The sequence below is a fragment of the Ursus americanus genome, chromosome 12 (genome assembly GCF_024610735.1).
Source record: "Ursus americanus isolate L20-20 chromosome 12, mUrsAme1.1.p, whole genome shotgun sequence".
In the NCBI taxonomy this organism is placed as follows: domain Eukaryota; kingdom Metazoa; phylum Chordata; class Mammalia; order Carnivora; family Ursidae; genus Ursus; species Ursus americanus.
This window is the reverse complement of record NC_142138.1, coordinates 36,058,151-36,130,239: the sequence shown is the minus strand read 5'-3', so window position 1 is coordinate 36,130,239 and position 72,089 is coordinate 36,058,151. Positions and strand designations below refer to the sequence as shown.

At 35.2% G+C, this 72,089-nt stretch overlaps 1 pseudogene; it reads left to right on the top strand.

Moving 5' to 3' along the window:
• Positions 1–18,505: 18,505 nt before the first annotated feature.
• On the top strand, positions 18,506–57,070 carry LOC123794904 (GTPase NRas pseudogene; annotated as a pseudogene).
• The last annotated feature ends 15,019 nt before the right edge of the window (positions 57,071–72,089 follow it).

Sequence of the window (72,089 nt, the reverse complement as noted above, 5' to 3'; positions counted from 1 at the left end):
GTCATGGGGAAAGATGGCCTAGTTACGGGAAGAGTGAAGTAGGATCAAGGCGAGAAGGTAAAGGGAAAAACCTGTGAAAACTGAGAAAATGAGAGAATTTCTCTGCTTTAGAATAGGGAACTCAAAAGAACAGCACACTAAGAGCGGAGAGAGCTAAGATGGGAAGTTTAAAGAGAGGAAGCTCGGAATAGTATGGGTGTTATGTTTACGGATGAGGACCAATGGTTGGAAGAGTTTGATTCTAGCTATGACAAAAGATGCCAGGGATGTGAAGCATCCTGGGTTCTCTATTATCTCTTACATGGCTCACAGATGGTGAACAAGAGAGCTGGTTGCAACTCTGCTTTCTGTATTGCCAGTGCTGGTCTATTTACAGGTTTGTCCTTACAAAGTATACATATATAAAATTTAGTTTCAGGATTTATCATAATAAGGCAAACATATATCCTTTGAAAAAGATAAATGTGAAACTAGTGAAAAAATTTTACTCTAGTTTTCTAAATAGACATATTTTTTTTAAAAATGTAGCTTCTTCTTCCCAAAATCTGAACACTTTTAAGAGAACTAATTATACATTAAAGAAACTAAAAAGGAAAGAGTTTCCTTCAAATATTATATATATATCAAAATAGCTGACAGGCTTCTTGAAGGCTCTTATTTTAAATAGTACAATTGGTTTTATTAATTGAATTGCTTTATAAAAGTTTTTGGGAAAATGTTTTGTAGGCTTCCAGGTAAGGGTGAGGGTATGGGCTGAAATTCAATTTATAATGACAAACAGTACTGAAGTAGAGAAAAGCGGGCATCTATACTAGAAACTAGAGAAGGTTGCCTTCCTCATAGCGGACCCTTCAAGGAACATCTAAGTGTATGCAGGTGGGGACAACTGAATGACGGATCATCCTACTACAAACCAACTGCTTCACACTAGTTGATCCTGTCTGTATTTCCGGCATATTCGTCTTTTGTATTTACTTGACCAGAGATAATTTCCTTTTATTTTTTTAAAGATTTTATTTATTTATTTGTAAGAGAGGGAGAGAGAGAGCACAAGTAGGGGGAGTGGCAGGCAGAGAAGAGGGAGAAGCAGGCTTTCCGCTGAGCAAGGAGCCAGATGTGGGGCTTGATCCCAGGACGGGAGCCGAAGGCAGACACTTAACTGACTGAGCCACCCAGGTGTCCCAATTTCCTATACTTTTCAAATGAATTTGGCAGTTCTAATTTTTTTTTTTTTTTTTTTTTTTTTTTTAGTGAGCCACTTCAATCCACTGTTAGTTCATGTGGTTGGGATGGTGCTGACATATCTCTATTAAAAAGGATTGGATTTAGCTGTGAATGATGAAAACCCAAGATAACAGTTAAAACAAGGCTGAAATTTATTTTTTCATGCAAAGTAAGACTGGGAAAAAAAAAAAAAGAAAAAACAGGGGCGCCTGGGTGGCACAGCAGTTAAGCGTCTGCCTTCGGCTCAGGGCGTGATCCTGGCGTTATGGGATCAAGCCCCACATCAGGCTCCTCCGCTATGAGTCTGCCTCTTCCTCTCCCACTCCCCCTGCTTGTGTTCCCTCTCTCGCTGGCTGTCTCTTTCTCTGTCAAATAAATAAATAAAATCTTTAAAAAAAAAGAAAAAACAACAGGACTGGCAATGTGTCATTTAATGTTACAGCTCTAAGCTCCATCATTTTTGTTGATCTACCATCCTGTCCCATTAAGTTACTTTTCTGAAGGGGCATGTACCAGTTCTTACTTGCTGTTGATCAGAACGTAGCCACAGGCATACGTCTAGCTACAACAGAGGCTGGAAACTTAAGCCATGAGGCTAACTAAAATCCAAGGGTTGTCTTTATAAGGTAAGAAACGGATAATGGATTTTCAGTGAAACTAGCAATCTCTGCCATAGCACTCTTGGTTCTAGAGTGGGCAGTCTGAGAACTGTATCCCCTTGGCTGCTATGATTGGTTCAGAGATATGTTCATGTTCAAAGCCTATATACTACAAAGTGTGCCCATGATTTTAAGAGAAATAGTAAATAAACTAAGCCAAACAGATATGACTGAATTCTGGGAAACTCTCTTCTAAACTTGATGGTGGGTCAATGTAAGCCTGGAGCTGCTGGACACCACCATAAGAGAAAAGGCAAAAAAGAAAACTGATCCAACAGACGGAGAGATGCGGACTGACAACATCTAAGCCTGGAATAGAGCCATGCCTGAATTTTGACTAACTGAGATATTTCAATTAAGTGAGTCAATAACCTTTTGTTGGGTTTTTAATACACAGAATGAAAAGTTTAGTGACAAAAAGAGAAGGCTGGAGATAAGGGAAATACAAAGAGAATATACCACTTCTATTCTATTTTACCACCATGAATCATCTCCATTTAAAAACTCAATCTGAAAAAACAGACAAAAAACTGCACCTGGTCCAGGATGGTGCACTTCATTCACACCCACACACACACAAAGAATGAAAGATCAAACAAGCTCACATCCAGACACATTCTTGTAAAGTCTTAGAATATTGAGAAAAACTAAAGCATTCTAAAATTTTTCAGAAAGAAGAAAGAGATGCCTACAATGCCTACAGCATTGAAGGAATGTAACTTTCATCTTTGAACTCTAGAGTCACAAAAAATTGCAACCAAGTATGATAAAATTAAGATATTTACAGATGTTGAAGAGCCTAGAAATCTTACCATGATTTTCAATACATGATTATACTCAGTAGCTAGAAACTGAGATCAGAAATAACAGGTGCTCAAATGGAATATGTTTTTCTATCTGTCAAATGTATTTGTAGCCAGTATCCATATTTGTTAAGTACAATATATTATAACACGGCTAGTAGAGCAGTTCTATGATGTCAACGAGGACATAGATTCCCCTCCTTTTGTTGTGCTGTTTTTGGTGTATAGCTTCAATTGTCAGGATTGCCACATGTTTCAGATGATTGCTGGAGCTCCTCCCATCACTTAGAAGTAGGTGCACGTGTGTCTGTAGAGTGCTTACCAGCTATGTCGTCCATCTGAGGGGTGTTCTCTGAAGTTGCACCCAATGCCCCCTTAAATTATTAGAATTAACCTAGCTACGAGGTAGAATCTTTCATTTGTGCACTTTGCAGCCTGAAAAATAAATTGGGACTCTGCTCCTAAGTACGAAAAGGAGGATGGATGTTGAGGTCACTAGGTCCCACACCATCTTATGAGCAGCCACACCTCCCAAATCTCATTCTGTAAAGTTACCTGAGTTTGTACTCTCAATAAATGAACGAGTAGATTAAGAAAGAAAAAAAGACATAAGAACAAGGAAACAGAGAGCAATAAAGGGAAAAACCTCAGGATGACAGTGGTCTATCAGGTCTAAAAGTGGCTGTTTTAGAATGCAGTAGAAGGATGGTGGGCTCTATGGGAGTGGTCTCTGAAGGTAAAAGTCTTAAAAAGAATTGTATGATTAAGGGGACAGAACAAACTTGAGACAAGATTAAGCATGTTATTCAAGATAAAAGGAAAACAATGCAAAATTCCAGGAAAAAATTAAATTGCATATAAACAATTGATTTCAAGCAACTGTTGGAATGTAAGAGAATTCATCTTTGTCTTGATGCTCCTAATATTCTCTTCTAAGTGGCTCAGGAGTTATGGTATTGTTTACAGAAGAAAAGGAATGTAATCCTAGTGCTTATTCATAATAATATGATAATGTCTTAATGGTTTTCAGCTTAGGCAGCCCGTGGATAAATTGTCTAAGACTTGGTTGTAAACGCAGAACTTAGAATGTAAATACTAACAAAATTCCGGTATAAATGTAAAATAATAGCACACAGACAATGGGAAGTGAAAGGGCAGAGGAATTATGAAAGGGAATAGAGGAGCACTAATATTTAAAATACTAGATAAAATCTAAGAGCCAATAAAAGAATCACACACACCCACACATGCGTGCACGCATGCAAATGCTACTGATAGCACTGAGAAAGCAAGGAGGGGAGGTTAAAAGTTTACTAAGGAAAACTATTTTTAATTTTAGAAAATCAATACTCATTTGGAATATTTAAATTGAAACAGAAATAGAAGTATATTACTTAGTGTTTTGAAGGTAACAGAAAGTAAAACAGCTTGTTCCTGGGGAGTGGGACTAAGAGCTTGGACAGGTATGGGATGGGGAGGTACAGAAATTATGATAGGCTAACCTTATAATTTGATTTATTCACACATATCTTTATAAATATGACAAAAATAAAAGCAGCAATACCAGAAGGCTTCAATTTTCCTGGAAGTCTTACAAAGCACAAATCTCAGCAGAGAAGCAAAGGCTTATCACTGAGGTAACATGAGCTTCTCTCTTATGTGGTGTGTGACATGTAGGGAACTGGCTACAGATACAGCGTGAACCTACACCAGCCAAACAGACACTGGATACCAAAAACTGACCATTGGTGAAGTAGCTTTACTAAACACAGGAAATGAGCAGAGAAAATGTTCCCCTGCTGGGACTGTATTCAACTTGGACTCTCTCTTTTCAGGTTGTTGCATAACTTAATTGTTAATTGAATTTAGATCTACCAGTTTTGTTAGCATGTTCAAAAATTCTAAGTATAGCCAGGCATATAAATTAAGGGGGACAAGGATATTCTCTGTTTAGAGATGTATACATCCTAGATAAACATCATGTGGAACCAATGAAGAGATTCACAATATAAGAAAATAGATAATAGCAGTTATTATGAAGAAACATGACAATTTTAGAATAATTATGACATTCAACAGAATTAAATTGTACAAATTACTTGCTGAAATGTTAGGAAGAAAATAGGAACGGTTATATGGTATGCTAGTCAGGATAGGCAGGGTTTTGCTGCAGTAACAAACAATCTAAAATCTCAGTGACTTAAAGTAGGATGATTTTATTTTTTCATTTATTCCACAGATTTAACATAGGTTGAAAATGGGCTCTGTTCCAAGTTGTCATGAACAGCTCAATGAATTACCCTATGAGAAGACAATTGTGTTCACTACTCAGGCTAAGAAATGGAACATTCCCTGTGTCCTTAAAGACATTCCCATGCACTCTCCTCCTCAAAGGTAAGCACCATCCTAACTTCTAAACCTGTATCAGTTTTGGGTATTTTCAAACTTGATATAAATGAAACCACATAATGGAGGTTTTCTTATATGACTTTTTTCTCTTATCATTCTGTTGATGTTCCAACACGTTGCTTTATTATAATTGCAGCAGATTCAGATTCATTGTTGTATATAATTCTATCACGTGAATATACTAAAATTTTTATTTATCCTAGTGTTGATATACTCAATAGAATTGTTTCAAGTTGTTTGCTATTACAAATAATGATTCTTTAACATTCTCATACATATTTTTTGCTGCACACACATATTTCTGTTGGATGTGAAATTGTGAAATTTAGTACTACATTGTTATCTTTATTGGAGGCCATCTCTAGATGCCATATTTAAAATTGCAATCTTCCCCTTTTCTCTTAGAGCTCACATTCTCTTTACTCTCCTTTATTATCTTCACAGCACTCAATCCTCATCAAATAAACTATAATCACTTATTTTGTCTACTCATTTTTATTGCCTATAGTTTGCTTCTTGAAGTATAAGCTCCATTAGGGCCAAGATTTGTGTTTATTTTGTTAATGGCTGTTCTCCCAACATATAGAAGAGGTACTCAATAACCTTTGTTGAATGAATTAATTATTTTGTATCATTATGAGTTGGACTCCATATTGCATTATATATTTATTTCACATTTGTAATTTTTTTCTGTACACTGCCTGTTTGTAGCTCTTGATTCCTCTTTAAGATTTTATATATACATTTTGAGAATTTGAAAAATTTACTTTGTGTCTGCTGTACATGCTGAAAAATTGTTTTCCAGTCTGCTGTTGGTCTTTTGACTTCAATTAGGGTAATTTTTTAAATATATGTTTTTTATAATATAGTTGATGTTATTTATCTTTTTTTCTATAAATCTTCTAGATTTTATATCCAATTTAAAAAGGCCTTTCTTATTTCAGTAATATGAATAAATTCACAGTACTTTCTTTCCAGGTCTTTTATGCTTAGTTTAAATCTTTGCTCCATCAAAGTTTATTTTGTTTTGAGGAATGAGGTGAGGATCCAGCTTTACTTTTATCTTACATGATTTATAGAATTATCCCTGGCTTCCCCACTAATTTGAAATGCATCATTAATTTAAAGTTAAGCCAATCATGTTTGAATCTATTTACTTTCCTCCTACTCTGTTTCACTGTTTGGCCCAACTTATCTCTAGTGACATTATAAACACTCATTCATCTCTAGTGCTCAAGTTTCAAAACATTATTTTATATTTTTAATATATTTTAAAGTTGTACATCTATCCATCCCTATTATTAAAACTTTCTAATTTTCTTCATTGTTAAAAGATGTCCTAGCTATCTTCACATACTCATTTTACAAGATGAACTTAATATATTTTGTTTACTTTCATGTGGCATGCAAAATCAAATCCCAAACTAAAAACTACAAAGAAAGAAGCATGCAAACAACAATAAAATCCTCTTATTTGTTAATTAGGTTTGTGTTGAATCTATAGATTAGTTTAGTAAGAAGTGACATAACCAGTGGATTATATCTTCCTATCCAAAAACATATCTTTTTGGTTATTTAAATCTTCTTTAATGAGTCTTTATAGATTTTTAAAAGATTTTAAAATTTTGTCTAATGCAATAATTATAAAATTTATATCTAAGTATCCTACTGGGTTTCCTTGTTTCTTGAAACAATATACTTTTTGTAATATTCTGTTTTCTGACTGGTTATATGTGAACATAGGCAATCTAGGGATTTTTATATATAACTTTCTATTCCATCACCTTATTAAATTCTATTTCTCTAATAGGTTTATATCTAATTCTCAAAGCATATAGGCATTATTTTCTAGAACTATGATAATGAATTGATAATAGCAGAATTTTATTAATACAAAAGAGAAAAAACATGTATACAGAATTGATTTATAAATCTGAGATTTAAGAATATTGAAAAATTCAATGAACTTAAAAATACTGATCAAGTAGGTACATATTAGGGAGGCTTTCAAAAGAAAAATATAGAAAGGGAAAATCAGCAATATACACTAAGAGATTTAAAATATCACTAAATTGCTAAATATAATTCTTTAATGATTTTTTGCTTTAATTTTTAGGTCCTATGATCCATTCTGAATTAATTTTTGTGTATGGTCTGAGATAAGGGTCAAGGTTTTTGTTTTTTACCATTGGGATATTCATTCATTCTAACACTATATATTAAAAATACCATTTGTCCCTGGAGGGCCTGGGTGGCTCAGTTGGTTAAGTGTCTGACTTTGGTTCAGGCCCTGATCTCATGGTCCATCTCTTAAATGTAGAACTAATTTAGAGCTAAGTATCAAACCTTCTTTGTTTCTCATTCTGACCCAGCTCGTCTCTCACACTCTATTTCACATTCTATCTACAAACCATTTCCAAATACATAACTCTAGTCTAGTGTACTTCCTTAACCATGGGAGACATAACAAGTTCTCTAAGTGGCAACATGACATCAAAGTGGAGGGTCACATCACACTGAGACAAGGGGTAGATGTGGGACTATCTCCAAGGCGATCTTTGGGTTCAGTCTTTAACAACCAAAAATGCTCATCTGGACTTGTGTTAGTAAGTGTTTCACTTTACTTCCTATTACACAACAATGACAACCAACATTTACTGAGTGTTTACTATCTACCAGGCACTCTTCTATGAGCGTTACACATATTAATACATCTTTGTAATCCTCATGACAATTTTATCCTACGTTATTCCAATTTTACAGATTAGGAAATTTAGTCATTGGGAGATTAAATAAATTACTTAAGGTCACAGCTTGTAAGTGACTGCAATTACCTTGTAGTCTGACTTCCGGGCCCATACTACCAGCTACTGTGACAGAACTACGATTATATACAACACATCTTACGACAAAGGTGGCATTTCAAAACAAGATAAGGAAGAAAGAAAGAAAGAAAGAAAAGAAAGAAAGAAAAAGAAAGAAAGAGAGAAAGAGAGAAAGAAAATAAAAAGATAATTAGAATATTATTTGAAAAAATTAAGGTTTTTTTTCTTGACAGTATATGTCAAATGAACTAAAGACTCAGATATAAAATGCAAATCTTTAAAAGGTAGAGAACATACAAATGTCCTTCAAAATACTTTCAGTGGTGGAGAGGCATTCCTACATATGGATTTACAAGCTGAAAACAAAGATAATTCTAGCAGATTTGACTATGACCACTTATTTAAGAAAGTCCTATGCTACCAAATGCCACAAACAAATGAAAAGGCATAAAGCAGGGAGAAAGTAATTGTGGATTAACAAGAAAAATAAATGCTCAAATAGAAAAATAGTACATAACATGACAAATATTTCACAAGAGGGTATATTTTCATATCCCATGAGCATATGAAATCACCATATAAATAAAAAAATAAAACAACATGTTTTTTCTTTCAAATGGTAAATCTATTTTTTAATGAAAATTCCCAGGGTGGGTGTGGATGTCAGAAATTTTATAATCCTACACTGCTGAACTGGTGGGTGTATAATTGGTAAAACCTTACTGGGTAACAATTTTGTAATAGGTATTTTGCCTTTAAAATTGTTCATTTGTCTTGCAAACATTGCTACCTTTATCCTAGCATTTCTACACTAAGAAAGTTACTCTAATGGAATATTTGCATTTCTGTGTTTATTTTGTAAGGATATTTACTCAAGTTAACTATAGCAGTGAAATATTGGTAATAATCTAAATATCCCATATGGAAGGATTACCACAGTGGGCTGGAAAATTAATTTTGTTAATTTATCCTCAAATATATAACATTTCATTGCAGGGTTTAAGGTTGCTTTCAGAAGTAGAATCTCCACATTGTCAAGTCAAGGCTTGAATTGAGAACATAGATGAAAGAACATTCTGGGCTATGTCTGGAAATCCTATGGCTTTTGACATAATGTGATTTTACTATATCACATAACTTGAACTCTGTCACACACTAATTTAGTTTACCATATGCTGAGTAAAGTAAAGCTTCTTTATGTATTCCTTAACTGCTACAAAGAGGCAGCTTCCCTTGAGGAAACACCCACATCATCATCATCATCATCATCATCATCATCATCATCATCATCACAGGGGTGGTTTTCACTTTGCCAATTTGGTTAAGTCAGGATGTACAGTTCTCCAAACTCCCTTCTCTTATAGTTCTGGGTTACAGTTGGTCAAAAAGAGATATTTGCATGAGATTTGGAAAGGGGAAATGAAGCACTAGTCATTATCCTTTAAAGGTTGCTTTAGTCAGATGTCATGATGGACAAATGCAGAAATGGGTTCCTGTTTTTTCTTACTCTGCTCTATTCTATGTCCGGGTCTCTTTCCTGATTGATGACCATGTTGACCAAGAGCAGCTCTGGGCCTACCACTAAATGCTAATCTGTAGACCTACAGTGTTAAGACCTAGACAGATATGAGATAACTTCTCATAGACTTCACAAAGAAGTCTTCACAGTCTAAGATTGCCATATAAAATACATATAAAATACAGATAAACAATAAAATAAGATAAAACAGATAAAATAAGTTCAGATAAACAACAAATACTTTTTTTGTCTAAATATGTCCCCATACTTCAAGAGTTGATTATAGCAGTGACATATTGATAATAATCTAATATCCCATAATAGAGGATACTCCTGAATGGGTTGGAAAATTAATCTTGACACTTTATCCTCTACTGTAAGTACATATTTATCCTTAAAAAATATCTGTTGTTCACCTGAAATTCTAATTTAACTGGGAATCCTATTCTAACTTTTGTGGATTGACGTGGTTGGTTCTTAGACTAATTGATGAATCCCTTTCCTATCCTCCATCTCCTCTTCCAAACTTTAATTCCTCCAGCTCCTTGTACAACTGTGTAAGGTCTAATTCCTAAAAGAAATTGCCTTCCCAAAATATTCATAGGGACTCTGCTCCTTCGATTCCTAATTTTTTAATACTAGTAATGGTGATAATAAAAACAACAGCAAATGCTAAGGTTTATTAAAGCTTACTATATGCCAAATTCCATTAAACAATTTACAATAAATCTATATTATTTATTCTCATTTAAATTTAATGCATCTCAGAATTTGATTAATACATTGCACTTAAATACCAATTTCCATTGATCTCAGATAGCCTATGCTCCTCTCTTTCCCTTCTCTATTTTTCCTTAAAGGAAATGTGAAGTGAGTTAGTTACTTCAGACATCTGTGTCTGAGAAGAAAGGAAACTGAGGCACCGGGGATTTTAGAGAAATCCTCAAGGTCATATATTGAGTTAATGGAGCACTTGGGAGTAGAATTTGTCATCGCTGAGACTGTAAACTGTTGTCTTGACTGTTGTGCTGAGCAACACTATGTATCTTTAAAAGAAAAGGAAAAATAAATCTTGAAATTTCAGAGAATCAGTTTCCATTAAATTTCTATATCTTGCATGGAAACTTTTAACATTAATCAAAATGTCCAAATGTAACTCACTCCACAAGTTTTAACATTTATTTTTAATCCAAGAACCTTACACATCCCTTTGTTGTTCTTATAAAATCAGATTTTATATTCTTTATCAAATATGTTTAAGTTCAGTTTCTAAACATAAGCCTGGTTTTCACATAAGTGCCTCACATGACTTGAACAATGGGTTTTATATGTACCCAAAGAAGATATTTAAAGTAATCACTTGGAATTTCTTGCTTTATCAGAAGTTATTTCTTTGAGAGGGATTTTGATGAGAAAAGTTTGGGACAAAAATTAAAGAAAAAAAGAAAATTGGAAATATTCAGACAAGTGAAATGACTTTAATTGATATAAAGAAATTGATGTAAAGAAAATGAAAGAATAACACTTACCCTTAACAAGTCAAACCTGAAACAATCTCACGGAAAAAAGGCGATTTCAAAATAATTCTAAAGCTTGCTATAAAAATCTCTAAGCATAATAAAGGTACTTTTCATTTGTTCTATAATTGATCAAATATGGGATTTCCAACCACAGGTGTTCACTTTTCCCTCTTTTTTCTGATTTGGGGGATATTTGGCATAGGCACGTCCTTTTCTCCTACAGGTCAATTTCCCACATAACTCTCCATATGGTCCATGTATAGCAGAGTATTTGTTTTGTAGAAGAACTACTTATCTGCTAATACCCTACCTGATGTCCAGAATGGAAGACAGAGGAAGAAAGAAGATAACCTCGCCTAGACCAGGAGGGCTGATATCAAAGAGCTTGCTTTAGCTTCATGAATTATTGTTTAATTTCATAGCATTCATAAGCACATTCCTAAACTTAAATTAGGTATAATAATTTATAAAACTTCCAATTTCCATAGCTAGTCTACCTTATAAACTGTCCACAATATTCCAATGAAATAATCAAATACAACTGTACTGTGTAGTGACTTAGAGCAGTGTTTCTTGAACTATCTGTAATGAAAGGCTAGTTGTTATTCCTGATCCACTGCAAACCAATATTTTGTAAAACACAAAAAGCACAAATTACTATAAAAATAACCATGTACATGGATGTTGAGACAATATCAAATAGTTACAAAAGTTCTCAAACATTTATGCTCAGTTTCTGCACTTATTTTGTTAAGGACGTGCCCCAGCTGATGGACCATTTTTGAGTAAAATTGCTTTAAAGTATAATATAGTCTTTGGGACTCAGTTGCTTGGATTCAAATTCCATCTCTGCTATATTCCACTCACCTTGTAACCTTCCACTTACATTTTACTTTAAAGTAAAATGAAAAATAACACTGATACCTTCTTCAAAGGTTTGCCATGAAGATTTAATGAGATACTATATGTGAAACACTGGGAAGAATGTCTAGCACACACTACGGAGTCAATAAAGGTAAGTCATTATAACGACTACATGCACTTCTACAATATACAAAGTGCTTTCCCATCCATTTCATTTATTCCCATGAAACTTTTGTGGTGGTCGGCTAAAGAAGTTATGATTATCCTCTACTGCACATTTGAGAAAACCAAGGATCAAGTGTTTAAATGGTTCCTCAAGTGTTCAAATGGTTGTACAGCTGGTAAATGATAAAATCAGGAGTTATATTTAATGCTAGCTCTCCTTATTCTATCCTCCCCACCTCGCTCCTTCTTCAAGGCATGTCAAAAGCTACACCAAATAGTTTTCTTCATACAGAACAAAGTCTTCCCACTGGATTCGCAAGCCTCTTTTTTTTTTTTTTTTATGACACACCTTGACAAACCAACAGGATCATCCTAGCAATATCCTTGATTGCCTCTCATTGATTAGCCTCTCTCTTCCACAGGAAAGGCTTTTGTTGACCATGCACTTACATTTCTTTTTGGAGCTACTGAAGAGCAAGATGTATACAATTTATGCTTTTAGCACACAGTGCTATATATCTAGTATTAATGTGATGGGAGATATATTTTAGATGTTGGAAACACTGCTTGGAAAATAATTTCCAATCCAAAGATGAAAGATATGACCATTGCTTTTTGTGTGTCAGTGGATGGTCTGGCTTACCTTTTCTACTTGAACATATTCAGATGTTAGGAAGGTTTCTTTATTCAAGGTTTGGATGTTTTACTTCTTACAGGTCCAAAGAAATGTTTACTTCTTCCTGTGGTTAAATCATTCATATGAATTTTCAGAGTGTAAGGCACATAAGAAATTCATATGGGACATTAAACATTCTAGTAATTATGATATCTATTTGATTCAGAGACAAAGGAAGGAACCAAACTCAAGATACGTTAAGAGAATAAAATTTCCCTGTGTTAGTAAATTAAAAAGGCAGTTACAAAAATCAAATACTGCAGATGCATTTTCTCCAATAATGCCTTCAGGGAAACTTTCTTTCAGAAAAGAAAACTCTTCAATTATATAGCAGCACAAAATGAGCTTAGTGTAAACAAACCATTGTCCGCTACTCTAAATAAGGTAATGAACATCCCATTAGCTAATTTAAAATCCAAATGATAAAATGACTTTTTAAATTGTGTAGAACAAGAAACTTGGGTGAAGGTAAACTCAAAGCATTCAGAATTATGTCTAAGTGCTACACCTGTGTATATCAAACCTCTCTAGAAATTAGTCCCGAAGAATGAAACACTCTCTCTCTTCTGTCAAAAGTGTCAAGTAAATGAAGTAACTCAACCACACTTGTTTGGGAGCAGCCCTGTGCGCTCAAAATTCTGGGTTGAGGTCAGGAGTGCTATAGCAACCATGATGAAATATGAGATTCCATCGTGCCCTAGACTCTTGTTTACTGCACATAAAGGACTGCACTAGATAAATATAGAGAGTTCCAGGCATTGTACCATTAGTGGCCAAAAAGCAAATAACCTTTAGCTGGAAAGTAAAGCTGTCCCAGACCTAATAGACAGGGATTGAGAGCTGACTGCAGTGAGCATGGTAGAAACTTTATTTTATTACAGGTGAAGAAAGATTACCATCGTGGATACAACATCGCCTGCAATCTGCTTAAATATTCTCTTTGTTGTAATTCTCAATAGGTGAACCAAAATCTTGAAGCCAGAACAAAAGCATGGACATATATGAAAAATAAGGATCCTACTTAGAAATAAAAATCTATGATTAATTTGAGTTCCCTCAGAAGTAGACCCTGAGGCTAGGGTTTGAGAAGTAGGCTATTTGGCAAGTGATCTCAGAAAACATTGTTAGGAGAGTGGAGAAAGCAGGCAGGAAAGGGAAAGCACAAAGTAAAGGGTAAATTTTCAAACCAGTATCACTGGGGCAAACCAGAACTCTGGAGTCCCTATAGGACAAATTCTCCCAGAGTTAGCTCAGTCCAGGAGCCAAGGAGCTGTGCTACTTGTATACTGAATCTATCATCAGTTGGGGAGAGGAAGAGATGATAGTTTAACACTACCAAGCTGATGTGTTGGTACCTTAAGGCAATTGGGTGTCCAACAGAGCCTTTAAATAGTGAGGCCTCAGGGGTTATAGATGGGGCATTGGCTACAGCTTGTGAAGCCAGATTTCTTTTGTTTTTATAGCAATTGGTGCTATATCCTTAGGAATTTAAATACATATGTACACACACATTTGACTTAGGAATTATCTTCATTTGCTTTTAAATGTAGATGTGTGACCCACATTAAGGCAGAGAACTGAGACAAGATGATGCACAAGATCATAAAGTGGAAAGAATAAATGCTATGGAGTTAGACAGACCCAGATTCAGAGCCTAGCCTTACTAGCCAAGTGAATTTGGGCAAGTAATTTAATGTGCTTATCTTCTAAAGCAATTCCATTTTCTTTATTGGCAAAATGAGTCAATAATATGCATTTTGCAGAGTTGTGATAATATATTTCAAGCTCCTAGACTAATGCTTGTGATAGAGCAGTATGTCAATGAAGATTAGTTATGATCACTAACATCTCCATGAGGAATACCACCACCACCGTAATCAGTAACAGTATCACCAACATCGTCACTATCATCATCATCATCATCATCATTTTTTCTCGCTCAAAATGCTTGATGGTTTCTCTGCAAAAAAGAAATACACCTCTTTTGATGTAATGGGAAAAATCAGAACGATCTTCAGTCTTTAAAAATATGTGAGAAGAACTCAAGACTCCTCTGACATTTCATTTCAGAGGAGTTGCACTTAGCAATGGGTGTACAGCTGCTTATGCTAGAACACTTAGACAGGTAGTAATTAACAGGCACTAACAGCTTCAAGGGAAAAGAGTATGTAAATACTTATTTAGAAAATATTTAAAGTATTCATTACAGAGATTCTCCAAATTGCCACATATTTTATGGTAATCTATTTTCTAAAATGAATCAACAGGACTAAGCCATTCTGTTAAAATGTCATTTAGTAACACCTCCGTACAACTGGCTGCACCATCATATGGATCCAAATACAGATTAACACAGTAACTTCTTTTCCTCTCTTCTGAAAATTATAGCATTAAAGAGAACACTAGTGACTTGCATAAAGTAACTATACGAACTGGGTATCACTGAGTGAGTATTAGACTTCGTTAGAAGAATTTGGATAGTTTAGGTTCTCAAAGGCACCGTGACCTAAGTATATTAACTGACTGAGGATGTCACTACTTGACCCCTCAGTGATTCAGATGAGAATAACCCAGGAATTGTTCAACCTTAAAAAATCCAATGATCCTGATGATGATAACTAAAGATCTTCCCTTAATTGACCGTATCTAGCTCCATAATTTTAAACACCATCTTTGTGTTGATAATTCTAAATTTTTATCATTAGTTCAGGGATGTTAATCTACATGTCTCTCATCAATCTGCCTCCATCTCAATATCTTTATCATGATGACTAACAGGTATCTCAATATTATATAAATTAAAATAGTGGAGTTTACTTCACCTCCTCTATTAACCTAGGTGCTACTCCTCAAAGCAAATCTTTGGGAGTCATGTTTGATTTTCCTCTTTCCCTCCCCACCTCCCCATTTCTAATACATCAGCAAGTTCTAAAGCTTTGCCTCCAAATTATTTCCTGAGCCTGTCTACATATTGTTACTCCACTGCTCCTATCTATTCCAAACCACCATCTTCTGTTGTTTGAACTTCTTTAATTATCTACTTACTGGACTTCCTGCTCCAAACTATATAATATTTTATCAGCCAATGCAGAAAGGTATCTTTTCAAAAACTTGAATCAGATCCTATCACTTTTCTGCTTAAACCCTTCCAGTGGTTTCAGCTCATATGCCAAATAAAATTTAAAATGCTTACCAAAACATATACAGACCTACATGGCCCTTTGCCTCTTAGAAATCTTTTCTTCCTCCTACTACTCTCCTGCTTACTTTCCAGGCACAGTAGGTTCCTTTATCAGGGACATACCAAGTTTATTCCTTACTGTTGTCTTGCCTTTCTGGCCATGTAAAATATTCTTCTTCCAAATCTTTTTTTTTAAGATTTTATTTATTTATTTGAGAGAGAGAGAGAGACATTAGAGAGAGCATGAGCAGCAGGGAGGGGTAGAGGGAGAAGCAGACTCCCCACTGAGCAGGGAGCCTGATGCTGGCCTAGATCCCAGGACTCTGTGACATGACCTGAGCCAAAGGCAGATGCTTAACCTACTGAGCCACCCAGGTGCCCCTCCCGAATCTCTTTATGGCTAGCTCTTTATAATTCAGCCCTGAGCTCAAATGTAATCCTTTCGAGGAGCTTGTTTCAGCAACCCTATTTAATATCTCCCCTACATCCTCTTTAGTCACTCTATATATTATTCATTTTTTTCTTCATATCATTCACAATTCCTTGAAATGATCTTGTTTATTTATTAACTCCCTATTGTTTATGTCATGCACTAGAATATAAGATCCATGGGTGCAGCCAGTGACTGGAACTTCATGATGGTAAATGGAATTCTCTGGGTGGAATAATGTGCTCCTCTCAAGTTCTTCCTATGTAGTTGGGTAGTCTGCTTAAAGAGACTCTGACATGATGCCCAGAAGTGGTTATCTAGCCACTCTTGAGTTTTCCAAGGCTTGTTCTCTGGTATCAAATAAGCTATCTTCCTGAAGAGGAGTGGTGATAATTGAAGTTATAATACTTCACAACCACAGAACTGTTTTATTCCCATGGAGGGATGATTGATCTGACTATGACTGGAATGTGTCAGTCATGCTAATCAAATGCCCAATTAGGTGAGGCCTGGGACTTGGAGACACTGTTGACAGGCTTAGACTGGCCAGGGTTGTCTTATACAATGGAATGACTTTGAATGTTGGCTACCCAAGAGGATATTACACTCTGACCAGCCTCATATTTGGTACAGATTATTACCAAGTAGAAAAGTAGAACAATCATGTTCTACATATAGTAATGAGCAGGATGGTTATTTAAGATACCCTAATAAGAATCCTGGGACCTCTTCTCTTGGTCAGGTCAGAGTTCCCACAGTTTGATACAGTGGAAGGCTTGCAGGTGTTATTGTTTGAATTTTTTCTTCTTCTATTTACTGCTATATCCATCCTCCAGAGTCTACCGCAGCCATATCTGTGACTAGCATTGCAACTATTTTGGGTTGAAATTGTACAAGTTGCTGATATGTTAGTATGTGATCTATAAAGTCCCCTTTTGTGATCAGAGAGAATATATAAGCTGAGAATCAAAAGTTAGTTTGTCCAAAAATTCTTGCAAGCTGACCTCCTAAAAAATTCTAAAACTGGCCACAGTTGAATGCTTAAGGCAAACATTTTTGGTAGAGAACTGAGAGGGTAAATCAGATCACTCATTTACCAGGCTGTATAAGCTACAGCTACAAGGCTTAGACCCCAGCTCTCTGGTCACATTAGGTATATTAGCTATCTATTGTTGCATAACAAATTACTGAAGAACTTAGCAATTTAAAACAACAAATATTTATTATCTCACAGTTACTGTGAGTCAGATGTCCAGGAGTTATTAAGCTGGGTGGTTACAGTTCAGTGTCTTATGAGGATGTAATCAAGGAGAGGTACCAGGCAAGTAATTTTAATACTTGACGAAAGGAGGATTTATTTCTAAATTCACTTATGTGGCCTTTGTCAAGATTCAGAAAATCTGTTTCCAAAGTCACTCATTTCGGCTTCTCCACAGGGCTGTCCCATGACATGGCAGCTGGCTTCTTCTAGAGTGAGCAATCCAAGAAAGAGTGAGAGAGAGAACCAAAGATTGAAGTCACAGCCTTCTTATAAACTAATCTAGGAGGTGACATTCTATTGCATTTTGTTCTTTACAAGTAAACCAATAAGTCCAGCCTACACTCAAAGGGAAGAGAATTAAACAAAGGTTTGAACGCCGGAAAGTCGGAACCGAGATGGCCTTCAACAGATGAATGGATTAAGAAGTTGTGGTCCATATATACAATGGAATATTACTCAGCTATCAGAAAGAACGATTTCTCAACATTTGCTGCAACATGGACGGCACTGGAGGAGATAATGCTAAGTGAAATAAGTCAAGCAGAGAAAGACAATTATCATATGATTTCTCTCATCTATGGAACATAAGAACCAGGAAGATCAGTAGGGGAAGAAAGGGATAAAGAAAAGGGGGTAATCAGAAGGGGGAATGAAGCATGAGAGACTATGGACTCCGACAAACAAACTCAGGGCTTCAGAGGGGAGGGGGGTGGGGGAATGGGATAGACTGGTGATGGGTAGTAAGGAGGGCACGTATTGCATGGTGCACTGGGTGTTATACGCAACTAATGAATCATCGAACTTTACATCAGAAACCAGGGATGTACTGTATGGTTACTAACATAATATAATAAAAAAACATTAAAAAAAAAAGAAATAAGGCAGCTTGATCTCCAAATTCTTTATAATTCTTGATAATAAAAATGCTATAATTTTAGTGAACAAATAAAAAAAAAGTCTAAATCATTAATGGCCATCTCAGAAGCTGTCTACAACACTTTAGAGGGGTAGGTGATCCCTATCCATAAACAGTGTGCATATAGAATAGGGTTGGTTTCCTTATCATCTTACTGCTGGATCCTTGCCGCTGGTAATGTCAGTGAGTGTTGATGTTTCCTTAATCACGCAACTTAGGAGTCCCTCTCCCAGTTTGATTTCTGACTCCATTAGATGCCTGTGTGCCATCCAAGAATGCAATGAGCAGTGAGGAATCTGAGCTTCTACTACTGCTTCTGTCTCCATGATTTTCTCCTTCACCTACCAGCAGCCCTATTAAGAGTGGCTTGCTGCTATTTAAGCAGATATGGCATGGATTCTTGTCCCATCATTTGCTTCTGTTGATGCATCACTTAGTTTTGTTGTCGTTGCGTTAGTATTATATATACTGCCGGTATTTCAAACCCAAATCTTCCCTAAATTGTGCGCACTTCCTTTTAGTAGATGAAGTCCTATTACGTTTTAATAGAATTTTAATAGGATTTTTAATAGAATTTAGTAGAATTTTAATAGGATTTATTGGATATGTTCTTTTTAAAAAAAAAATCTCTCCTGGAGATTTCTGTTGTGTTACACAGCAATTGAATTAGATTTTCCATTACCATCATGCTGGGGATTACTTTACCTATCATCCCACGATGGATTCTCTTTCTTGGATTACTTTTACCCTTTTTCTTGTATTTGGATGATGTTGTTTAAATTATTGGGTTCTGTTCTTTACCAGCTTCTTGAGAAATAGTATACAGAAGCAAAATTGTAAGACATTGGTATGCAATTCCAGATTGGAAATAGTTTTTTTCTCAGAATTTTACAGCCTTACTCCACTCTCTTTTAAGTGAAAAATATTACTCTTAAAAAGTCCATATTTTGTGTAAGTCATGTTTTTATATTGTTTTATCTCTCTTTGAAAGCTATTTGTCCTCAGTGCTTTGAAATTTCATAATGATCCAGGTTAATTCATCTGTGTCTTTTGGTTTTTTGGTAGGCTTTTTAAATCTGGAAGCTCTTATCCTTTACTTCCGTGAAATTTTCTTGACTTATTTTATTGGTGATTTCATTACCTCTACTTTCTTTTTTCCCACTTTATGGAATATACATTTTAATGCTATTGTCACCTCTCATATTCTCTTTGATTGGGCAATTAACACCTGAACACCATTTTCAGCAAAATGGAAAAAAAAATATTTGCTCTTGCTTTAGTGTGTTTATATATTGTAAGTGATGAGCAGAAATTAAACATCTGTATTTAATCAGTCATCTTTATCTGGGCATACTGAATTGTTTTTTTTACATTGATATACTGGCATCTCTATATGAATTTAACTAACATTTCATTAAAAACATTTAATATAATTATTGAGTTTATATCCACTGTCTTGCTATATTTTTTTCTCTGTGCCCTTTGATTTTTGTCCCCCCTTTTCTGCCTCCTATTAAGTTAATTGGGTATTTTTTTAGTTTTCCTTTTATTGTCCCACTTGATTTTTAGCTTCTTCTCTTTGCACCATTTTGTTACTGGATTACTCTAGATATTACAATGCACAGACTTAACATTCTCTTATGAATTAACATTATACTACCTCCTGTAAAAGTAAGAACTGTGGAGTATTACAGTTATATTAATATGTCCTCCTGTCTATTATGTTATTGTTATAGTAAATTTTACTTTAGATCTAAGATTAGTCCTACAAAAAGTGTCACTATTTTTTGTTTGAACTATGAAATTAACTTCCAAAGAATTTAATTTAAAAAAATGTCTTTTAAAAATCTTTTATTTTTACCCACATACTAATCATTAAATTACTTCTTAAAGATTTATATTTCTTTCTGCTATTATGTCCATTTAACTTGAGGGATCTCTAGTATTTCTTATAGTTTAAGTCCATAGGCAACACATTCTCTAGGTTTTTATTTTCTGCAAGTGAATTTATTTAACTTTCATCTCTTAAGGGTGATTTCCTTTTTCTATTTTCTTAGGTTAACTTTTTTTTTTTTTTCTTATAGCACTTAAAATACGATGCTTCCTCCTCTCTGGCCTCCACTGTTTGTGATGTGAAGTCATTCTTAATGTTGTTCCCTTGTAAGTAACGGGTCCCCACCTCCCCTCTCCAAAAATTAATTTTTTTTCTTTTTCTTTGGCATACATAAGTTTGACTCTGATATGCCTAGTTTTATTTGTCTGATTGTTTTGTTTTGTTTTTGTATTTGTCCTGCCTAGGGTTCTCTGAAATTCCTGGATCTGTGGATAAAAGAAATTATGCTTTCTGCCCTATTTTATCTCTATTCCTTTTCTAGAATTCTAATTACATTATATTAGATGGCTCAATTTTGTCTCATAAGTCATTAAGATTTTGCTCATTTGTTTTAATCTTTCTTCCCCCTGGTGATTCAACTCTACCCATTCTTTCTTCTGTTACACAGTATGCTGTTAATCTTATCTAACAAATTTCTGATTTCACATACTGTTTCTTTTTTTTTCCTTCAAATTTAGAGTTTCCATTTTGTTCTTTTGTTGAATTTCCATGTCTTTCTAAACTACACCATATTTTTGCTCATTATCTTTTCAATTTTCTAAATTTTTATAAAGGGTTATAAGTTTTGTTCTAACATGTAAATTAACAACTGGAGGCCTAGTTTGAAACTTTGTTAGAATGAGTCTACTTTGGTTTTCATTTTGTCCTTGGGTATGGACTTTTTGTGTAAATTGAAAGCACAAGATGTGTACTAAGTCCCTCCAAGTTGGCAGGACCTCAACTCTAAACAGAGTTTGGTAACTGGCAACTACTGAAATCTCCCCTCAGTTCTTTAAGTCTTCCAGGTGTTGCATTCTGCTAGTGTACCTGAAGTCTTGATTTATGCATGCTTAATATCATCCCAAGATCCGGGGGGAATTTGTACGCACATCTGTGGCTGCTCTTTTTTAAGCTTCATCTTTCTTAGGTGTTCCCCTCTCCATTTCCTACTATGGTAGGAGCTGTGAATTCAAATATATGATTTCCCAGCCAATAAAATTGCTGCTCTCTCCTTGAGTTCTATACCTTCGTGAGCCACAAACCTCGCAGTGTCCTGAGAGAAAATGTCAATATTGAGTGTGGATCTCACCCAGTGTGCTTCCTTTCTTTCAAGGGTGATACCTTCTCCAGGTTCTCTTACTTATATATAAAGACATTTATCATAAGAAATTGGCCAAATGATTATGGAGGCTGAGAAGTCCCAAGATTTGTGGTTGGCAAACTGGAGACCCAGAACGGCTGATGGAATAGTTCTAGGCTGAGCCCTGAGGCTCGAGAACCAGGAAAGGTGATAATGTAAGTGCCAGTCTGAATGCCAGTAAGCTCAGGGCCCAAGAACAGCAGTGGTTTCAGTGTAAGTCTGAAAGCCGGAAAAGACTGATGTCCCAGTTCAGTGCAGTCAGGCAGGAGGAATTCCCTCTGATTCAGCCTTTTTGTTCTATTAAGGTCTTCAATTAATTGGATGAGGCTAACTCACATTGGGCAGGGCAATCTACCTACTCAATCTATGGCTTCAAATGTTAATCTGATATAGAAACGCCTTCACAGATACACCCACAAAAATGTTTGACCAAATGTCTGGGCACCCTGTAACTGAGTCAAGTTAACACAGAAAGACAACCCTAAGTAGATTTGAGTTCAGTGAAAGAAGAAAATTTTCCAAGCACTTATTTCTTACTTAGGTTGCTTTCTCTCAGATATAACTTGTGCCACTCTTTGAAGGGCTCAGCATATTGTTATGTAGAAAATTATGGGTGGATTTTAGCATGGCAGGTATACACAACTGATAGACGGCATTCCTTAAAATGGGTCAAATTTAGGCTAAGGCTTAAAGAGAGTGGGCAAGCATTATGCTATTTATTTATATTTTGTAGTTAGGTATCATGAAAATGCAAATATTATTGACTTAAAAATTAGAAATAAAAGGGTATATCGGACTTCATTTATACCCTCCTCAAGGCTGTGGTAGTACATCTCTGTGACTCTCTTGGTTCTACCCTGCTTAGTGTGTCACCTTTGTTCTCAGGATAACTTATTTTATAGGATTATGACGGCTAAAGAAATTCCAGTCTCCATGGCCACCATCAGAAAGAGCAGAGTATTAGTGTCTCAGAATTATTCCATAAATTCTTTATAAATGTTCTAATTAAGTCATCCCTTACCTAATTTCTTAAATAATATAATACATGTAATGAGTTTGTTTTAGTGTCTGGTACATTATCAACAGATGTTATCAGTTGGCACCATTGTTTCTTTCCCTTCTGAGTAAAAAGGCATTTAGTGTGACTTCAGGTCACACTTCTTACCCAATGCTCCCAAAGCAGGGGAAAAATGTGGTGATCTTGATCATTCCTATCCTGTACCTGACATTTTAGTGTGAATAAAATTTGCCTATTTTCTCTGCCAGGAGTAATTTGTTGGGAATGGGACCAATTTATGATAACGATGGTGGTGATGACGATGATGACAGTCTCAGGTGGTGAGTGAATGATTTCTTACAAAGTGCTTTCTTACATGTGATCTTATGCAACCCTTACACCAATTATAATAAAATGATCTCTCTTGGAACCTGCCTATTTATGGAAATGCAAGGATTGCAATAGTACCTCTCAAATCAGAGGCAGGCAATTGCTTATTCTGCATGTCTATAAGAACTGCCCTTCTTGGGACTCCAGTGAACATTAGAATCCCAAAAGCTACTGCAACTGTCTGTGATTGTCTAAGAATCAGCTCACTCTCTGATTGGGTACTCAGGATTAAATTTTGTCCAACAATATGTGAATTTTCCTGCTCTCTATTTAACAATTCATTCCTGAATTATCTTCCAAATTTGAGGTGAATTACAATTCAATAATTTAGTCTGAAGTAGAAGCTAATATGAGCTCATATTTTTGGACATGCAAATAAAAAATAATGATGTTTATCTTAGTTAAATAAAGCACATTTATAGACACTATCTTACTTGATCAACACAATTCTGTCAGATAGGAAAGGCGGGCGGAATAACTATTTGTTAACTGCATAGTATGTGCTAGACTTAGACATTAAAAAAATACATATAAACAACTCTAACTCTCAGATAGTCTTAATGCCAAATGGTGACTTATTAATTATTGATCTCAACTTTAGAAAATAGGAATGTAAGGCTCAAAGAGGTTAAGTGACTTGCCCAATAGCATGCAGCTAAGAACAAGTGAAGCTAGAACTCTCTGGGTCTTCTGATTCAAGTCCTACGGATTTTGCATTATCACAATTGCTGCCTCTGACACTAATGCTGCACAGTAGAGATATATTTCCTCAGCTTTTTCTGTTGCTTGGCATTTTAAAATAGGCTCAGAGAATAATTTACTGTCTCCTTGTGTGTGTGTGTGTGTGTGTGTGTGTGTGTGTGTGTGTGTGGAAAGCCTTTCTCCATTTACATACCTTCTATTTGCAGATTCATAGTCTAGACGGCCAAGGCTGCAAGTATCCACTGGTGGGCCATTATGATGATGTTTGTTCTTTCTCACTAATATCATAAATGGGTGTAAGGTTTGATAGCTCTAAGTGACAGAAAAATATTTTTATAGGTATAGCAGGCACCCATGTCTTTGTAATTAAGCTTGCCTGAAATAAGACCAAATGCATCAACATATTTATGTCTTGGATTGTGCAGTTTCCTTTTGCTGTTATTTTATTAACATAAAGGGTGCCTTTAATTATGCAGAGCTACAATCTGCATTATTGATATTCTATAAACAGTAACTATACCCGACTCTAACGAAGCAAAAACAAAATGTGATCTCTTATTTTTTAAGATTCGTAGAAAGTCTGTGTTATGAAATAAAAGTAGTTGGAGGCATTAGTTTCCTTGAGTTGTTACTATGTATGGATATGGATGTAGTCATTTTCATTGTTGGGATTTCCCAACTCCATACATTTTGTTCAAATTTGCCTGAATTACAGTAACATTTAAAAAATGATGTCATCTGACTCCACTTGACACACTTTTATTTTTTAATTTATCTTATTCCATATAGCCTACAGAGACATTTCTGAGAATATCTCAAAGGAGTTGACGTCTACTTGGCATTTTATTTGGGAGTCTGAAATCTGTCAGTCAAGTTAAATTCTTAATGGATTTAAAGGAAGTAGCTACTTTCCAGGATCAAGTACATTAAATGCCTTTCTACTCAGATTCATATTGCTTTTATTGTTTGACCAGTTGATTTAGGTTTTGAGAGAGAGAGTGAGAAATATGGATGGAAGGAGGGAGGCAAGGAGGGAGGGAGGGAGGGAGGGAGGGAGGGAGGGAGGGAGGCAAAGAAAGAATAACTGCCCACTTGCAGTTGCATGATCTTAACCTTAATAGTCTATTTATATATCAGTCATATGGGATTTATTGCCATTAGAAAATATAATGGAAGATCATGAAAAAGGGAATCATAAAAATAATGATTATTGTCTTCCAAGCTTAAGGAAATTACAAGAATTGAAAAATCAAGAGGCTTTTCCTTGCTTCACTCTGCTATGTCTATGACACTTCCAGCCAAAAACCCTTTCCATACTAGGATCAACTGAAAAATTAAAAAAAATAGTTTGAACAAAATGACCTCCAATATTTTATAGCTCTGGTAGTGAAAGATATATATGCCATTGGAACCATCTTTATATTTTGTTCTTGGTTCAAAATTTTGCTACAAGTGTATTCATGAGCTTTTTTTAAATGGCATTGCCTCAAAAAACTGTGGTACTTAGGTGGTCTGGTCTTTTATTCATTCCCTCTCTCAATAAACACATAATAGGTCTTTTCTCTCTGGATAAAGAAGAGAATCAACAGTCATGGTCCCTGCATTTCTAAAGTTCATGGTCTTGGGTAGAAAGATATTATAGAGAAAGTCACAAAAACAATTTCAGATTTTGTGATTAGCAGACAAGAACTTTAAAATAACTATTAAAGGGATGCCTGAGTGGCTCATTAAGTTAAGCATCTGTCTCTGGCTCAGGTCATGATCCCAGGGTCCCAGGATCAGAGTCCCACATCAGGCTCCTTGCTCAGCAGGGAGTCTGCTGCTCCCCCTGCTTGTGTTCTCTCTCGCTCTGTCAAATAAATAAATAAATAAATAAATAAATAAATAAATAAATAAAATAACTATTAAAATATATTAAGCTATAGGTAAAGATATATATGATGGTTGAAGATGGGGACCGCATTGGTCAGAAACAATCAGAGAGACAGCTCAATTAAGATACAAGGCAAGGTTAAATGATAAGGCTCATTTCCTACAGACCAACTCCTGCAAGACAGGGAGAGATAGCTGTTTTGCATCATAAATAGAAACAAACACAGAGAGTCAAACAAAATGAGGAAACAGAAGAACATGTTCTGAATGAAGGAGCAAAATAAAACCCCAGGGAGAAAAACTTCATGAAACAGAGATAAGTGATTTACCTGGTAAAGAGTTCAAAGTAATGGTCATAAAGATGCTCGCTGAACTCAGGCAAGAAATGGATGAATCACCAAGAACTTCCACAGACACAGAAAGTATAAAAAAGTACCAAACAGAACTCACAGAGCTTAAGAATACAGTAACAGAACTGAACAATGCACTAAAGAGAACCAACAGCAATACTCCACTTACATCAATAGATAGATCATCAAGACAAAGAGGTCACTAAGGAGATATCAGCCTTTTTTTTTTTTTAAGATTTATTTATTTATTTGAGAGAGAGAGAAGGAAAAAGAGACAGAGAGAGAGCACGCGCGTGCATACACACAGAGGGAGAGGAAGAGGAAGAAGCAGACTCCCCCCTGAGCAGGGAGCCCAATGTGGGACTCCATCTCAGGACCCCAGGATCATGACCTGAGCTGAAGGCAGACGCTTAACCAACTGAGCCACCCCGGTGCCCCAGGAGACATTAAACAACATATTAGAACACAGGGACTTAACAGATATACAGAGAACATTCCATTTCAAAACACATTATCTCAAGTGCATACGGAACATTCTCCAGGATAGATCACAGGTTAGGACACACACAAAACAAACAAACAAACTAACAACACTTCAATAAATTTAAGACTGAAATCATCAAGCATCTTTTCTGACCACAGTGGTGTGAAACTAGAAATCAATTATAAAAGAAAACTGGAAAAAAAAACCCACAAATACGTGAAGATTAAACAATATGCTACTAAACAACTAATGGGTCAACAAAGAAATCAAAAAGGAAATAAAAAAATACCTTGAGACAAATAAAAGTGGAAACACAACATTCTAAAATCCACGTGATACAGCAAAGGCAGTTCTAAGAGGGAAGCTCATAATGACACAGGCTTACCTCAAGAACCAAGAAAAATCCCAAATAAACAATCTAACTTTACACCTAAAGGAACTAGAAATAAAGAAAAGAAAAAAAAAATGAAGTCTAAAGTTAGTAGAAGGAAGGAAATACTAAAGATCAGAACAGAAATAAATGAAATAAAGACAATAGAGAAGATTAATGAAACCAAGAGCAAATTCTTTGAAAAGATAAATAAAGTTGGCCAGTGCATTCTCTTGTGCATTCTCTGTATGCACAAGAGAAAGAGAGAGAGAGAGCCTAAATAAATAAGATCAGAAATGAAAGAGAAGTTACAACTGATACCACAAAGATACGAAGAATTATGAGACTTAATTGAATAATATTACACCAACAAATGGGACAACCTGGAAGAAATAGATAATTCCTAGAAACACAAACTTTCAAGACTGAATCATGAAGAAATAGAAAATCTGAATAGACCTATTATCAGAGATTGAATGAGACTGAATCAGTAAAAACAAAAACAAAAACAGAAAAAAAGCCAAACAAACCAAAACTTTCAACAAACAGAAATCCAGTACCAAGTAGTTTCACTGGTGAATTCTACCGAACATCCAGAGTTAATACCTATTCTCAAATTATTCCAAAAAAATTGATGAGTAGGAAATGCTTCCAAACTCATTTTATAAGGCCATCATTACCTTGATAGCAAAACCAAAGACACCACAAAAAAAGCAAATTACAGGCCAATATTCATGATGAACACAGACATAAAAATCAATAATATATTAGCAAACCAAATTAACAAAAAATTAAAAGGATCATACACCATGATCAAGTGAATTTTTTTCCAGGAACATAATGTTTCAACATTTGCAAGTCAATAATTATTCATCATATTAACAAAATGAAGGATACAAATTACATGATTGTTTCAATAGACGCAAAAAAAAAAGCATCTGGCAAAATTTAACACTCATTTATGATAAAAACTCTCAACAAAGTTGGTATAGAGGGAATGTACCTCAACATAATAAAGGTCATATATGACAAACCCACAGTTAATATTTTACTCAGCAATGAAAAGCTGAAAATTTTTCCTCTAAGATCAGGAACAAAACAAGGATGCTCTCACAACTTATATTCAGCATAGTATCAGAAGTCCTAGCCACAGCAAGCAGGAAAGCAAAAGAAACAAAAGGTATCCAAATTGGAAAGGAAAAAGTAAAACTATTACTATTTGCAGATGACGTAATACCATACATAAAAACTCCACCAAAAAAACCCTGTGAGAACTAATAAAGGAATTCAGTAAAGTTGCAAGATTCAAAATTAATATGCAGAAATCCTGCATTTGTATACAATAATAATGAACTGTCAGAAAGAGACATTAAGGAAAAATCCTATTCAGAATTGCATCAAAAAGAACAAAATACCACACTGGCCCCAGACATAACTTCTATCCCTGTCCCTGTTTTCTGTTTATCACTAACAGACTACCTTTTATGTGGGTTGTTTTGTTTTGTTTTGTTTTTTAGTGGGGTTTGGGCTTGGTCTGTTTTGTTCCCTCCAGGAATCAGGTCACTTATCCTGGTTTTATCTGCTAATTTCCTACAGGTTGGGAGCCCTGTGAGCCACAGGGCAGTAAATAGATTGATGAAGCCTGATGCACTTGGTTCCGTCTGTCCTGTAGCAGGAGTTTCTCAACTATGGAGCTGGAATACAAGGCTTCTTGAAAAAGAATGACCTTGTGCTTTCCTGAGAAAGAGTAATGAACAGTTCTGGTTGAATCAGTCTCACAAGGCTTTTGTGTAACTTGAGGACTGTCTAGAGGCCTGTTCCCATTTTGAAGAATCAAGGATTATTGCTAAACTTTGCAAAATTTATAACATGTATCCTTCTCATCTGGAGAAAGAAAATAAAAATCTTTAAAACAAAACAAAACACCTACAAATAAATTTAACCAAGGAGGTGAAAGACCTGTACTCTGAGAACTATAAAGTACTGATAAAAGAAACTAAAGAAAACACAAATAAATGTAAAGATACAGCATGCTCATGGATGGAAATAATTAATATTGTTAAAATGTCCATACTACCCAAAGCAATCTACAGATTGAATGAAATCCTTATCAAATACCTATGGTATTTTTCAAAGAACTAGAACAAAACTTCCTAAAATGTGTATGGAACCACAAAAGACCCTGAATAGCCAAAGCAGTCTTGAGAAAGGAGAATAAAAATGGAGGTCTGATTTTAAACTCTACCACAAATCTATAGGAATCAAAACAGTATGGTTCTGGCACAAAAACCAATATGTGAATCAATGGACAGAACAGAGAGCCCAGAAATAGCTCATGCATATATGGTTATTTAATCTATGAGGAAGCAGGCAAGAATATACAACGGGAAAAAGAAGCCTCTTCAATAAACGGTGGAGGGAAAACTGGACAGCGACATGCAAAAGAATGAAACTGGACCACTATCTTCCACCATACGTAAAAATTAACTATAAATGAATTAAAGACTTAAACTTAAGACCTGAAGCCATAAAACTCCTAGCAGAAAGCATAGGTGTAAGCTCCTTGACATCAGTTTTAGCAATATTTTTTTGAACTTGACCCCACATGCAAGGGTAAGAATTTTAACAATGAAGTACAAGGAGCATGAGCTATGCATTTAAATATATGTCAACTTTAATCTCAGTTATATGATTTGTAAGCAGGGTAACCCTGGACACGTTTTGTAACTTAAGCCTCAATTCCCTCAACTGCAAATGGGAATAATAGTACCAATCACAAAGCTTGACATGAAAAGCAAACTAGTTTCTTTATTCAAAAATAATGGATGCGGGCATTCAAGAACTGTTAGACTTTTCCCTCACCCCTACACCCCCCTACACACTGTTACAAATGGTCTCTGATTTACATTGGTTCAATTTATGATTTTTCAACTATACAATGGTGCAAAAGTGATATGCGTTCAGTAGAAACTGCACTTCAAATTTTTAATTTTGACCTTTTCCCAGGCTAGCGATATGAGGTGTGATACCCTCTTGTGATGATGGGCAGTGGTAGGGAGCCCCAGCTCCCGGTCAACCATGTGGTCAAAGGGTAAAACACCAACACTTACAACCATTCTGTACCTATACAATCATTCTGGTTTTCACTTTCAGTACAGTATTCAATAAATTACATGAGAGATTCTACACTTTATTTTAAAATAGGCTTTGTGTTAGATGATGTTGCCCAACTGTAAGCTATGAAAGTATACATTTTTTTAAGATTTTATTTATTTACTTGAGAGAGAAAGACAGGGAAAGCACAGTGGGAGAGTGAGGGAGAAGCAGACTTCTGCAGAGAGCCCAATGTGGGGCTCGATCCAAGGACCCTGAGATCATGTCCTGAGCCGAAGGCAGATGCTTAACCAACTGAGCCGCCCAAGTGCCCCTAGTGAAAGTATTCTGAGCACATTAAAGATAGGGTAGGCTAAGCTATGGTGTTCAGTAGGTTAGGTGTATTAAATGCATTTTCTACTTACAGTATTTCCGACTTATGATTTATCAGGTTTACCACAGTTTATCAGAACATAATCTGTTAACCAAGGAAGATGTGTATATAATTTAGACTATTCATCTATTCATGCTGGCATTTGAGACCACATAATCTAGTTCTATGTAAACTCATACAACTCATGTTATATCATTCCTGTATTAAGCCACTGTTCTAACTTCATTCAGTTTCAGATATCCCATCAATTTTTTGCTGACTCTTTGCATATGCTGTTGGTTCTACTAGGAAATATTCTTCCTTATCCTTACCACAAATAAACCCTTTAAATCCTTTAAAATCTGACTCAGTCTTAAGGATGTTTTTTCTTGTCTCAGATAAGCAAGTTTCATCCTTTCTCTATTCTTTCACATCTGAGACACTTCTAGAACATGCATTGTGCTGTAATCTAGTTTGATCTAAACACATAAATCGTGAGCTACATTGTAAGTTAGGAGAACAGTGACTGAGTTTTCATGTCTCTGAGTCTCAAATTTCCCTATGATCTTGACATATAGCATGTGCACAACAAATATTCTCTGAACACATCAATAAATGGACAAATAGTATTGGTGAGGCAAAGTGCAGTTGAAGGGATCAGCGGTGATTTCAGTCTGAAAGACCTAATTTCAAGGCTGAGACTTGCAAATTTCTAGCTGCATGAGGTCTTTTTCAAGTCACCTCATCTCTGTGTTTCAGTTTCCTCAACTGAAGGAAATAACATCTTCCTGCCTGAATTGTTAGAATTAAATGACACTAAATACATGGCAGTAGTCTGTAAACTTCAAAATAGTCTGTGCATTTACATTACATTACTTCTTTTACTAAGGATCAGTGAAAGAAATTTTTATTTGAATATTTTGTTAAAATGATTTTCCAAAGCAGGCAATGTCCATTTTGCAATATACCTTGAATGTATAACAAGTTTTACCTGTAGACTGCTCTTGGGAGAGTGGGTAAGTGGGCTGAGAACAGCCTTGAAAGGAGGATAATTTTTGAGATTTCTGTAAAACATCTTTAATGAAGTGAATAAAGATTTGGGGAGAAAAAAAGACAAAACAGAAGAAGGAATATTCATAAGATGAGGAAAACTGTTTTGTTTTCCTGGCAAAGACTTAGAGTGAACACTTGTTTACAAATATATTTTGTTTTTAATTATGTCCCCCCCCCACACTTTCTTATAGATTGTTTATATCTTATATTCTTAGGCAGGAAAAACCTCTAGTTATATATTCGTCCTTCCATTTCCCTAAGTCTCCAGGCCTCAATTCTCTCACCTCTAAAATGAGAGAAATAATATCATTCTCATAGCACTTTGTGTACATTAAATGAAATAATACATAAAATCGGCTAGCACATGATAAAGGCTGCAGCAAACATTTTGTTTTGTTATTTCAGAAAAAATATTTTTCAACACTCAATCTACTCATTAAGTGGGGTATTTCTCTGTATCAGGACTAAATGCAATCTCTCATTCTTAGTCATCTTTGTTGTTCTCACTGGGAGCAAGAAATAAAACTTACGAGAAAACAATTCCAAAGTCTCTCATATGCAGGAAAGCAAGTCTTTGAAGTTACCTCACGGGACTCCAGAGATCTGAAATGAAAGTGGAGATAAACAAAGGAAGCTCAAAAAGAATGAGAAACAGAAAGCTATGGACAATAGTGACAGACCATGGAAATCGGGGAAAAAGAGACAGAATTTATGATTGAAGCACACTGAATAATTCTGGTTTTGTTTTTGTCCCGAGGCTATAGATAGTTTGTCCTAAAGGAATAATGCATGATTTTCGTTGTTCAAATGGTTAAGAACGTTTGGGTGACCGAGGAATGGATTATTAGTTGAAGTAGTGACTTCATACCTTCCCAAGTGGGTTTAGGTGTGAAATGCTTTAATTAGAAGTAATCTGGTTACAGAAATGATTCAGTCTGATTTTTTTTTTTTGCAATAAAACAGCCCATTGGAAAAAAAAAAAGTCACTTTTTTTAATAATAATTTTTTATCATGTTATGTTAGTCACCATACAGTTTATCCTTAGTTTTTGAAAAAGTCACTTTTTAAAAATGTTTACTTTTTTAAGGCAGAAGCAATTACAAATGACCCAAAAACATACAATAAAAGATTTCACCTTACTAGCTATCAAAAAATACTAATTAAGATGATGTTTAACTGTTTTTTCACATGTCAGAATGACAAAAATTATAATAAATGACTATACATAATATTAGTGAAGAACAGGGAAGATGAGCACTTTTAAACACGGTTGTTGAGAGTATACATGGAGATCAAGGAAAGAAGCATCAAAATCTGGATGGAGTGAGGCAGAATTTGGCAATTGCTATCTAGGTATATTCTATTCTTTTTTAAGGAATCTATCTTAAGAAAATAAATTACATCATAACCACACAATAACATAAAAACAATATTGGATAAGAATATCTAATGAGTGGAGAAATGTTTATAATTCCATGTTTTAAAAATAGTTCTTCATTGTATGTAAAACTTTTATGTACATGTACTCATGTCAACATCGCTCTGGATATAGACAGAAATGAACCAGCTGATAAGAACCTATCTTTGAGTAGTGGGAATACCGTGATTTTCTTTCATTTTGCTTGCTCCCTTTCTCTGCCAAAGCTTCCTACTATGAAAATGAGTAACTTTTGCAGTCTTGAAAACACTGTGTTTTTCATAATGAAAGTATTTTTCTCTTTCAACCTAGTCTTTGCATCCTACTTCCAAATCAGCTTTTATTGTTTTTACTTTAACGTGTTTCATGTAGCTTATTTCTGTAGATTTCAAATCCCTATTCTACATCTGAAAACAGAGCTGCTGGTGACTTGGATGGCCTGAGAACATCCCAAGTAAATTTTTTTCATAAACTAAGAACCAAAGCCCATTTTTTAGCCATTCAAATAAGGAAGTGATTGTTCACTGGTTAAAAAAAAAAAAAAAAAAAACACTATCAATTTTTGCAGAAGTTGTTGGGTCGTGGAGCCTTTAATGGGGACCGTGGAAAGAAACACAAAAAAAGTAGGACAAGAGTCTGCAGTGTGTCAATGAAATGCCAAGGGATGCAAAGCGACAACATAATGAAATGTGACGTGTCTCTGCAATGACATGTCAAACTTGTACAATTCAAAGGCCGGGGTTTGTCTAAAACCTTGGCAAAAGCATGGTTCCAGTTAGTTGCATGTAAGGGACCTTCAACATTAAAAATAATGTTTATTAACAAAATGGTTTCACTATGGGAAAATCTTCCTGTGACATATCTTACCAGTGGAAAAGAATGGTTTGAATTGCAATTCTATAAATGAAGCCGATCCCCCTAAGGACTGCATTTCCAATAAGGAAGCTTCAAAGTACAAGAAGACACCATTATTTCTGTCTTTTCAGTGCCTATATTCAAATGTTCTTTCAGTCTGATAACTACCTCTGTTTACTGTCCTAGTTGTTATACTTGGAGGGCAAGAAATCCTGGAAGCTTTGCTTTTCTGATTATTTACCTTACATCGTGTTATTCTAAAATCAAACACTATTATGCCAATTTTAGTATTAGTCTTCAGGTTTTTGTTTGTTTGTTTTTGCTTTAACATTTGAAAAAAAATCCATGAGAGGTGATGCAATGCTTTCTTTTTCACTTATGCACATTACTGTTACAGCTTATTTTATAATTGCTTTCTAAGAAAATGCCAGGACTCTATCAAATGATAAATACACACTTTTTCCATTCTCCTTACTATCTATATCCATGGGAGTTTATTTCATTGTTTCCCAAAATATATGACTTTGTTGACACTGCTAAAGTTAGTGACTTTTTCATTCACTTTAGGTTTTCTACAGATATTTTATAATAGGGGCTCTGGATATTAGAGCAAATACTGCACATTTTCAAAAATCCATATGAGAATTGTCCGTGTTTAAGTTCCTGGAAACATCTTTTCCACTTTTTTTTCGTTTAATGTGGTCTTAAAAATATATGTAACAGACCACAAGGAACATGTTTCTTAAGAGTACCTACATTAAATACTCAGAAGTGAGTAGGTAATGCTATGCAGATGTTGTCATGGTAAATACTCATGATAACATACTTGAAAATGGCCAGAACTCAAGTTTCAATCTAGGCTAGTCAGACTTAAATTACTGGCTGTTATTTTTCAAAATGTTTTCCTTTATTTTAGTCTTAATGAATAAATGTTTTCAGATCTGATACAATAATGTTTGAATTCTGTTGAAACCACAATTTTGTGCTACTCCAAACCCACCACAAATGGTATGAAGACAGAACTAGGAGGTTGTGCTTCCCTACAGATCTCCCTTTAGTACGCTGACATGGTTTGGGTTATTTTTCTCACAGTTTCAAGTTGGTCTGCTAGAGAAATCTCATAAAAGTAGTCTGGAACTCTTTCCTAAAAGAGAAGGTCTTTTCTCTTTGAATGATTTTGGATCCAGTTATTTATAGGGAAAACAGAATGGAATACTAACTAAATGCAGAGTTGCATTTAATTCACGACAGACTTCCTTTTATACAGAAAAAAAACCATATATTTTTTTTAAATCACTGGACAGAAAAGCCACCAAGGTTCTATCACCCTGAATCTTTTATAGCTGAAATGGAATTACTAGACTCATGTTTGTGCTTCATTAATACCATCAATTGAAAGGCGATGAAAAATCTCATGATGTCTATTGCTTAAAAACTGACATTTTATGGTAGCTTAAAACTCATATTTGCAGCTATCAGCTAAAGGGCTCCTTGGGGATCTGAAATGAGCTAATACTCGTCCCAGAAGGCTAAAACTGGAAGTTCTTGTGGTCAGGCTCTAAGGTATCTGCTAGATGGAAGATCTCAAAGCTCCTGGATGCTTCTCCTAGATAGAGTAAACAGCCTTGCTCAAACTTCTTACAGACTTTGTTTCCTTGATTAAGCCTCATAATGGGCAAGGACCTCAGTTGTTTTGACTCTTATATAGGATTCATATGTCTTTATACATTTCAAGGCATATAGATTACTGATTTACTGCTTTGAATTGCTTGCTATTTTACACTGCCTATGAAGTGTAATATGGTATGATATATATTTCTTCTTAGTACCCGATATAGTGCTCAGCACATAGCAAGTACTCAGCAAACGTTTGCTATTGTCGATCGTGTTCTGTACCTTACTCTTACCTTCATTTCAGAGAGCAGTGTTAAAGTTGACACGCATTAACCTGCCTTATCTAAAATGAATGCTTTCTTTTGCCTTTAGTGATAGCATGCTGTTAACAGCATGCTCTGTTACCTAGTATAATATGTGAAGTTTAATCACCAAAAGTAAGTACTTCAGAATACACCTAGAGGAATGACCTGATTAATGGGGCTTATTCCCAAAGCAGAAGCTATGCCATCAACAAATTCTTAAAATGCAGAACATGAGTTTACATGAGCAACAAGCTTCAGAATACAAGTCCTCATTCTGTTATTCATTTTGTTCAATCACCTGTGAAAAGAACCTTAATCTGTGATTGTTTATGACAAAACATATTATAGTATGTTTATGTCCTTCAACTTCAGCATGTGTAGCAGTCAGTCATTTTGTCCTGGGCAATCAGTGCTTGTGAAAAAGCAACTGAAATATTTCCTTTCACATGAATGCAAAGGTCCTTCCAAAGAATCCCCTCTGGGAATGTGCACAATAATATCAGAACATGGGCTAGCTTGAAGTCACAAATGCTGACAGTTCCTGCCTTTGGGGACAATGAGACAGTGGAGACTTCCTGACAAATGCTGTACTTGACTTACTTCCCCCTTATCTGTTCACAGAACAAGTGTCACACAAGGGATTACAAAGCCAATGTCGATTTCCCTATTTAAATACTCTAGGTATTAGGCTGAGTTCCAAGATGGCAAGAACCAATCATCTACCACTGCTTCATGGCCTGTCAGGCCCAGAGCAGCTCAACCCTATAGTTGAAAGTGGTATATAACATCAAGCCATTGGTTTTCAGCAGAAAATAAAACTGATGTGTTTATAAAACAACCAGTAGGCAAGACTGCTGAATAGATGCAGGAAGAAGAAATTTCTACAGATATAACTTAGAAATAATTTTAGAATGCACTGTAGAAAGTTGCTTTGCTTGGTTTGGTTTTCTATAGGAAAACTAAAACAATCATAGTAAAGTAGAATGTATGACTCCACAGGCTCCTCTGAGCAGCCTGGTAGCCCAGACATCCAAAGGAGTCAATTCCATTCTCCCGGCCCATTGCTACTAAAAGTGGGCACTAGAAACTGCAGAAACATACATAAGGATGGGAAATTTGGTTGTTGACAGAAAGCCAGCAAATAGTACCATGGTTTCTTTCTGATGGCCTGAAATTTCACAGGTTTTTAAGTATTGCAGGGATAAAAACTTTTCTTTTTAATGAAACTCATCCATTCTGTAAAACGTACGTTGTACAAATTTCCCTGAGAAAAATTAGATGGAAGTATGGTAACTTACACTTCTTTCCCAAGTGTATTTGGAAATGCATCAGATTTAGAAACCAAGGAAATACTTACCATATGTTGGGCAGGAGGAGGGAGGGATGAAATGAAATTGGATGTTTTTCATATGTGAATCTAGTTTTGCTTGAGTTAGTGTAAAAAAACATGGAAAAGCCAGTACATTTGTCTATTTCATTTAAAATATCTTTTTATTTTACATAAACCTGCTCTTAAACTTGTACTGAGCAGTTGTATAAATTTTCACATTTTATGATATCAAACCAACACATATAAAAATTCCTCTATGGAAATGAACACCTGAAAAACAGTGCATATGGGCCTGGCCTTGCAATATGTGTTACTAATTAGAACCAAACAAATAATGGCTTCAGAATTTTTTTTTTTTAACACAGGTGTAATGCAAAATCAAAAGCACTCTAGGCAGAAGATTACTCTAATCACAAGATTGCTACATTTCTTTGATTTCTGTCCATGTGGGACCCCCTGCAGTGGTGAAGGTCTTGATAAAATGAATGCCCACATAGCTAATTCACAGAACCTTGGTGTGGAACTCCCTAATTCAAGAACCCCAAGGAAATACTGGCTTCCCTGGTGAAAAAGCCATAAAATGACTGTTTATTTAAATGAGTTAATCTCCAGCTATTTAAAAGTATCTATGGGATTCTCATTGTGAAGCCTGTGCCTTCTTCAAGGTATTGGCTCTTTCACAAAACAAAAATCCACTCGTTTTGAGTAGGTGCTTAATAGTTCCAGAGCATTACACTTTTAATTACCTTTATTTAAATAACAAGCAATTTTATTAAATAGTTAAAGGCACAGCTTCTCAAATGCTTTCCCATTTCTAAACCTTTTTTGATTCCAATGAATTGGCTTGAGACATGTAACTTGGATGAAAATATTTCAGTCTGTAAACTCCTTACTAATGGTTAAACACACTGCCCATTTGATGCCTAGCCTGACACTCAGATAAGACATTATCTGTCTTCATTACCACTAAACTCACCTATTTTATCAGATGAGTTGAGCTTCAGTAATTCAGACAATGATGAGATGAAGAGCAAAACAGCCCCCAGCAATTAAGAAGCATATTTAAAAGCACTTTAGACCAAATGTACCTCTTGTACGACTTTTTTTTTCTTCATTCTCTTTAGAGCATTTTCAAGACTCGGTCTATAATTGAAAGAAAATTTAATCCTGCATTAACCATATAATCATTTTGCAAACTAGGTTCTGGAACTCCTCTTTATTAAAGTGGGTAAGTCCAGAATTTGTGGATTAATGATTTCAGACCCTATTTAAAATCTTGTAGACTTAGCATACTTCACAAAGTCTCTATTTTCCTTATGATTAAATCACTGGAATACTAATTCTCTGCATTTAGCATCTTTCTTTTAAAAGCACAAAGTGTTGTAAGAACTCTAGCAAAAGAGAGTGAAAACTGTATTGCAACACAAAGTGAATATATTCCTATTTCCTATTCAGCAATCAGATAATATGGAAACAAATCCATAGCTATTAGGCAGGGTTCGTGACCATGAGATAAATCAAGGAAGCTCTCCTAAAGCTGCAAGGATAAGGGTGCAAGGAATTAAGTGGTTTGTTTAAGATAGTGTTTATTTGAGAAATAATGCCTACACAGTATTTTATTATTAATTAAAAGAATTGTTCTATATCTTATTGTATAAAAATGATTAAAAAAATAATAATAGTGGTAACACATTTGCATAGTTATTTACACTTTTAAAAGTTGTTTTACATGCTTTATATGTCATTAAAAATTTCTAGTAAGTTTCCAAAGTGTTATGTCAGTAGATGTTTTGCATATTTAGTGATAAATATCCAAGGAAAATTACTGTCTTAAAGAAAATTTTTAAAAAAACCATATTGGCTCATGAAACATACCGAAAAAAGAAACTGGCTTCAAGCATCTGAATTCAGGGATTCAAGATGAAGTGTTGCCAACCCCCCTCCCTGCCAACTCTCTTCCCCTCCACTATCTTCATTTTCAAAAAGGATCACTCCAAGCAGAGGCAAGATGACCACTGACAAACTGAAGTCAAATTTTTCTCCTTGCTCAGAGTCTCAGAAAAAGGGAGTTTTCTTGCTGGTTAGATTCAGCAAAAGTCTTAGCTTGACATTAGTTGGTTTAGCCTGCCTCAAATGTCTATTCCTGTACCAATTGCTGGTACCAATCCCTGATTGGCCAACCCATGTGTCTACCTTGACAGAATTCTGTCAACTTCTCTCAAACCACCTGAACTGAAACAAACAAAACAAACAAACAAACACCTGAACTAATGAGTTTACTGTGGGACACGTGATGACAGGTGTGGAGCAGAAGTTGGAAGGAGGCAGGCATCCTTCTTCAAAAAGGGAGTCCAGGGCAGACATGCATATATCCATTGCTTTTTACACTTTTCTTTTACAGATGAGGAAGCTGAGAGCAAAGGAGATTAGGTACCTTTATTTACGTTTTCAAACTCCTTAAAATAATTTAAAACTGTGAGTTACCTTACTGAAAGAACACCCACTTGTCTCATGTTACCAATGAGAAAACTAAGGCCTCCAAGGAGAAGTAGAGTTTGAAAGTTATAGAACCAAAACACAAGCTCAGATTTCTTGATGTCCACTTGTGTGCTCTTTTCATCACTCCAGACTGTTACTTATATTCCTCTTTTTTAGAATTAATAATCCACAACTGTATATGTACTGGTTCCATATTTGCCAAAATATTATTAGCAATCCTCTCTACTTTCACTGTGCTATATAGTTCTGTGCTTTATAAGGGATTATAGAACTAGCCCAAAAGTGTGAGATTGTTTGTCCTTGAGCTGATATTTTGAGTGTGAATTTTTTTTTTCATGATCAGTAGTTGAAGAGTAAGATCTTTAAGTGCTGAATAACATCTGTTCTTTTGAGACCTTTCATATTTAAAACAGAAGTGAATTATATTGGAAGAGAAACTGAAGCATTTTTTGCAGCAGAAATCATCTAATAGCAAGTATCTATTAACACTGTGAGATTTTTCAGGTCTTTCTCCTCTGGGCGGAGCACCAGCTCTGATATCCTGCATCTACCAGGAATCTGTCTATATCAAGAGGGTGCTTAACATCAGGGCTATATCCTCTCATGAGATTTAGAGCATAGTGCTTGTATGGACCTTTTCCTATAGTTCAGATCCAAAGATGCTTCTGATCCTAAAACCATTACTTTCTATCTCTCTTCAATCATAGATCATGGCCATACTCACGAAAAAAGATCCTGCTGCCTCAGAAACATTTTCTGCTTGCAAAGGGGCTGGGCAGAACCTAAATTCCATTCCCAATTGAGAGCTGTACTGATTCAGAAGGAAGCTTCCAGTCATATTTGGGGATATTATTTTGTTGATCTAAGCATCCTAAGAATATCTCCTTGATAAATAAGCCAAATTCATGATAAATTGGAAAAGAAAAGAACAACTTTTAACTTCTAATTTTTTTGCAGCTAGGAGTCTTTGTAGGAAAGGATCTGACTTTGTTGGGAAAATTCTTTGGTGTGTCTTTGGGAGCAGAGAGGTAAGAGGAGATAAGAGAAGAAATGTAGTGGTGTGTGCAGCCATTCATACAGGGGAAGATTCATATTCCTTTTCTGATATTCCCCAAATCATCTAGAAAACCAGCATTACAGAATGCTCTCGGATGTTATATGTGTGTATGTGGGCATGTATGCACACAGTGAGGTGGATGGGCTGTGATGGAAAATAGCATATGCAGAATCAAGAGGAAAAATATAAAGAAAAAAATGCTGAGGAGGTAAACTCCTTGAAAACCACAGAAAGTCTGAGGAGGGCAGAGGCTCCTCACAGGTGGGAGAGCTAGGATTCTTACCAGGTGTAGCCAGAGAAGATTTTATCTTTCCTACCTCATAATTCTTTGTCTAAAGGGACTATGTCTTTGGCCCACACAACTGCAATCTGAACATCTGCAACTCTCTATCCTAAAGGTCCAAGTTCTATTAGAAAGAAACTTTTGTAAAGCTCTTGAAACTGTTGGGCTATTTCTCACAGTGAGTAACAAAACCTGAAACAATGATGTTTGAAGAATAGGTCACTTACTAGCTCATATAAGAGGAAACCAGGTTCATGGGGTAGTGATGACTGATTCAGCAGCTCAGCAATCTTCCCACTGGCTTCATTCTGACTCATTTTTTCAAAGATTTAGGATGGATGCCGAAAGTAGTAGGCGCTACATGTTTCCTCATTGACAACCATGGGGGAGAGAAAAACCTTTCCAATTCACTCTGAAAAGAAAGAAAGAACTTTCCCAAGGGCCTTTCATGGACCTTACTGCATGGCTTATTGGCTACAAATGGTCACACATCCATTACTAGACCAATCTCTGCAAGTGAGTTGGTATTACACTAGGGCCTACCCACTCTGGATCTGGGGTCAATTCCCCCAAATACAATCAAGCTACTTGAGGGGATATTAATACAACCACACCGTCTCCAATACTGGATAATATATTAGATAACAGAGAAAACAGTGGTACCCATCGCTTTCTGCCCAAGAAATTTCCAAATAACTACAGGACAGGATTCAACTGCTATGACAAATATGGAAACCTAACCACAAACCTGATTGTTTTCTCAATTTCAAATATACTAAAGAATTCTACTCACAGTGAATAGGACTGAGAAAGTGATTCTGAAATATTGGGTTTTTTTAAAGATTGTATTTATTTATTTGAGAAAGAGAGAGACAGAGAGAGAGAGAACATGAGAGGGGGTAGGGTCAGAGGGAGAAACAGACTTCCCTCTGATCAGGGAGCCTGATGCAGGACTCGATCCTGGGACTCCAGGATCACGACCTGAGTCGAAGGCAGATGCTTAACTGACTGAGCCACCCAGGCACCCTGAAATATTATTAGAGGGAGACAAACCATGAGAGACTATGGACTCCAGGAAACAATCTGAGGGTTTCAGAGGGGAAGGGGTTGGGGGGTGAGGGTAACAGGATGATGGGTATTAAGGAGAGCACATGTGGTGATGAGCACTGGGTGTTATACACAGCTATTGAATCACTGAACACTACATCAAAAACTAATGATGAACTGAACATAATAAAAAAGAAAAAGAAAAAAAGAAATACTCTGTGAATTAGCAACTTTCTGAGTTCTATAAAGATATTTTTTAGTTATGTCAAATTGTTTAATTTCTTTGCACCTTAATAAAACAAATGGCTTTTCTGAATTGTTCACCTATAAAAATGACAGAGCTTAAACTTGAAACCTTGATATAAACAAGGAGATCAGGAATGTTCTTGTATATATCATATTTTCTTCAGAAAAATGGTCCACAATGTAAAAGGAAGTCAAGATGAACATTTTCCCTCTCACACATTTAGACTGCAATGCTTTTGCAAGAGACCTCATCAGGAAGGATTACGTAAATTTCTCTATTTCCACAGACCAAGGAGGGAATCTACTCAATGAAAGTGCTGGGTAATGGTTTGATCTCCAACAGAGAACACCTTCTCTGATGACCGTTGGCTGCACCCATGTGTTATGAGTTTGTTTATTTTTTAATTGCTCCACAGTTGTTCCAGAGTGTGAGAAGTCGAGTTCCATTGAGCTGGCACTTCTAGTTTTAATTTATGCATGAGTATGTACATTGTTTTTCTCCTGCAGTTCTCAAAGAATTTTATGGGCCATTACTGAGTGACTAAAATGGGTGCAGATTTTGCAAGCCTCTGCCAGAAGATGTTTATTACTGTCATCATTCTTAGGAAAATCATGTTCCAGCAGGTTCAGGCAGTGTGCAAAACGTGGCACATGTGTGAATTGGCCATTTCACACCGCTCTTACAATATTGTCAGTAATAATAAAACCAAGGGAAAGACCTTGGGGAGGGGGATAAGCTACACATTAATTTGGTCATGAAGCTTTGATATGTGATCTTTGTTAGACCCAGAGATGCAAAGTATAGCTTGTTTTGTAACCTTCTCACCAAGGGCTAAGGCAGTAGCTTTATTTTAAAGGTTCCCACTTCTGAGGTTCCTATCTCACGAAGTCTATGTCTAGAGTGTAATATCCTTGGAAGCTTCTGGATGGTTCTGCCTCTCTACTTGTTTTGTTAACTTTGAAACACAACTTTCATGTGGCATCTAACACTGTAGTGATAAGGGAAGCAAAATTCATTCAAGGTATTTCACATTATAGCGTATCGCCAGTTGTGAAAGCTTGCCACAAATTCTTTCGTGTTCACCTCTTCACCTGGAATCCTTACCTTTCGAGAGACATGTTTTACTTTCTTTTGGGATGGCTGTTTTGGGGGGTTGTGGACAGAACTCGGACATGAATTTGGGAAAAAAATTCAGCCAAATATTTCCAGAATCAATATTTCTGGCTACTATACTATATTGCCCCTATTTCTTCTTACGTTTAATGTTTCAGTGTCATTTCCTTTTTGATGTCTCAGAATGGTTCACATTATGAGGCCATTTTTATATATCTTCAGAAACACTTTCCATTTTTATATTCAATTATTATATATATTGTATTTATTGTAATAATTAAAAATGGGGAATACATATTTAATATTATCCCACAGAGTTTGAGCCTTATTTCAAAAGGTATAAATTTAAAATTCCAGATTTGTGCCATTCATATAAGCATGCAGCATATACTCTTAACCTCAGTACCAATACATATAAATTAATAAGCATGACTTGGATTGAAGTTCCTAAGGAGGCCATATAAATAGTACCTCTCCCCTCTCAAGTTCTACAAATCAAGAGGGGGGGGAAAGAGTGGTAGATAGGGCTTGAATATAACCTTCATTATTAATAAAAGCTAAGTTAAAGAAAAATCCTTAAAATGAGAGTCAAATGGACTTCCTAAGTTTTAAGTTGAGTTAAAGACTATCCATGCAGTCAAGCAGCTTAGACCAAGAGACCCCCTGCCTGCAACAATAGAGCTGCTCCTTGAGACATAAGAGGCAGCTTCTTCCTAAAACAAATCAAAACAACAACAACAAAACACACACACACACACACACACACACACACACACACAATAGTACAGAACTGATCAAACTCTTTCCAAATTCAGCAAGAAAATCAGTAGGGAAGCAGAGAGAGACCTGCAGGATTTCAGGATATGTCTTCCTCATTAAAACCAGGAGTGTTGCACTGATTCCACCCCCCCCTCCAAGAGTTTCACACAATCTTGGATGCATGCATCTGAAAACTACAGCCAGTCTTAGTCTTATCTTTGTTTCCCATAGAAGCTGTTGTCTTCATTTTTGTGTGTGTGCATTTTTAAAAACTCTATCAGGTATTGAAGTTAACGTAGGATTTCAAGTACCATGTTTTAGAGGAAATATTATACTGAAAATTACTCATCATTTATCTGAAATTCAAATTTAACTGGGTGTCACGTGTCATGTATTCTTACTGGGGAAAATTGGCAATTCTAATTTCAAGGGATTTTATTTTGGTTGAAAAATATTAGAATTCATCATTCTTTGCTATCATGATAAATTTTGACATGTTTTATCTCCAAGATTCACTGTTTTCCCCAGCTGTTTAAAAGCCAGGAATGTGGGACCTAAAACCATAAAGCTCCTAGAAGAAAACATAGGCAGTAAGCTCTTTGACATAGGTCTTAACAAATTTTTTTCTGGACCAGTCTCCTCAGCCAAGGGCAATGAAAGCTAAAATAAACAAATGGAATTACCTCAAACTAAAAAGTTTTTGTACAACAAAGGAAAATATCAACAGAACAGTCTAGTGAATGAGAAAAGATATTTACAAATCATACATCCAAAAAAAAAAAAAGATTAATATACAAAACATATAAAGGACTCACACTACTTAATATCTAAAAATCTGACTAAAAATTGGCCAAAGAATCTGAATGGACATTTTTCCAAAGAAGACATACAGATGGCCAACAGGCACATGAAAAGATGCTCAACATCACTAATCATCAGAGAAATGCAAATCAAAACCATAATGAGATGTCACCTCACACCTGTCACACTGGCTATTATCAAAAAGTTAAAAAATAAGAAATGTTGGTGAGGATGTGAAGAAAAGGGAAGCCTCAAGCATTGTTAGTGGGAATATAAATAGATGCATCCACTAAGGAAAACATAATGGAGTTCACTTAAAAAACTAAAAATAGAACTATCATACAGGCTATCAATTCCACTTCTGGCTATTTATTCAAAGAAAATAAAAAGACCAGCTCAAAGAGATATATACACCCCAGTGTTCATTGCAGAATTATTTAAAATAGCCAGGATATGGAAGCAACCTAAGTATTTATCAATAGATCAATAGATAAAGATGTAGTATACATATACAATGGAATATTACTCATCCATGAAAAAAATGAAATCTTGCCAGTTCTGACAACATAGACAGACCTTGAGAGTATAATGTTAAGTGAAAAAAGTCACACAGAGAAAGACAAAGATACCACATGACTTTACTTATATGTGGACTCTAAAACACAAAACAAATGAACAAGGAAAACCATTCACAGATACAGAAAATAATCATTCATTACCAGAGCACAGGAACTGGGGAGACAGTCAAAACAGGTGAAGGGGATCAAGAGCACAAAATTCCAGTTATAAAATAAATAAGTCATGAGGATATAATGTACAGCATATGGAATATCAATAATATTGTAATGACTTTGTATGGTGACAAAAGGTAACTAGACTTATAGGCATCATTTCATAAGTTGTAAAAATATCAAATCACTATGAAGTACACTTGAAACTCATAGGATATTGCATATCAATTTTACTTCACTTCTAAAAAGCCACAGATTTGAAGTTAGAGGTCAATATTATACCCTAAGATCAAGGGGTGATTCCTGATTGATCTAATTCTGTTGAGGAAACCCCATGTCACTTAACATAGTGCTTGATTCGCATACCTAAAGTTTGCTCCAATCAGCATATAGCATTCCTTGGTCTCCCAGGAGTTTTTCTGGATGGACATATGATCAATTTCAGGGGTCAGATTGATTAAAGATTCAAGAAGAATTATGCCATAAACATCTAGGAAAGAGGATATTTATATTTTTCAGAGAATTGATTGTAGCCAGCTTTGGTGTCTTTCCAGAAGATGTAATATAAAGGTGTGAAGCCTGGAATTGTTAGTCATTTTGACACCATGAAGGATATATGCATCCCCAGGTTTACTGCAGCATTATTACAACAACCAAGACATGGAAGCAATCTAAGTCCATTGATATATACATTATTTAGCCATGAAAAGAAGGAAATCTTGCCATTTGTAGTAACATGGATGGACCTTGATGGCATTATGCTTAAGTGAAATCAGAGAAAGACAAATACTATATGATCTCATTTATATGTGGAATCAAAAGAACAAAAACAAACCCCAAAACTGATTTCACAGATACAGAGAATAGATGGGTGGTTGCCAGAGGCAGGGAGTGGAGGTTGGGTGAAAGTGGGAAAGGAGGTCAAAAGGTACAAACTTTCAATTATAAAATAAATAAATCATGGGGATATAGTGCATAGCATGGTGACTATAGTTAATAATTATTGTGTATTTGAAATTTGCTGGAAGACTCAATCTTAAAATTTCTCATCACAAGAAAAAAATTTTCTTAAAATTTATGGTGATGGATGGATTTATTGTGGTGATCATAACACATACAAATATGGAATTACTACGTTGTATACCTGAAACTAACATAATGTTAATATCATTTATATCTCAGTAAAAAGTTTTAAAAATACAAGGCCTGATCAAGATTAGGAAACAGCAGGGGCGCCTGGGTGGCACGGCGGTTGTGCGTCTGCCTTCGGTTCGGGGCGTGGTCCCGGCGATCTGGGATCGAGCCCCACATCAGGCTCTTCCGCTATGAGCCTGCTTCTTCCTCTCCCACTCCCCCTGCTTGTGTTCCCTCTCTTGCTGGCTGTCTCTATCTCTGTCGAATAAATAAATAAAATCTTCAAAAAAAAAAAAAAAGATTAGGAAACAGCAGGGGCGCCTGGGTGGCACAGCGGTTAAGCGTCTGCCTTCGGCTCAGGGCGTGATCCCGGCGTTATGGGATCGAGCCCCACATCAGGCTCCTCTTCTGGGAGCCTGCTTCTTCCTCTCCCACTCCCTCTGCTTGTGTTCCCTCTCTCGCTGGCTATTTCTCTCTGTCAAATAAATAAATAAAATCTTTAAAAAAAAAAAAAAAAGAACTGATTTCAACCAATGATAATTATATGCAATCTCTTCCTGAAAATGGAAGGGACAATTCCAATTTATTTTATGGAGCAAGTACATGCTGATACTAAAATCAGACAAAGATATTAAAAGGAAACTACAGATGAGCATCCCTTATGAACACGGACACAAAAATCCTTAACAAAATATTAGCACACTGAATTTGGAAATATATAAGAGGATAATTATGTTGACTGATGTATGTATGTGTATGTATGTATGTATGAATGATGTATATATCAGGAATTAAACAGTTGATTTAATATTTAAAAAATAATCAGTGCTGAGGCCCCTGGGTGGCTCAGTTCGTTGAGCATCGGATTCTTGGTTTCAGCCCAGGTCATGACCTCACGGATCATGAGATCCAGCCCCACATTGGACTCTGCACTCAGCGGGGAGTCTGCTTGAAGATTCTCTCCTTCTGCCCCTCCCCTACTCGTGTGCTTGCTCACTCTCTCTCTCTCAAATGAATAAATAAATCTTTAAAAATATAAAAATCAATTTAAAAAATCAATGTATTTGAGCATATTAATAGAATGAAGAAGAAATTCAACATTCAAGTTAAAATTTATCAGCACATGAGGCTTAGAGAAGACTTTATTCAACCTGATAAAAGACATGTATGAAAAACCTGCAGTGAGCACCCTATATAATAATAAAAATCTGAATGCTTTCCCCAAAGACTGGAAACACGTCAGGATGACTGTTTTCCTCACTGGTATTCAACACTGTACCGGAGGTTCTACACAGTGCAAGAAGTGAAAAAAAAAAAAAATAAACAATATAAAGATTGGAAAATAATTAATAAAATTGTCCTTGTGAACAGATGACATGATTACATATATAAGATATTCTAAGGAATCAAGAGCAACAAAACTGCTATAAAAAACAGCGAGTTTAACAAAGTCATAGGATATAAAATCAAATTAAAAATCAAGTGTATTGGGGCGCCTGGGTGGCACAGCGGTTAAGCGTCTGCCTTCGGCTCAGGGCGTGATCCCGGCATTATGGGATCGAGCCCCATATCAGGCTCCTCCACTGGGAGCCTGCTTCTTCCTCTCCCACTCCCCCTGCCTGTGTTCCCTCTCTCGCTGGCTGTCTCTCTGTCGAATGAATAAATAAAATCTTTAAAAAAAAAAAAAAATCAAGTGTATTTCTATCCTAGAAAAGAACAGTTAGAAAATAAAATTTCAAATAAAACATACTATTTGTAATGGCATACAAAAACATGAAATATTTAGGGATAAATTTAACAAAATATGTTCAAGATATCCAGTGAATAATTCAAACATTGTTAGGACAAGTAAAAGGAACCTAGTTATGGAAGACTTATCATGGTTAAAACGTAAATTCTCCCCAAACTAGTCTATAGATTTCAATACCATCCCAATAAAATCCATCAGACTTTTTCTTCAACATTGACAAACTGATTCTAAAATTTGTATGAAAATGCAAAGAACTTATAATAGCCAGAACAGCTTTTCAAAAGTGGATTACATGCCCGATTTTAATACTTACTCAAAAGCTACAGTAATCAAGACAGTGTAGTATTGGTGTAAAGAGCAATGTATAGATCAATGGAACAGAATGGAGAGAGTAGAAATACACAAACATGCTCATAGTCAGTAGATCTTAAAAAAGTATGTGAAAAACTGAAATCATGAAAAGATAACATTTTCAACAAATAGATATCCCTATGGGGAAAAAAATGAACTATATACCTTACCTCATAATGTACACAAAAATGAACTCAAAACTTAAAATATTAAACTAAAATTTCCAGAAGATAATATAGGAGAAAAATCATTGTAATTTTATTTAGGCAAATGTTTCTAGGTAGAATGCAAAAAAAAATTAGATATATAGATAGATAGACAATCATTAAAAAAATGAAAAGGTGACTCGCAAACTAGGTGAACATATTTACTTTACATTTATCTGATAAAGGACTTTTATCCAACATATAAAAATCATTCTTCCAACTCAAGAAGAAAATTAGAAACCCAAATTAAAAAAAATGGGCAAACGATTCAAATATATATTTCACCAAAGAAGATACATGAATGACTAACAAACATAAGATGCCCAATGCCTCTAAGCCACAGGGAAATGAAAAGTAAAACCATGAGATATTGCTGTAACAGCCAGAATGGCTAAAATTTAAAACGTTGAAACTATAGTTGTTGACTAGGATATAAAGCAACTGGAAGTTTCATACACTACTGGTTAGGAATATAAAATTGAATAAACATTTTGGCAATCAATTTGGCAGTTTCTTACCAAAAAACTAAGCAATTCTAAGTATTTACCTACGAGGTATGAAATGCCTTGCACATAGGTTTTACTCTCAATAGGCAAAAACCTGTAACAACCCAAGTGAGTAGATAAGCATAGTATACCCATATAATGGAATATTTTTCAGCAAGTAAAAAAAGACAGTACTATGATACCCCAGCTACATGAACGAATAAACTAAAGAAATTGTGTGCTGTATGATTTCAAATACACAATATTCTAGATCAGGCAAAATAGGTCTATATTGACATCAAGCATTATCAGTGATGTGTGGAGTAAGCAGTAGGAAGACTGATCATAAAGGAGTACAAAAGAAGGGCTGAGTGATAGAACTGTTCTATATCTTGATTATGATGATGATTACACGGATATAGTTAAAGCTTATTTAACTATTACTCTAAATAAATTATACAAAAGTTATACCAAAAAAAAAGAAAAGAAAAAAAGAAATACATGATTAAAGAAGCCTATATAATTTTAAACCATACGAAAGAAAAAAAAAGAACAGTATGATTTGGGCTTAGTCCCTTTTTCTCTATATGTCTTCATTTTTGTCTATATTAAATGAAGAAGAGTTAAACTGAAAACTCTTTAAGACTCATCACATTACACATTTCTAAGGAAAATCTTAATTCCCCTATTTCTTTTTTCTTTCAGAGGAGAAAGCTTACTACAAAGGACAGAAGTTGGTCTTGGATCCAGGCAAACCAGGATAATACTGGGATCCTCACACTTATTAGCTGTCTGAGCAGGAATTCAACATCTCATGGTTACAGTCTTCATCTACAAAGTTAGGATAAAAATTTATACTTTATACACTCATTGTGAAAAACCAAGTGATTCAAAAATGTATGAATGTCTTTGACTCTCACTAGCTGCCTTTCACCGGAGAAAATTTCAAGATTCAAAACCAAAAATAAAGTTAAATAGAATTCTTCCAGAAATCAAATATTACCTTTATCAACTGAATCCTCTAAGGAGGACATTTGAGTTTCTATAAGAGATCCTGTCTTCTACTAACTGCCTTTGCAGATGCTCTGAGCACAGCACCTGTCATGCTGTTCAGGGTGAGAAGACAAGCATTAAGGAATGGCACAATAGTGGGAATAAGATAGGCCATCCTAGGGGAGCCTTCACTCTGCACTGGTTTCTCACGCTGAGTACCCTTAGACAGCTGAACTACATGAATCTTTTCTTATTCTCTGACTCAACTGGAAGACTCCCAAGTGAGCTATAAAAGTTATTTAGTGCACTTTCTTCGGTATCTCAAACGTATAGTTAAATTCAAGAAATTCACATTAAAAAAAAATCCTACTTTGACTTTGCTTGTGTTACTTTTCTTTTAAATTAAAAACAAACAAACAAAAATTCCTAGCCGCCAGTATCTACTGAAGCCCTGATATCCCAGATAGAATAATTCGGTGTCTTGAAAGCCTTATGAGAAGCAAAATATGACATTTTCATAAAAGTACATATTTTCTTTACGGGCAAAGACGTAAAGTTTTACCAGATCACAATGGGACAAAGAGTTTACATGAAACTTCAATGACATACCAAACCAGATGAGAAAAATGTAGATACCTCCAAACTCAACCACCACCTACGGCATAAAACATTTCATAACCTATGTATCAACCAGCCACTGCCAATGGGGTAGTTTAATCAACTCCTCTAGGGCCAATTTAAAAGGGTAAACATGAGCAAAGCTTTTATTAATGCTTCCCTTCATCACAAAAGCAATTTCCCACTGTCATTTGAGCTTTTTACGATGGCCCACTACCAGCAGAAGCCATTTCAGTTTACCTCTGACTGTGCACCAAGCAAAAAAGAAAACAAATCAAATAATTAAAATGGTCAAAAATATACCATTTCAAAATGGCTCAATCCTTTAAAACATTTATAAAAGTACCCCCCTCCTTTTATTTCTGAAGAGGGCAAATTGTGAAGGAGGAACAGAGCAAGAGCTTTTCCCTCTTCTCCATATGTGTCAGGGAATTCTAAATATTTTCTTTTCTAAGAATGTTAAAGGATCTTCTAGCATGGTTACTGAACCAGCTGTTGCCTATCTTCATCTTCCTGCTTCTAGGAAATATCTCTAGTTATAATCTTGTGTGCCAATGCTTTTGGGAATAGAATGCTTTCTGACTGATTAAAAAATTCATACTGGCTTCTCATGCTGAGAAGTGAAGATTATTCCCATTCAGGCATAAGAGGGCTCCGGCAGAAACAGGGTTAATTTTCTTTCCCCCTGAGCCAGTAGCTCCCACACCTGTCAACCATCAAGGTCAGGCTTGCCAGGAACCTGGGAGGGAATGGGCATGGGCGCAGCTGTAGCAAATTAGTGTATCCTGAGGAGGTCCAGCATAAAAGATGTGAACTCTTGCATATGTCTCTATGGGGTTTTGACTGATCTAAAAACTATGTTGCTATGGGGAATCAAGAGTGGTAGGAGCCTCAGAGACTTCTACCACAGCCTTCCCCTAATAACACATGATATGTAAAACTGTATGTGTGCCTGTGTTTGTGGGGTGTGTATGTGTGTGTGTGTCTATGTATTTTAAGGTTGGGATTATAGCAAGTAGCAACACTTATTTATAATTTTTTAAACAGTAAGAAATGATTTAGAAAAGGATACAGTAATGATTAAAATGGTCTTTTGGCTAGCTCCATCACTAAGTATGGAAAACACATAATTATTGATGAAACAATACTTAATGATTTTCATCAATGCTCTTTCTCAAGAGTACATAGGTATCACAATACAGTAATCATATGTGTGGATGTTTTAAAGAAAGTAACTAAAAAGGAATAATTTGGAAAAAAAAGGCACTTGGCCCAATTGTGACAATATCTTAGCATCTATAGATGCCAATTTCCTTGTAATTTGGAAGTCTAAATTCTGACTTGGTTTGTTTTCTTATTTTTTAAAGGTGAAAAATATTCGAAGAGCTATGTCATAATCGAGTCTCTTGTATTCTTGCATAGTTATAAGATGTTCTAGGCCTTTGAGCCCTGCCCATTTTCACCTTTGTGTGTAATATAAAAAGGGCAGAATTGTAGGAAGGATAGAAAGGTTATATGGTGAGAAAAACATAAAATGGAAGGGAACATAGATGCTTAAATAGTATGCTACATTCCTGCACTCATTCAATTTCTCCAGCGGAATGTGAAGTCAATATTTCAAGCAATAATAGAATAAAAACATTGCAGAATGCTGTGTGTTCTCTTTGCACTGAGCAGGAACCAAAAGAAAAGTGGGGGCAGAGGGATACATCTTAGTGATTCCACAAAGCCCGTGCATATTCTCAGTAGAGGAGCAAAAAAAGCAAATACATCTAATTGCTTATAAAAGTTAGGCCCATCAACTACAGCTTAATTACAGTCTACCGCTAAATCCTACATTAGTATAAAAAATTACAACCCTAAAGAATAAAATAAAATGACACTTTGGCTGAGCAAAAGTTCCAAAGTCCTACAGGGTCATGATTTAACGTTTCACACCCTTTAAGCATCATTAATAGCAAAGACAAAATGCAATTTCAAAAAAGATTGTCTCCCAGGGGTCTCTATTTAGAGGTGAAGTTTTTGAAAGGGAAGAGGGCAATTGATGGGATAAGTATTAGATTTGGCCCAGCACAGTCACTCAAACAGATTAAAAAACAACAACAACAACAAAAATCAAACCCAAAAACTATCTAAATTGTTAATCGACAATTTAGGAAACCTGCTGAGATAACTGATTTAGAGACTTCTCAATTTATCAAAATAGCCTAAGCACCTTAAAAAAGGAGTTGCTTTAATTACAGTGGGCTATTATTGAACATTGCAGAACCTATTTTGTAAGGACCTGTAGAGTTTGCAAAGTCCTGCTGAGCAGATACCACTCTGCAATGGAGAAGGGTGGCAGGTTCCTAACTGACTCAGCGAGACCAAACTGACACGCAGAATAGAAAGCTCATGCCCTTACTTTCTTCCCTTTCCATTGATACTGACCCATGTTGCCACCCCCAACTCTTCCTTCAACTTTTCTTGAAGGACGGAGGAAGTACTTAAGAAGAATGAGGTAACTTGTTTCTTCACCAAGACTGCCAACACATGCACACTGCAGCATTTTGTGACATGTGTGTTTTCAGTCACCTCAGGATTTTCACCTGAGGGGCAACTTATTTCATATGTGCTTGTGGAAAGGCAATGAAGATTTTATTATTATTGTATCAACTGAACCAGTTGAGTGCAATATAAACTATTGACATAAGTAAGTTCTACTTATACTGTTTCTTTCCGTTCATGGAATACCCCAATTTAGCAGTACAAAACCATGATTGAATGAAACAAATGAATCCCTGAATTGGAATTCTGATCTCAAAAATCATTAAATTCAATAAATTGTTCAAAGGTAAGAACTGATTTGATTGATTATTTATCATCTTTAGCCAATGGTAACCAAAAAAAACCAAGAAACAAAAACCAAAAACCTCAAATTGGTTAGCAGCCTTCTCTAGGACGTCCCTTGTCCCACTTGGTTGTTGTTCATCTTGCTGTTATCTATTCTTGATATTGTGGCTGATGAAAGTCATGTTTATGTCTCATTTTTTCTCTGCACAGTCAGTGCCGCGAGGGCCCTTTGCTTCTACAAACAGGCTCCACTACTCCGATGTGGCCCCTCCTCAGACTTTTCTGCCACAGCTGCTCTGCTGAATCTCAGCCATATGTTCCTTTGATCCCTTCCTTAAGAACTACCCTCCATAATGAATCAATGATTTCTCTGTTCTCCACTGAGAACACACAGTGTCTTTGAGACATTCACTCATTATGCACAGAATGTGTACAGGTAAGGGTGAGAGTACGATAGGGTGTAGTCTGTGGCCATTTGGCCATCACCACTCAGCTGAGTGTGTCCATGTTGGTGTGGGACATTCAGCCAAATGGCCTCCTCCTTAGATCCAAGAAATTGTGGGGCTCCTTTCTTTTCAGCAACCCTCACATACACATATACCTTCTGGGGTTCCTCTATTACTACCCAATCTTCATCTTGAGGTTTATCATCAGGTGAACTAGATTAGGGGTGGAATAGAGAACTAAAGACACAGCATCTGATCTTTTGCTCTTTTCTCCCTCTTTCTTACTCTAGACACTCTACAGACTCAGATGTCTCTCCATAATATCCCAAGATTCTTTCTATATAGTAAAATAAAAACCCAGGTCTCTACATTTTTTTAATGTAAAAAATATTGGAATTTTAAAATTCTTTTGTCTTTCATTTGAGCCTCGATTGCAAAACTACTGTTTTATTGGAACACCAAAGCTGTCATTTACCATACACTTGACATCTTTGTTCCAGATTATGTGACTCTCCCCTGGACCATGGAAATGCTTTAATGGCTGGGTAGTCAAGAAGGCTATAATTTAAAAGAAATACAAAATACATGATCTTATCTTTTTAAAATATTACACCCATTTTCTAGCTCAAAAATAATGTGAAATGAAATATAAAGATTCTGGCATACCACAAACCGAAGGAGAACCTTCATCTTAGCATAGAATTGCCTGGCACCAGGGCTCAACACACTGTGAGAAACCTCGTCTATACTTTCTACCTTACTCTCCATGTCTTTTTATGGCTTTTATATTTTCATCTCTTTTATCAGTTTTTTATTTTCTGTACCAGCTTTCTCTCTATTTCTAGTCTATAAAATGGAAAATATTGGATTCCTATTAAGCTCTCCAGTTTTTATATTCCCTTTTCAAGAATACAGCTTTAACTGGGACTGAAACACCATTGCCCCTTTCCCTTTCCAACAGAAAACTTTAATTGCTCTAGTTTGGATCATCAGCCCATCTTTTGGTCAAGGGAACAAAATGGTGTAAGTGTGGAATCATAATACCCTCTAGTTTCATCCACGTTGTTGCAAATGGCAAGATTTCATTTTTTGATGGTGCATAATATTCCATTATAGATAGATAGATAGATAGATAGATAGATAGATAGATAGATAGATATGTGTGATATATATCACATCTTATTTATCCATTCGTCTGTCAATGGACATCTGTGCTCTTTCTATTGTTTGGCTATTGTGGACATTGCTGCTATAAACATTGGGGTACAGGTGTCCCTTCGTATCACTACATTTGTATCTTTGGGGTAAGTACCCAGTAGTGCAATTGCTGGGTCATAGGGTAGCTCTACTTTCAACTTTTTGGGGAAACTCCATACTGTTTTCCAGAGTGGCTGCACCAGCTTGCATGCCTACCAACAGCGTAGGAGGGTTCCCCTTTCTTTGCATCCTCGCCAACATCTGTTGTTTCCTGACTTGTTAATTTTAGCCATTCTGACTAGTGTAAGGTGGTATCTCATTGTGATTTTGTTTGTATTTCCCTAACGCCAAGCGATGTTGAGCACTTTTTCATGTGTCTGCTGGTCATCTGGATGTCTGCTTTGGAGAAATATCTGTTCATGTCTTCTGTCCATTTCTTGATTGGATTATTTGTTCTTTGGGTGTTGAGTTTGATAAGTTCTTTATAGGTCTTGGATACTAGCTCTTTATTCTTAATTAGAATCTAATTTCATTTTGGATTGTGCACTAACATTCAAAAATGACCTTGAGAGTTTTTGTTATTGTTTTTATAAATATTATCTACCTTTGACAGATGCTGATATCAATATTCTGCTGATTTCAGGGTGACTGGGGTGGCTCAGTCATTAAGCGTCTGCCTTCGGCCCAGGGCATGATCCCAGGGTCCTGGGATCAAGCCCCGCATCAGGCTCCCTGCTCCACTGGGAGCCTGCTTCTTCCTCTCCCACTCCCCCTGCTTGTGTTCCCTCTCTCGTTGGCTGTCTCTCTCTCTGTCAAATAAATAAATAAAATCTTTAAAAAATATATTCTGCTGATTTCAAAAAGATGTTGCAAGCATTATATTCTTAGTTCTTTGCAATAACTTAAATAGAATTTAGATTTAAAAAATTTAAATAGAATTAGCAATACTGGTTGGCTTAAGTGTTAAAATAATTTGGACTTAATTCCTAGTGAAGGTTGTTCATGGCAATTCTGGGGTCTCCAGCATTTTTCCCAGTTGTGGTCCTAAATCCATCTGAAATGGAGGCAGCAAATTTCAAAGTTCTTGCTGGTGTGAATACAAACTGGTGGTGGTTGGAGTAAGTGATATTGGGGAAAGTGCACTGACAAGCCAGCTAATCCAGAACCACTTTGTAGATGAATATGATCCCACCACAGAGGATTCTTACTGAAAACAGGTGGTTATAGATGGTGAAACCTGTCTGTTGGACATACTGTGTACAGCTGGTCAAGAAGAGTACAATGCCATGAGAGATCAACACATGAGGACAGGTAAAGGCTTCCTCTGGGTATCTGCCATCAATAATAGCAAATCATTTGCAGTCATTAACTTCTCCAGGGGACAGATTAAGCAAGTAAAAGACGCAGGTGATGTACCTATGATGCTAGTAGGAAACAAGTGTGATTTGTCAACAAGGACAGTTGACAGAAAAAAAGCCCACGAACTGGCCAAGAGTTATGGGATTCTATTCACTGAAACCTCAGCCAAGACCAGAAGATTGTCGAAGATGCCTTTTACACACTGGTAAGAGATATTTTTTAAGTATCAAATGAAGAAACTCAACAGCAATAATGATGGGACTCAAGGTTGAATGAGGTTACCATGCATAGTGATGTAACAAATACTTTTAAAGTTAGAACATCAAAAAAGAGCCACTGTCTAGCTGTACCAACACCCTGGTCTTGAATTCCCTGGAGGAGAAGCAATACTGTTGTAATCTTCAGTCTCCCAAAGAAGCTCCTGCTACTTCAACTCTCAGTAGATCAGTACAGTATTCCCTATTTGAGAAGTTCTAGGAATAACTACCTTCTCACTTGGTTGTCTGACCAGAGCAATGAACCACTATTTTCCACCCTGGGTTCTCCCTCACTACACATGAATAAACTTCTGCCATCCCAAGTTTTTCACCTGAAAAGCAATTCATGCTTTGAAACAGGGAATATAACTGAAGACATGAAATTCTGTAGGAATTCTAAAGTAACAACTGCTGGTGACTTTTTGTTTTTGTTTTTTTTTAATGTTGAACATGGAACTATGTTGGGTTTTGGAGAAATGTCATAAATAATCAAGTTTTTGCTAGAAAATCACATACTTCATTTAGGTTGTCATATTCATTTATATAGAATTGAATAAATATTCTCATTTAAAAATATCTTCTATGTTTTTCATTTTTAAATTTGGTAAAAATCATAATAAACTAGAATAATACTACTTATTCATTTAAGGGAAGAGATATTAAGTACATTATAAGCAAACGCAATTCAAGAGTTGATGAAAGCATAATCTGTCATAGGATAAACAATTTGCTCCAATGAAGTCACATGGATTAATTGTTGAAGTTCAGTTTTTTTCATTTACTTGTTGTTGAAAATTACGTAATTTATTTAACTTCTCTGAGTCCCACATTTTAAAAATACTGAGGAAAGAATGCATGCCTTAAAATACCTTGTCAGGATCATTGAAATAATCAATATAATTGACTAGTAGAGCAATAACACAGAGTTAATGCTCAGCAAATTTTATTTTCATGTAAGATAGAGTTTACCACTAGACAGAGTTTATTTTAGAAATCAAGGATGATTCAATGTTTTGAGTTTAAATAAAATTAAATAAGGAAAATTAAGTGATCACCAAATGGATGATTACACTAATACCAATACCTCAACCTAACAAAAAATTTATAAATGATACAGAGAATATTGAATTTATTTTCCACAATATGTCGCTAAAAGACTAGTGATATAAAAATAAGTCACATATTTTAAATCATTAAATTCTAATTAGATATTAATTGGGTTAAATATTAATTAATTGTATCAATTAAATGAAATTATCTGATTAGATTAAATTAATTAAAACAAAACTTTAATTGATTAAATACATTTTTTTCTTTCACAATAATCTGTGTAAAGTGAAACATCCTTTTCTCTGAAGTTCGATCCTGAGTTAAATCAGAACCTCAGATTCCTATCTCCATGCAAGAAGAATTTTTCTAACTGCCATTTCCAACAGAAGGAAAAACCAAAAGTTCTACTGATCTATGTATCTATTTTTGTGCCAGTGTCATACTGTTTTCATTACTGTAGCTTTATAGTGTATCTTGAAATCTGGGATTGTGATACTTCCAGCTTTGTTCCTTTTTTTTTCTCTTGACTAGTATAGTAATCAAAACAGTATGATACTGGCCCAAAAATAGACATATAGGAAGGGTAGATGGCCCAGAAATAAATCCATACCTATATGGTCAATTAATTTACAACAAAGTAGGCAAGAATATAATGGGGGAAAAGACAGTCTTTTCAGTAAATGGTGTTGGAAAAACTGGACAGCTACATTCAAAAGAATGAAAGCTGGAACACTTTCTTATACCATACACAAAAATAAACTCAAAACGGATGAAACACTTAAATGTGAGATATGAAATCATAAAACTCCTAAAAGAAAATATAGTTAGTAATCTCTTGGAAATAGACCTCAGCAAGATATTTATGGAAATGTCTTCATAACAGAAAGGAAATGAAAGCAAAAATAAACTATTGGGACTATACCAAAATAAAAAGCATTTACACATCAAAGGAAAAACCATCAGGAGCACCTGAGTGGCTCAGCTGGTTAAGTGTCTGCCTTTGGCTCAGGTCATGGTCCTGGGATCCAGCCTGCATGGGGCTCCCTGCTTAGTGAGCAGCCTGCCCTCTCCCTCTGCTGCTCCCTCTGCTTATACTCTCTTTCTCCATCTCTCCATCTGTCAACTAACTAAATAAACAAATAACTAAATAATCTTTTTAACCACCAAGAAAACAAAAAGGCAACCCAATGAATGAGAGAAGATATTTGCAAATAATATATACAATAAAGGGTCAATATCCAAAATATTTAAAGAACTTATACAACTCAACACCAAAAAAAAAAAAAAAAAAAGAAGAAGAAGAAGAAGAATCTGATTAAATACTGGACAGAGGACAGGAATAGACATTTTTCCAAAGAAGACATATAGATGGCCAACAGACACACTAAATATCAGGGAAATGCAAAGCAAAACCACAGTGAGATATCACTTTCATCAGTAAGAATGGCTATTATCAAAAAGATAAGAAATAATAAGTCTTAGTGAGTATATGGAGAAAAAGGAACCCTCATGCACTGCTGATAGGAATTTAAATTGGTTCAATCATTGGGGAACCAGTGTGGAGTTTCCTCAAAAATTTAAAAATAGAAATACCATATGATCTAGTAATTCCACTGTTGGATATTTACCCAAAGAAAACAAAAACACTAATTCGAAAAGATATATTCACCTCTATGTTTATTGTAGCATTATTTACAATAGTCAAATTATGGAAGCAGCCTGTGTCCATTGATAGATGAATGAATAAAGAGGATGTAGGATAGATAGATAGATAGATAGATAGATAGATAGATAGATAGATAGAATATTACTGAACCATAAAAAAGAATGAAATCTTGCCATTTGCAGCCATATGGATGGACCTAGAAGGTATTATGCTAATTGAAATAAGTCAGACAGAGGTAGACTAAGGTCATATGATTTCATTAATATGTAGAATCTAAAAAACAAAACAAATGAACAAACAAACCAAAAAAAAAGAAAGAAGAAAGAAAAGAAAAGAAAAGAAAAGAAAAGAAAAGAAAAGAAAAGAAAAGACTCTTAAATACAAAGAATAAACTGGTAATTGCCAGAGGGGAGGTAGGTAGGGAGATGGGCAAAAAGATGAAGGGGATTAAGAGCTACAAACTTCTAGATATAAAAGAAAGAAGGCACGGGATGAAAAGTATAGCATAAGGAATATACTCAATAATATCTGTAATAACATTGAATGGGGACAAATGGAGACCATACTTATGGTAAGCATTGAGTAATGTATAGAGTTTTCAAATGAATATATTGTAACCCTGAAACTAATATAATATTGCATGCTAACTATTCTTCAATAAAAAAGTTTGCTCAGGGGCACCTAGGTGGCTCAGTCTGTTAAGCACCTGCCTTTGGCTCAGGTCATGATCCCTGGGTCCTGGGACTGAGCCCCACATCAGACTCCCTGCTAGGTGGGGAGCTTGCTTCTCCCTCTCCCTTTGCCTGCTGCTCTCGTGCTTGTGCTCTCTCTCTGTCAAATCAATAAAATATATTTTTTTAAAAACTCTCAAAAAAAAAAGTTTGCTCAGAATTGAAAGAGTCCTGTTAATTCTATTGATTCTCTCATGGTTGCATGTTATGGCTGCTAAAAATAGGAAATCTAGATTTGCAATGCAACCTCCAGTTTTTAAAAAATGCCCCAAGATAACCATCGTATGACCAAAAATCACCCAGCTCAAGCAGTGCAATCGTCTGATGCAAGATATAGACTGCAGTAGGACATGTGGTGGAAATCAAGGACCAAACGGCATTGCTTGTGAAACAGTAGTTTATCCTGTTTCATGTGCGGGAGTTTTGCATTTGCTGTAGTAACTGGGTCAGTGTGGGTGCCAACTTCATATGGTCACTTGGCAATTAGGAATATTTCATTATATCAGACACGTTTCAATGTTTATCTCTGAGGGCAGAAGTATGGATTTCAGAAGCTTGGTTCCCCAAAAGAACCCGGATTCATTAAATAATTTTACTCACACTTTCCCAGAGAATTTTTTGTGCTATGTATCATACATACCAACATATTTATGTGTGAGTAATGGGAGAAGCGGAATCACCATATATATATATAGAAATGCCATTACTGGCTGAGTCAAAATGACTTGTTGGTCATAAATTTCCATTCTGATGACCTAGCTAAAACAAATAAAGTATATTCCAATATGACTAGATGCCCCTAACGGCTAACATTTAAATAAAATTTCCCATCACTAGGGCATATATACATTCACTTACAGACACACACACACACACACACACACACACACACGTGCGCACACACATACACACACACACACAGTGATTTGTTTTAAATTACACCTTCTTATTGTACTGCAAGCTCCATGAGGACAATGATTTGCACATTGCTATAGTCCAATATCTATATTGTATATATTCAGGAAATTGTATGGATTCAGTAAATGTTTGTTAAATCAATAAATTAAATATGTATATGATATGTATATGATAATACAAAAAATAATTCATAGATATATTTTAAAGCAGCACTCACATAAAATTTTGTTGGCACAGACTTGGCCACTCATTGAAATATTACCTATGGTTGCCTCCTCATCGCAATAGCAGATTTGAGCAGTTGCAGCAGGGACAGTATGGCCCACAAAGCCTAATAAATCTACTATTAGGCCCTTTACAGACATTTGCTAACCCATTTCCCAGAAGCATAATCTTTAAATTTATATGAATAAACACAAATTAAATGAATATTGTTACTGAATACAATTTTGGAATTTCTGCCCAATACAATACTAGAAACAGATAAAAACAAACAATGGAAAGATGCAGAGTAAGATAAAATTATGAGAAGATATTACATTTATGTGAAAAACGAAAATTAATTATAAAATTATTACAATTAGAAAATGGTTTCTTGATAGTGGCCAAATTAATTAATTAATTTGAAATATATTTTTTGAGTGCATACTATTCACCAGAATTTGCACTTCGTAGAACAGATTTTTAAAAGATGCCTATACAGTATCACAATTTGTCTTTTTATCTTCTTTCCATAATCCTTTTTAGCCTAGACTATTACAACCGCTCTTCAAGTACCTCTGATGGTATCCTTTTCTGGAGCATACACATCTCAACTAATCGGGTCATTTCCCTGCTTTTTGGTGGTTACCCATTTTACTTGCATGAATCCCACCGTATTTACTGTGCTTTACAAAGTTCTTCACAATGTTGCCTCAGTCCAAGACCCCCTCAAGGTATATAGTCCAATGGTAGGGACCATGGGCTTTGAAGTCACCCAGTTTGTGTTCAAATCTTGATTCCACTTCTAACAAACTGAATGAATTTGAACAAGTTACTTATCCCTTCTCTGCCTTCATTTTTTCATCTATAAAATGGGAATAGTAATTATATCTATGTAATCAGTTGCTAAAAATTAACTAACTTATGTAAAGTGTAGACAAAAGTCCTTGAAAGGTAGTTAGCACTCAGTAAATTAGGCTGCGATTACCTGTGCAATTTCAAGTCTTCCAAATTCATATCCCCCACCCCAGGATTACTTTTGCAACACTAAACAAACTAAGGCTATGATCGTGATAGTTCTTTCCTTACATTGCTCCCTTTGACATCCCCACACCTGTCCTGCTGTGGCTTGACTATGTCCTACTTTGACTTCAGGTCTCTGTCCAGAATTATGAAGATCTGAGATTTAACTCTGTTTGTAGGTTAGCTAGTTAGCCAGCCCCAGTTTCATGGATGCTGGCAGAAGACATGAGATTCCTAGGTCAGGGACAAAGGACTTTATTACTCATGGTAATAGCAGAAAGAGTTTCAGTATTTGTTCTGGTTCTCTGAGCCCAATTTCCACAGGATGATGCAAAGAGGGTCAAGCAACACATGCAGCAGATCATCTTACTGGATAGTAACCCTGAGCTTAGAGAAGCTGACTTTTATAATAGTCAGAAAGCATGTCTGTCTTTGCTGTCAAGACAGACACTATATATTCCAAAACCATAAGCAAATCTGCCCTTTGCTCTGGAGTGAAACATTGTTATCTCTATTTTCCAAGGCTATTTACTATATAACATTAGTGAAAAGATTGTTGAGAACAAAGGCAGTCAGTGTTTCTGCTACCAGAGGTTTAGAAATGCAAGAGTGCTATGGGACAATGATATCTTAACAGTCTCCAGAGAATTCTTTTATTCTGTATTTCCTTAAGATAGGGTTATTGACCCATGTAAGCTCCTTGAAAACAAATTCCCTATATTTTTCACCAGTTATCCCAATTCCTAGTATAGTTCCTTGCACATAGTAGGCATTCAAAAATGTTTTTGAGCAAAATTCGAGAGTCTAGTGTAAATGACATTATTTTTATTCCTACTGTTACTACCATAACCAGTTGGAGAATAAAATTTAAAAATATATCTCATTCATATGAGCAACAACTTATAAATACTTCAGCATTGTGCATACTTCATGAAAAATGTGCACTAAGTATATATAGAAATCTACAAAATGACTTTAGTGAAATAAAGAAAGATTTTGGTATATAAAGCTACATGCATAAAGATGGAGCAGCACAGGCTTTGAATTGCAATGAGAAAACAGGGATTTTATTTGCATCTTTGCAACTTAAAAAGCTACATGCTCTCAGAGAAAAAGGGGAAGTCTTCATAACTTTTTATGCTTTTATTCAACAATAATTTACTGATGCCTTAAGTAGGTCCAGGTCCTTTTTCAATAGCGACTGTCTTTATTAACCAACCCCCATTATTAAGAGTGTCTCCTTAGAGCAAACCTATAATTGATACAATAAAAGCATTTTTCTTATTTCTAAGCTTAGTGACCATATAGGAAAAATGTTTGTGTCTTCTTAATAATACACATATTATTATGTATATATTATGCATAGTATGATATAAGCTATCATATATATTATATATACAAGTATGTATATATTATATGGATAGTATCTTACTCATATAATTAAATATCACTTTACTCTTATAAAGAAGGGGCAATTCACAATATAAAATTTGATATTTGTTTTCAAAGCTAACCAAAGCAGATAGTTAGAAAACTCAAAAATGGCATAAATTTGAATTATCTCAGTAAAGGCCAAAACTACACATAGCATTTTTCCTTCATTGTGTATAGAGACTCCTGGGGAAAAAAAGTGACTAATTAATTATTTTACACCACACAACTAAATGATAATGCTTGGTATTGGTGTAATAACCAGACCCCTGGACAAGACAGTCTCATTATCACTCCCAATAAAATAGCACTTCAGTATTCTGCAGGACTGCCATTACTGTCAAGGATCGTTGGGTGGTGTTTACAAATAGTTAACCAGCCTTCCTCACAGCTGTTCAAAATTGAGGGCTCATGAACACTTATGCAAGCAGAGTAAAATCTTATAAGCACAGATGAGCAGGAAGAGCAGTGGTACACCAAATGCATAACAAATAAGAATTTTAATTCATCTCATCATGAAAACAATAAGAGATGAAGAAAGAGAGGACAGAGGCCCTGGATGCCCAGAATTAGAGACTTAACTTGGATCAACAGTGCCTGTCAGACTTAATGAAGATTGTTTATAAACACAAATTTGGCATATTTTAGAGCTGAATGTAAGAAATAACTGCTCAAGTGCTATTCTAGTTGTGTGGCTGATGTTCGGGGATATTTTTAATTTAATCATTGCTTTGACAATGGGGAATCTAGGCCACAAGGCATTCAGATACTTGCATAATTAAAGTTTCTCTGGGATACTTCACATGCCATGTTTTAGAAGATGCTTAATACTCTCCTAAGACTTGGTTACTCAATTTATATTTGTTTGTGAAATATGCAGACCAAAATCCTTAGGTGGTAGTATTTTCCTACTTAATCCATTGTAAAAAGAACCACGTAGCAAAATCTCAATCATTATTTTGTGGTTTTTAAAACTAAGTCCAACCTCCTCACTTTAGAGGAAACTGAGACAAACAGAGATCAGTTAAAGTCTTTCCTGAAGATACAAACAAGGTAAGTGACAGCTCAGGTCTCCTGCACCTTAGTCTAGAGTTATTTCTACCATTCATCATTCTTTCAAAGTGAAGTTATTCTATAAGTGAGAATCTGGGGTGTAACACTCTAAGAAATCAAATTTATCAATAGATATAACATAAAGAATCCCAGTCTGCATATGCTGCTTCTGAAAAGCATGGACTTTGATATTTCATAATTTTCAGTTTCTTCTACTGTCATTGAATGGCAGTGGCACATTCATTTTGAGGCAGATTTAGCTAGATGAGATAGGACACTATAATTTCATCTAGATCTTTGTTTTCAGACCTGTGATTTAAAATTTAGTTTCCTCCTTTCCTAATAAGGAAATTCAGATTTGTTTCAAAATAAAAAATTCTATTTTTAAACGTCCTCTCGGTAAGTATATATTGATTAATGACTTCCAATGTAGTAACATAAAATAATAATTTGGGGAGTTTCAAAGAAATCTATATTCATTCAAATATTAGCTTTATTTTACAGATTTTTTTTTCAGTCATTGTACTTATTTTCTCTAATTCCCCTGATGGTAAAATGTTAAGAATAAGATATTTGTTGTAATTAATTTTATTTAATTTTCATTAGCCAGAAAATAATTCAATGAACCTCTCTCTGATCCTCAAGTAAGCCTTAAGGTACATGTAAACTATCTAATCATTTTCTAGTTTGCATTCTTTATAGTACATGCTGATATAAAGTTAACTCTAACCCCTTTAATACACTGAATTGGTGTAGTACCATCTTTAATACCCTACATATGGCCACTATCTTAATACCTTAAGAGTCTGAGTTCATGAAAATATGATTTGCCTTCATAATGCCTACAGAACAAAGTTGAAATTTGTAAGAAATCTTTTAAAAATGTTCATGGTTTTGCCTATTATAGTTCTTCCTATTCTCCAGCAAAAAGCATTCTGTTCCACACTGGTAAGTTGTTCTATTAACTCCTAACATTTAGATCATGCATTTCTTCAACAGATATTTATTGAAACAACATTGCTATAAACTATAGTAACAACTGAGTTATGTAAAATAACTTAGTAATCAGTTAAACAAATATAAAAATATTAATTATTAATGTAGTATGTTAAGTACAGTATACGCAAGTTATTTAATGGGCACTGTAGGAAATGCATGAATATGATATAATTACTACCTGAAATAACTGAAATAATTTTCATGTCCAGTGAAAACATTAACCACATTAGAACCATAAATAAATAAATATTTAAAAATGTAGTTAAATTAATAATTTTTATTATTTATTTTTCTAGTGGTACAGCCTTTCTACCCCCTGCTCCAATCTCTTGTTGCAGAGTTCCCAATCTATATAATGCTAACACTAATCAAAAGAAAATTGAAGTAGCTATATAATTCCAGACAATGCAAAGTTAGAACAAGGATTGCTGTAGCACTACATAATAAGAAGGAATTAATTCTCCAGAATGTAATAACAATCCTAAATGTATATGCACCTAACAATAGAGCATCAAAATATATGAGATAAAAAGAGAACTGCAAGAAGAAATTTAAAAAATCCACTAGTATACCTGGAGATTTCAATGTCTCTCAGTAATTGACAGGCAAACAAAAAATCAGTAAACAAGGAGACAGAAAATCAGCAAATTTGTAGATGACCAGAGCAGCACTATTAATCAACTGGATCTAACTGATATTTATAGAACAGTCCATCTAACAACAGCAAACTACATACTCTTCTGAAGCTCACATGAAACATTCACCCACATAGATTACATTCTGGGCCATAAAACACATCTTAACAAATTAAAAGGAATAGAAATCACATAAAATTTGTTTTCACACAACAGAATCAAATTAGAAATCAATAACAAAAAGATGGTTGGAAAACCCCAAATATTAACCCAATTCTCAATAATATATGGGTCAAGGAAAAACTCAAGAGAAATTTTATTTTTTTTTTAGAGATTTTATGTATTTATTTGACAGAGAGAGACAGCACAAGCAGGGAGAGCTGCAGGCAGATGGTGAGGAGAGGCAGATTCCATGCGGAGAGGGAGCCCAATGCAGGACTTGATCCCAAGACCCTGGGATCATGACCTGGGCCAAAGGCAGACGCTTAACCAACTGAGCCACCCAAGTGCCCCTCAAGAGAAATTTTATAAAAATATTTTGAACTAAGTGAGAAAATAATTATTTATAAAAATTTGTGGGATACAATATAAGCAGTGCTGAGAGGGAATTTTACATTAGATGCATACATTAGAAAAACTGAGGATCTAAAATCAATAACTGAAGCTTCCATCTTAGTAAAAAAAGAGAAATAAGTACACTGTATGCCTAAATCAAGTAGAAGAAAGAATAATAAAAATTAGAACAGAAATATATGAAATTGAAAAGAGGAAAACAATAGGGGAAATGAAACCAAAAGCTGAATATTTGAAAATACCAATAAAATTGATGAGCTCCCAGCTTGACTAACCAACAAAAAGAGTGAGAAGCAAAAATTACATACATAACAAACAAAAAGAAGTCATCATTACTGATTCTGTGGATATTAAATGTATAGTGAAGGAATACTATAAACAACTCTATGTTCACAAACTTGGTAAGTTAGGTGAAATAGACAAATTCCTTGAAAGACACAAAATATAAAATACACACAAGGAAATTAACCCTATGTCTATTAAAGCAATTTTATCAATAATTAATAATCTTCCAAAAGAGAAAGCACTAGGGCCAGAGGGTTTCACAGATGAATTCTACCACAAATTTAAGGAATAAACAATATTATTTTTTCACAATTTCTTCCAGAAAATAGAAGCTATACACTATCTTTCTGTACTTATCCTATGAGTTCAGCATTATTCTAATACCAAAACTAGATAGGGGCGCCTGGGTCACTCAGTCGTTAAGTGTCTGCCTTTGGCTCAGGGCATGATCCCAGCGTTCTGGGATCGAGCCCCACATCAGGCTCCTCTGCTGGGAGCCTGCTTCTTCCTCTCTCACTCCCCCTGCTTGTGTTCCCTCTCTCGTTGGCTGTCTCTCTCTCTCTCAAATAAATAAATAAAATCTTTAAAAAAAAATACCAGAACCAGATAAAAACAGTATGAGAAAACAAAACTACACAATATCTCATGAACACAGACATAACAATTTTCAACAAAATATTTGTAAATAGAAGCCAATAAACAACTGCACACCACAAGAAAATGGGATTCATTCCAGGTATGCAATTCTGGCCTAACATTCAAAAATTAGTCAATCGATAAAAAAAACACCAAAAAAAAAAAAAAAAAAACAGAAGAAAAATCCTATGTTCTATCAATTATCACAGAAAAAATTGTGAAAATCCAATACCCATTCATAATAAAAACTCTCAATAAAGTAGGAAGAAAGAGGATTTCTTCAGCTTGATAAAGAACATCTACAAGAAAACTAAAGCCAATATAATACGTAATAGTGAAAAACTGGACCTTTTTTTTGCCTAAGATTGGAAACATAGCAAGGATGCTTTCTCTCACTACTCCAACTCATCGTGATACTAGAAATCCCAGCTTGTGCAATGAAACAAAAACAGAAAGTGACAGGCAAGTAGATTCAATAAGAAAAACAAAAACAATCAACTGTCTTTATTTTCAGATAGCATGGTTGTCTATGCAGAAAATCCCCAAAAAAATCAGCAGATAAATGCCCGCAATTATAAAGCAAATATAAGATAACAGAATACAAGTTCATATACACAAGATACTTTCCTTCACATATAGCAGCAATGAACAATTAGGATTTGAAATCTTTTTAAAAAGCACCACTTGTAATAATACCCAAAATATGAAATCCTTAAGTGTAAGTGTAACAAAATATGGACAATATTTATATCCATAAATATATAAAACACCAATGATAGAAATTTTAAAATATGTAAATAGATGGAGAGATATTATACTTTCCTTAGATATTATGCTTTCCTATTATTTTTTCTAAGGAAGGTATAATACTAGATTTTATAGAGCTGGGACTACGAATGCATTGGAGAATGATCTAAACATCATCAGAGTAGATAATTCCTTGAAGAATAGTTTTTCCTTTACTGGGTGCTCTAGAAGAAAGGAAGGAAGGAAGGAAGGAAGGAAGGAAGGAAGGAAGGAAGGAAGGAAGGAAAGAAAGAAAGAAAGAAAGAAAGAAAGAAAGAAAGAAAGAAAGAAAGAGAGGGAGAGGAAAGAAAGAAAGAAAGAAAGAAAGAAAGAAAGAAAGAAAGAAAGAAAGAAAGAAAGAAAGAAAGAAAAAGAAAGGGAGGGAGGAAGGATGGAAGGGGAGGGAGGGAAAGAGGCAAGGAGGAAAGGAAGGAAGAAAGAAAGGGGAGGAGGGAGAAAGAAAGAAGAAAAAAAAAGAAAAGAAAAGAAAAGAAAGAAAGAAAGAAAGAAAGAAGAAAGAAAGAGAGAGAGAAAGAGAGAAAGAGAAAGAGAGGGATGGATGGATGGAGGAAGGGAGGAAGAAAGAAAGGGAGAGAGAGAAAGAAAGAAAAGAAAGAAAAGAGAGAAAAAGAAGGAAGGAAGGAAGGAAGGAAGGAAGGAAGGAAGGAAGGAAGGAAGGAGAAAAAATAGTGGTGATGATTGCACAATTTTGTGAATATAGCAGAAACCACCGATAAAAAAAAGTCAACATCAGACACTTAGAGAATCTATTATGACTCCATATGAATCTCAGGACAGAGCACTGCTATGTTTTTTTTTTTTTCTGTTTTTTATTGTTTCTTTTCTCTTTTATTTAAAATTTTTATTTTAATTCTAGTTAGTTAACATACAGTGTTCTATTAGCTTCAAGGGTACAATTTTTATGTATTCTTTTAAAAAACGATATATGTTTTTGAATATTAAAATTTTTAATTCCAATTATTTACTCTAAGAATTTATTTTTTAGTTTATAATGTGAGCTGTTCTTTGTAGAAAACAATAGGGAGAAATTTCATGTTTCATGAATTAAAAGTCTCAATATTGGTAAGATATTAATTACTTTCATCTTGAGCTATAGATTGAACACAATGCCAATCAAAATCCTCGCATGCTATTTTGTAGATATTGACAAACATATAAAAATTTATATGGAAATCAGAAGACACAGAACAGCCAACACAACACTGAACAAGAATAAAGCTGGGGAATTATCACTACCCAATTTCAAGATTTGCTATTAACCTGCAATGATCAAGACAATGTGGTATTGGTGGAAGAATAGCCTCATAGATTAATGAAACAGAATGCAGGACTCAGATACAGTCCGCACAAAGATAATCAACTGAATTTTGACAAAGGTGCAAAGGTAATTCAATGGAGAGAGAATCATCTTTTTAATAAATAGTTCTGGAATCATTAGTCATGCAAATACAAAACAAACAAACCTAGACACAGATCTTACACATTATACACTAAATGAATCACAGACCTAAACATAAATTGCAAATTATAAACCTTATAGAAGAAATCATAGGAGAAAATCGATGTTTCCTGGATTTGGTAATGAGTTTTTGGATATTCATGACCGAAGTATGAGCCATGAAAGAAAAAAGTTACATTTTTGACTTCATTAAAATTAAAAGTTTCTGCTCTGAAAAAGACACTATTAAGAAAATGCAGAGATATGCCACAGAGTGGGAGAAAATATTTGAAAAACATATATTTAATAAAAGACTTGTTTCTAAAAATATACAAAAAAAAGTCTTTTAAAAATCAGCAAAAGGAAAACAAACCACCCAGTTCAGAAATGAGCAGAAGATTTGAACATATCCCTCACCAAAGAAGATATCCAGATGGCAAATAGCATATAAAAAGAGGCTCGACTTCATTTGTCATTGGGGAGACAGGGTGGAATACGTGAAGCACAGAAGATTCTTACGGTGGTCAAACTGTTCTGTATGATACTATACAGTGGTGAATACAAAACATTAGGTATTTGTCAAAACTCACAACTTTATAGCATAAAATCTACAACTTAATGCCTGCAATTAAAAAAAAAACTATTTAGGGTTGAAGAATTTCAAGATGGAATGCGTACCGTGATGACCAAAAAAAGAAAAAAAAATCTAAATGCATTACAAATGTGTGAGATAACCTCAGTGAATGGGGTAGGGAATAAATTGCTGACCTAAACCATTTTAGAAATGAGTTCAGTCTGTAAGACTAAAGTGCAAAAGAAAATATAATCTAGTTGATAAAGTTGTTTCATGCAGGGGTTTGAGTTAACAATTCTGCAGCTACTATACATGTACACTAGAATTTGACAAGCAAATAAGTAAATGAAGCATTGGTGGGAGCTAGGTTTGTCAGTGTTGGAATGAGAGGTTTCAAATAAGCAAAAGGAGAAGGCTAGAACAATCCATATGGTGATGGATTAGATGGAAACATCAGCGTAAACTCATGTTTAGCTTGATATATATACAAATGATTACATATGAAAATATTTATAGATTTGTGTATATACATGAGGTAGTATACACACATACTTCAGCTCTGTCAGCTGAGAGAGTCTGGAAGCAACAACATCTCATTAATAGCAAGTACACCTAGTACTCAGCTCTTGGTTTCTAATGCCGTTCTCAACCAAAGGAATCGGACTCCTTGGAGAACAGGCTTATTCTAGGACTGGCACAGAAAATTTACAAGATGAGTCTGTAGCATTTTATACTGCGGTAAAACAAGGAACTGCTAACACACACATACACATTGATAGTTATACTAAAGGGACATAAGAGCTAACTAAAAGAGCTCCTAATGATCAAAACTGGAAAATTATAACCGTCAAAATATTGTTGGATTATAATGCAAAGCATAAAATAAATACCCATGAGTACTCTTCCCAAAATTCATATGTTGAAGTCTGCCCCTCGATGTTATGTTGTTTGGAAATGGGGATGTTAGGAGATACAAGGATTAGATTAGGTCATAAAGGTGGGGCCCTGGTCAGA